General features: G+C 43.6%; 2 protein-coding genes across 2 annotated transcripts in view; both read right to left on the reverse strand.

Moving 5' to 3' along the window:
- Positions 1-34,033: 34,033 nt before the first annotated feature.
- Positions 34,034-56,110, reverse strand: LOC119165366 (trypsin, alkaline A). Its single transcript, XM_037417545.2, has 8 exons — positions 55,961-56,110; positions 54,904-54,931; positions 52,094-52,167; positions 45,542-45,645; positions 41,912-42,050; positions 39,472-39,586; positions 37,937-38,100; positions 34,034-34,299 (listed from the first exon to the last, which is right to left on the reverse strand). The coding sequence occupies exons 1-8, from the start codon at positions 56,069-56,071 to the stop codon at positions 34,063-34,065; spliced, it is 972 nt and encodes a 323-aa protein (XP_037273442.2). The 5' UTR covers positions 56,072-56,110; the 3' UTR covers positions 34,034-34,062.
- A 6,396-nt stretch (positions 56,111-62,506) lies between these two features.
- LOC119165791 (clotting factor G beta subunit-like) overlaps positions 62,507-72,089 on the reverse strand; it is an 11,525-nt gene continuing 1,942 nt past the window's right edge. Inside the window, exons 3-5 of the mRNA XM_037417843.2 lie at positions 67,527-67,641; positions 65,019-65,167; positions 62,507-62,874 (exon numbers count right to left, since the gene is read on the reverse strand). Of these exons, the coding sequence (XP_037273740.1) occupies positions 62,674-62,874; positions 65,019-65,167; positions 67,527-67,641 (465 nt within the window). The 3' untranslated portion in view covers positions 62,507-62,673. The remainder of the gene's footprint in view (positions 62,875-65,018; positions 65,168-67,526; positions 67,642-72,089) is intronic.

Below are 72,089 nucleotides of genomic sequence, written 5' to 3' on the forward strand. Positions count from 1 at the left end.
GCCGACTGCTCTCCTGGTCCAAGTCACGACTCCATCACAATATTCTTGCTACGAGACGCAATGAAACACCTGCTTGACGCGGCCTGATGAAGTAGAAGAGGGTACTCCCCAATGGCATAATATTATGGGCTTCATGCACACTGTGAATTCCTTAAGCTTGTCTGTGCTACTTTGATGTGCTTCTCCTGGAAATTCGTGAACAGCCATTCTTCACCATCAAATAAAACGAGCACAATAGCAGTTGAACTTAATTCCAATATGGAAGAAATGATGCGTTTCCCGAACTCTTGAAAAATATTACGCGATAAAATATTACCAGGAATATAGCACGGAATTCTCGCCATGAGGCTGTTTCGATGCACTGTACGTTGTGGCAATCACACTTAAAGTTATATTGACCGAATGCCTTTCTGCGACTCAGAATATAAATTCCTCAAGAGCGCAAGGTACAGATATACATCCTAATGGCACAAAAACAATGCCGAGACAAACAGTTATTTGTTTGCCACTTGTATATATGCTTGCGCAGTTGATAACAACAGAATGTATAAACAAAAGCACACAGAATCCTTTGTATTGCCTAATACTCGATCGTGAAAGCCGTCATTATTTATGAATTGTATTGAACCGAATGTGAACAATTTTGTCAATTATTTTGGGTTTGCACGGCCTCTTCTGGCATCTGAAGTATCTAGGCATCCTGCACTATATGAAGTTATGATGACGTCAGGATTATTTGAACACTCTGTCAATTCTTCTGTTTCTCTTTGAAACCAATGACAAATTCTTGCGTCTTGACGGACAGCGTAACATTTCGCTTAGAAAGTAGGAAAACAATAGTAGCCTCTTCAACCGAAAGCCGTACCTACAGAATACAGTTTTATAGGGCAAAAAGCCTGCGTCAAATACAATGACATCAATTTATTTCTTTTACGGAACAGTCGAAGGCTTGGATACCCACACTAAGCCAGGCTAAGCCATTTAAAAAATCTACAAACTTTTACCTATCAAGAGGTCTCGAGGACGTTTTACGAAGTTTAAACAGTGATAGATATGAAAACAGCCACCGTCTTGGCAATGAATGCTGGCAGTGCACAGTACTGCGAACTCGTTTTCTTTCCCTCACGCTGGTGCAACATTTCATATAGTACACTAGTTTTCGGAAACAACTCCGGGAGGAATGAAACAAAACTGATAAACGTAATTTTTTTCAGGTATCACCAGCTTTGGGTGCCGGATTTTCGTAATTCATATTAGGAACTGGGCTTTAACGAAAGTGCTTTTCTGGGAACCCGTGGCCACACCGCAATGCGTTCACTGTACGAATAAGAGCCCCTCAGCTTCGTTGACGATATAAGCGTATATGAAGTATATTATAACCAAATCGAGAATTGTATACCTGACATGTATAGACCATAAGTATATTCACGTGGTTTTTCGATTTCAAGTTTACGCTACATCGTTGGCAGGTGAAGCATTATTTTCAATAAAGTGTCGGCAATGAGAAGAGGATCACTTACGATCACTTATGACTCCCCAGCCACCAGACACTAGGGTTCAGCCGTTTAACGACACCCCTTTAGTCGGAAGACATATGGGTAGCACAAAGCGGTCGAAGCTAAGTCGATCTGCTACCTGCGGACGAAACAAAATATGTCAGCATACGTTTATGCATAATGCATACTTTACAACAAAATTTAGGTTGTGTCTAGTATCGCCAGTTTTGCATTACCACTAGGTACAATGTACAGATTACTCCTGGCGCTGCGGATTACACACGCAGTACATTCAGCAAAAACTTTTCTTTCCGCTTTCAACAAAAAGAACTGTTCCTCATTGTTTTTTCTGACAAAAGATCGCTGTGTGATAGTTTGCCACCGACAACGATACTGTATAATAGCAATTGTGAAAGCAGCAATTTTATGACTTTAGATTTGCTGATAACTTGAGGGACACAATACAGAGATATATGTATATGTATTTCCAGTTGCATACCAAACCGTGAGTACGGCACTGACCTTCATTAGAGATCAGTGGAATATGGGGGCTGGCGCAGACAGTTTAGTGCAGCGAATTTCACAATCAAGCACCGCAGACAGGTCGTAGCACAACTGCCTCGCTACCGGGAGTAGTATAGTAAGTGGTTCTTGAAGAAAGTACAAATGTGCTAATTTCTGGCAGTTGAATATGCGACGAGGCTAAGCTCCTCGTTCGAGAAGGGGAGGGGGCGGAGGGAATAATATGAATAGGTGAAAGCGAAAGATAAATAAGATGGGCCACTAGCCACAAAGAAGTGAAGAAAGAAAAAAGAATAGATGGGAAAGATAGGGGACACTGCTGAAAGAGTCTGAGGACGGCACCAAGATTGGAGATAGGTACACGGCGCCAGAAGATCGCGGACGGTAGGCCGATTAGTGAGAGCTTTACTGGCGTCCATTATCACGGACGACACAACCGTTCAGCTTGAAATTAAGCATGCGAGTCGAACAGTAACTCAAGCCACAGTGCTTCTGCAAGCCCATCGTCTGCTTGAGTTTCTACCGAAGGGACGCAGGGAGGAAAAGACAAATGAGCTCCGACCGAAGGGATGCAAGAAGAATGGGACGCATGACCTCCGACAGAGGTGACACCAGAAGGAAGTGACTCATGAGCTTCGATCGAGGGGATGCAGGAAAGAAGGGACACATGAGCTCCAACCAATGGGACGCAGTGAGGAAGAGACGCAGGAGTGGCGATTGGGAGAACACAGGCATAGAGTTTCCTAATATACAATAGAGGGAACTCTGGCGCTAGTGTCTATGGGTGCTGCAACGTACGGCGCTTCAGCGAGCACGAGAATTACGAGTAGTACACATTTTTTTTTTCAAATATTCGTACGTCTGGCCTGCTTCTGGCTCCGTGTGGGTTCGCGTGGCTTGGAGCTGTTTTCTCACGAAACAAAAATCAACAGATGTTCAGTGGTTGCGCTGCACCATCTCGTTGTTTCAGGCTTACCTCTTGAAGTCGGGTCACGAAGTTCAAAAGGGCTCGTTTTTTCCTTCGAACCAAAACCGTAACCAGCAATAAATGAAACCGCTAGTACAATTCGCCACCCGCATGAACAAAGACTAGGAAGACTTATGTACAACCCATCAATCTCATAGTCCCTAAAGAATCGCAGCGCCAACGTTCCCTCTAGTTCATTTCAGGAAACTCACGAATGAGCACTATGAAGTGATGCATGCTCTGTGTCTGCTCGAAATGCAGGAACGCTGCGAAGTTAGAAGCCAGTGGCTCGGCTTGTCGACCTGTGGCTCGAGCTGTCGTCCACGTTTTCTTTATCAGTTTTGCTGATAATGGCGCTCTGGAGCGCAGGTACGCGCGTCCGAGAACTGCGGTCTAAAACACAGCCTATGCGACCGCAATGAGTGTGAACAAGAAAGAATGTTCGACGCAGCACCGCATGCGCTGGTAGTCTAAGTGTGTGTCCTCCGTGAATAGGTCCTGGAACGCGCCATTTCGCGTAGCTGGAGCTAACCGCGATGACAATGCTAAGTGATACGTAAAACAGGCAGTTTCACCATACAAAAGTGTACATCCAAGGCGCAAATAGGAAATTCGTTTTCTCGTGGCATCGGCATGGCGTCCTTCTTCAACTTCGTGAACTTCTGGAAGAGTATACAAAATGACCAATTCCGCGATGGTTACACCCCGTGTTGGGCGTTCAATACTTGACAAGTCCAAATTTACTGGTCAAATTTTTTTGACCAGATGTTTAACGTGATCCTACAGGTAGCTTTTTTTATTTAGCCATTCTGAAATGGTTCTACAAAGCTTTCGCAGCAAGTATTCTTTCACATTGTAGTGTGCTCCGAAACCCTCACGTTCGGTGCGTCAGGGTTAAGGTTTCCAATTCATACAAGGTAACACTTGTTTTGGGTGGTTCATTGAAGTACTTGGTGATGGCGACCTAAAACAATCACATGGACGTTACGTAAGTTTTTATTGGGAGTTGCCCGTTTAAGTGAAATTTACAGTTTGGTAAACTTGAATATTTGATTGAGCAAGAATACAGCTTTCCGGAAATGGCCGCTATACGAAATGAAGCCTTGAGCTTACGAGAAAATTGAGCATAGCACTCAGGGGGGGGGGGGGTCTCAACGGCAGAAAATAAAAAAATAAACAAAGAAAGAAATATACAAATAAAAGGAGTAGGCTAGGCACACAAAACCCAACATTTATTTGCTATTCCCCCTTCCTTGCTCCGACTGGAAAACACTCATTTTTTCGTATTTCTTTGTTTTGAATGTTTCGATAGCTTTTCATGTAATATACGTTGATTCCGCCTGTTCCTCCTAAAGGCGGTGACCGCTAACACCAGAGAAGCACTAACGAACAGCTTTCGAGTTGAGCCGGCACAGAAAGACTTACGTATTCAACAGGCCACAACATCGCGGCGATTCAGGAGCCCTCCACTACGGCGTCTCTCATGATCATATGGTGGTTTTGGGACGTTAAACCACAAATATCAATCAATCAACATCGCAGCAAGAGCAAAGCAATTACTACCACAGTCAAAACTTATAATTCCACGCCAATCAAGGCCACCTCTTGCAGCATCCAATCAGGTATGAGCAAACAAAAGACCTAGTTTATTAACCACGCCCGCAGTTTCGCTCACGAGGTGACGGCAATATTTTTTTTACACACATGTCGAGAGGGCGCAGTTTCTGCAGAAGGAGGGTCACGTCAACGTTAGAATGGTTGACGTCGGCCGTAGTTGTTACGCGCACTGGAATAACGAATATATCAGCTCCTGATTTATCGCAACAAGAATGTGTTGCCTTACACTATGATGATGGCTTTACATGACTGCCGTGCACGCAAAGTCATAAATAATAACAAGAGGGCTAATAAAAAAATCAAGGAACACATCCTTGCCTGCGACAAAATAAACAATCATAAAAAACCGGGCGTACCGTGATAGCGGGATCAAACTGCAAGTGCGCAGATACGTACGTTACCCATACCGCTTACTCTACGAGCGCTATTTTTCAGATTTACCGTTAGCCTGGTAGCGTAGGTGTATGTAGTGTACGTAAAACATGGCGGCTCTCTCAGACGCCCGGTTCGAAGGGACTTTGGCGTAGTTGTTGAAAAATTTAATTTGTTCGCAGCAAATGACTGTTTAGAGGGGCTTCGCTTGCCTTCAGTCAGCTTCGATGACCGAGTATTACCGATAAGTTGACGTAGTTTTTGAGATGACTGCCCATTACGAACGCATCTAGGCCTAACTACAAGATCGATGTAAATAAATCACCACAGAAATGTTTTCGCGTTTGGCGCATGGTTCATATTTACTTTTATTGTACTAAAATAAACTGGTAATAATGCTTCGCCCGGTGGCATAGGGAAACATTCTCGTTTTCTTTTCCATTTCACTGTTCTTTAACTTATTATTTATTCAATAGGTGGCACCACCATCCTAGCTAGGGCACGTAAACCACGTAAACGCTATCCCGCTAAACTATAAGACGCTGTTCACAATGAACGTTTACTGCACGGTAACGCCATTCCCTTAACCTCCGCTATCATGCTTTTGGTAAACTACAACTGTCTAATAAGGACGCTTACCTTAAGGAGTGCTACGTCGTACTTGCCGCCGTGTCGCCTGTGAAATTGTGGATTCTTTATGAAGCGCTCGGCCCGCATGAAAGGTCCTTCATTGGGTTTGGTTGTATTGTAATAGATAAAAAAAAAGTTTTGAGGTGGAGGTCTTGGAGTGATGGTGTATAAAAAAAAGCTATTAACGAAATTTCTCAATGATATCGAGTTTTTGACTTCCACGAGTGCATGCAAACTAAGATGTGGACATTCCGAAAGCTTTGCGTAACCATGTTATCACACGGATACCTATAGGAAAAACAGTGTTTCCAGTGTCCGCCAGTGCGTTTCAGCATTCTGGGTGACACAGAAAACGCTGTACAATGTATCCAAGTGTACTACAGCGCATGGACCCAGTAGGATCCACTGTATAGCGTGGCCAGTGTCTCCCAGTTCACTGAAACACACTAGGCCACACCATAGCCTCCTTTATTTTCTAAATAAAGGAGGCTATGGCCACACTGAACAGCGTAGCCCAGTGTCTTAAAGCGTGCTGGGAAGCACTAGTCATGCTGTAGTTTCTACGCACACTGGGAACATAGGCATCACATTGGAAAAAACTAGGCGCGATCGGCACACTTTTTCTACGACTTCATATTAAATCTCGAGATGTTAGCGTAAAACTTACCGAATATGATAGTATACTAATCTATATGTTACGCATATATAGCTTTTGTTTTAGTTAGGCAATTGATGAGTGAGTACACTATAGCAATCATATGTCCAGCGTGCGGGTCAGGGGCACTGTCAGGGTTTTGCTGTGGTAGAGGGACACTGACGACCATTGTGTTCCTGCAGGTGGGCAGGGAGGCACAGAACTTATGCGTCATGTTTTGACTATGATTGCTCTCCGGGGGGGAGGGGGCAAGGTGGGTGCAGGCGAGAATTTTGGGCGAAAAAACTCCAGCCAACCCATGCCCCCTCCCCCCCTTAGCGCCGGTGCACTTTCCTTGAAGTGAGATCGAATTACGTCAATGCATTTCATTAACAGCCTCAATGTAATGAAATATTCGCAACACAGTATATCAGTAGTAGTAGCCTCATAATCAAGACAAACCTACTCACGCAGTGCGTCGTTCCAGCTCGTACCGATGTAAGCCGCACGTGCCCGGCTGCACTTAGCCACGGCAATGCCCAATCTCGGTGTTTTTTAGCTTATGATTTGTGTAGTGTAAAGGGTAGGAGGTTGATGATAGCATACCACCACTTCCACCAGTTGTCAACAGCGGCGGTATGGCAGCGGACATCACCTTTGTCCGAAACGTGGTGGAGGTCAAGTGGTACGGGTGGTAGTGGTTAGAAGAGGAAGAAAGGTGCCTAAATTCGGCAGCCCGTTAGGGAGCACGGCGCAGCGTCTGTCAAGTGGTCGGCGCTGTGGTCAAGTGGTCTAACCTCAACGAGGACTTTTGCAGCGTCTACTACCTCCTCACCACTGTCCTGCAAGTTGGACAGAAACAACTACGTAAGTTCAAAGAGTCCGACTAGCACTTTTTCCGCTACCTAAGGAGAGGTCTGAGGATGAGGAAAAGTTTGACCTGGAACACTGGACGGGGAAGATAAGAGATGACATCCAGGCTACCGACAAGAAATTAATCAAAGACCTTCCTGTAGGTCAGATGGACGGCAGACTGGCTCATCTTCTCAAAGCCAAAAAGTCCCTCCTGGCCAGAAGGAAAGGAAGCACCTCCATCGCAGGCTTCACAAAAGATTGCTGAGGTCAATGGAAGCATTTAGGAACACTGCAAGGTTCTCTCTCAACAATAATGGGATAGTAATTGCTATTAGGTGCACGGAAAGATGCGAAAGGCAGGCAATTGAAACCTCCTAAAGCACGTGTTGGATGACACCAACACCTAATCAAACCCGAGGTGTACGCTGACTCACACACTTTATGCAGCTAGGAGAAAATTCTTGGACGATCAGGTACTGGCAGAACTGGTTGGGATGTACCTGCCAATCGCTTCCAGCCCGCCACCTCCTGCTTTAATCTACAGAGGAGGCGCTAGCCAAGAACTGGACGGGGAATTTAAAATCGAGGAGATCAGGCAGGCATTGCATCACTTTAAACGGAAGGTTCATTCCGGGTCCTGATCAGGGCCCGGATTCACAAAACTCACTTACGAAAACATTTTTGCGCAAGAGAAATTTTGTTGCGTAAGTCGATTCACGAAACGAAAAAACGTCGTAAGAGGCCATAGTTGTCACATCGGCCACTGCAAATAAAGCGCACTGTGACTGCCCGGGAACATGTCAGCGATGGTGATGCAGTTGCTATATTTGCTTACGTCACTGAAAAGTGCTCGTAAGTGGATTCACGAAGCGAAATTGTGCGTAAAAACAGCATGGCTGAGAGAAAATCCCAAGAGTGGTCCGGACCACTCTTAGGAACAATGTGGCTACTTAGAACCTGCTGCCGCAGCGGTATACTTTGGTGCCCTGGCTGGTTTTGAGTTAATTCACGCCCATTAAGGGCTGCCTGATGACTGCTGGTGCGTTTTTATTTCTTTCGGCGCTTTGAGCTTCGCGTGTTGTTTCCCTTGTACGCAGTGGGTGGTGTTGACAACCACCACCGTCCAATAAGTTCGAAGTCACAGTAATTGAAGAATTCTATTGGGCGTCAATGGCATGAAACTACGCATGTAAATATTTGTGGTTGGATGAAAACCAATGTGATACGTGAATGGTCGGTGCATTCGAACGCGACATGACTTAGGATCAACCTTATTTGTTATGTTGTTGTGTTGCGCCCCATCTCATTCAATTAAAAGTGTGACTCGAGATCCTTGCTTCATTGGTGGAAAATACCACCAAAGAGGTTATTGGGAGCACATTCTTTGCACGCTATTCGAAATAAAAATGAGAGAAAGTTTTCAGTGAGTGATTCATAAAGTTTGTGCTCTAGTGTACTTTCATTGGCTCTAACTGTCCAATGGTTGCGATCTCTGAAATACAGCTTGTGGGGATCTGAGGCGCGCCCGCGACCATTTTCGCGGGCATTCCGCCACACGGCCACACCCTTTTGCTTTCCTGCCCTGTTAACACCACGTGGCGATAGATGGCGCCACGTGCGGGCACGGCGCGCGGTACGCGCGCGCCGAGAGAGCGCTCTTTCTTGTTCCGTGGACAGCGCCGGGTAAGCACGTGTTTTCCTTCGTCCGCGTCCCCTTTGGGAATCGCGGACGGTAGCCTGCCTGGGGTGACCTTGGGCACCCCGGCAGGCGTGTTTACTTGAGTGCTAGCTTCGGTAGCGTACGCTAAGCCCAGAGCGGTGCCTAGTGCTTGAAGTGGTCGTACCACAACGAGCCGCACTTGCGTTAGGCCTACGCGTACGAGGTTTGCCCTAACACTCGCGACCAGGCCCAGTGGCCATCGTGAGAGTGCGCAGCATAGCCGCGAGGGACCTTTTCCCGACCGGCGTGTCAAAGCTCGCCATTGCCAGCTGCGACGTGCTCGCGGTTTTCCCCTTATTGTGAACGTCCGCGTGCGGGTGCCTTTGCTACCCGCGTCCCGGGAGCGGACGTTGTACTGTTGTTCGGGGTGCCGCCAGAGGCAATAAAGTGTTGTGTACTTTTACATTAGAACACTGTCTACTTGCCGCGCCGAGCTAAACGCCTTATCAGTTGAGCGCGCGCGGAGCGGTGCGCTACACGCGAGTAAACGGAGCAGCGGCCCTGTGGCTCGCTAAGCGTGAACCCGCGGTGATCGTCCGCTGCAGTTAGAGCGGGGTCACCATAAGCTGTCGATACACTTTGGGACGATCTGGAACAAAGCGTACCTTGTAAACCAAAGCCTATTAGGGGTGCGCGTGATTACGCATGGAACTACAAACAAATCATGCATCTTCACCCTCACTGTTCAGACACCGATATGGACCATGATAATATGGCAAGAAATCGGAATAAAAGGACCCTAGTAACTTTGTATGACACCGAAAATATGCAAACCCTCACGATTCTGGAGCAAACCTTGGCTGAATTCATCCCTGCGTCAATTACCAGCCATTCAACTTGGCGCACGAACATCATTCAAAGGTAGAGCGAGCCACTGACATGTATTTTGTGCGACGCAGCGGCCACTTGACCTGAGAATAATAGCGTTGCGAAGGCGAATCCCCTGTCGCATGCTCTGATCGAAGCAGACGACAAACGCGAGCAGACGACGGCTTGGCCGACAGGCACAGCTTGTGATTGGTTGTGAAGCAATACCCTCTACATCAGCTCACTCCGTGACGCTGCCAAAACACTTCTTTCATCTGGCACGCCTGTCCTGTTCGTCATATCACCCCCCTCGCACACAAGAAAAATTTTTTTCACGCCGTGAAAATAGTGCAAGCACTTTCTAAGAGTTCTCTTACGTGCGGTGCAGTTGTCGAAAACAACATGGCGTCGTAAACAGCATATCGGTCGGTGCGACTTTCAGCAAATGCTTCTCGCACGAGTTACTTCAGTGTTTGACCGGATGTGTTGTGATTACAGCAGCTCTTTCAGTGCGTCTGAGCAGCGCGGAAAGCTGTGGCAGTGCAATGGTGTACGGTGAAGCGCAGCGAAGCCTGTGCGTCGGTGTGGTTATCAAGCGGGGATCGGCGTCGATGTATCGACGGCAACTAGCTCTCGAGAAGCCTGCAATGTGTGTTTGTGTGCCGGTAACAGTTCGTTCGCTTGACTTTCCAGTCTCTCAGTTGTGTGCTGTGCGACATTTCGGATTGACAGCGTTTTGACACGTTACTTGAGTGACCCCAAGTACGTACGGAAACGTATGAACTACGCGCTCGGTTCTTGCTTCGCCACTAGTTAGCCCGTACGCTTCTATTTACTTGAGAGCAATGTACTGTTCGGGAGTGAAACGATGTTCGTTGTGAACAGTGGTGCTGTGTTGACGTTCCAAGACTTGTGAACAAGCTGTGCTCGTGTGACCGAAAATTGAAAGACAGCGTTGATAACTGTTTTGCCCGGCGAAGTTGTGGTGGGGCAGCTTGGCGCTTTTGTTTATTAAGTCGTCACTTCTCCTTTTTGTGATAACCATAGTCCTAGCGCTGTGATGTGATCAACCAAAACTGCGAGATGCTACATACTGTTGTGGATCGTGTTACTTTGGAAGCGCGCCTAGACTGTTCTTCGGTAACAACTTGGGAGTTTTATGTGGCAGCGAGAGCCCGTGAACGTCAAGCTTCCCTTCGGCACCCAGAAAAAGCAAAGATTTAGCCGGTGCCTTGCTTTTGATGAAGTTGTAGGCCAATATCGCCTAACTACAGGTTTCCGAGTTCGTCTGGCCATCGTTTTTCACGGCACTAGAGCCTTGACAACAGCCGGTCATGGCCAGTTCTTACACTTTATCAATGGACGTGCACGCCTGGCCAGCCCTTCATTGCTGTCATTGGCAGCTTCCAGTCTGCAGATGCCCTTTGCCTGTTGGCCGTACTTGGTTCCTCATGACACCGACGGCTACTAAATGCTGCCATCGGTGAGTTCACCTTGCAGAACTAAATTTCACCAGTACTATAATTCACGCAGTTCTATAACGTGTGCAAGTTTTTAAGCCCATCAGATGTAATGTTTCTCAATGGTAAGTTGAAGCATGAAAAATATACCACTACTGTTATATACATACATATATTATGGAGCAAATACATAAAAAGTTTTTTGTGATTTGATACAAGTGAGCTCTTGTTTGATTATGAGGTTGGGCCTGTCGATTGACCCCGTTTGATAGTTGGAAAGTTAATGTGAATTTATTTTTCAGAAGCCAGGTTGCACTTAAAAATTTATGTTATTTTGGAAAATTAGTTCTATACACGATTACCACTGTGCTAGTACTATACTTCAGTAGGACATATATATTGCGGTACGTAAATTTTACATGAGGCTTCAGTTTATTTCAAAGTGATTATAGCAGAGTTTGGTCACATTAACGAAGTGATAGCTTCCTCAAATAAGTATTAGAAGTGAGTGCTTTAATGATTGTTTTTAAATATCTCGTTTTTGGCTCTTCACAGATCGCAGAGATTGGTTTGTTAAGGTCCTGTGATTCATCAGTTGAACATTCTGGCACATCAATCCTCATCATTACTTTGAGCACCTGTACAAAAATAGGAAGGACGCGTTCTCCCTAACTATGCAAGCCTATGTCACTGCTGGGACTGTTATCATTCAGCGGATGGGGCGTGGAAGCATGCATGGCAGCCTCATCTGGAAGGACTGCGATCTGCTTGGGAGCTTCGAGCACACAAAACTGCCTAACGGCTGGCTGCAAGGTTAGTTTTTCTTTAATACATACGATTACGTGAACACCACTTACTGTGCACAAATTGAAAACCCAAGCATGGTTGCTTTCAGTGGATACCTGTAATATTCTTACACATAATTCTTATTCAACATTTATAGAACTAAATTGCAAGATAATTGAGAATGTTGAAAGCTGAAAGCCTGCAGCTTATGAATGAAACTCCAATAATCTGAGGCTCAAAAGCTTGTGCTTTGAAACGAGTACAAATACTTTGATTCCTTATTGAGCTCTCGAGCTTGTGACTCCCTCTGCGGATCAAGTGCTCTGGAAGGAAATAGCAAGTGGGTGAAAATTGCCTGGCCGTTCACAACTTGTAAGGAGAAAGACCTATTGAAGAAGCTTCCGATGACATAGGGCCAGTAACTGCATCTTTTACCTAATGTAGCTTTTTCTCTCTCAGTGCTGTTGCTTATGTTTCAGCCGAACATGTTCACCACGATTGCATAGTGATATATATTTTTCTACAAATTGTACCTGACCTAAGTATGCATTGTTGATCTCTAAAGGTGACGTTGAGTGTGTTTCAAAGCCATGGCTTCTCATTTCTCTCTCTGTGGCTAGCCTATTTCAGCAGCAGAGCGATGCAGCTAGCACACATGCAATCCAAGTCATGGAGCGCTCCTTTGGTGTTCTGTGCAGGACGCAGCATATCCATCCGGCAAGACACTGGTATCAACAATAATGATGAGTGTTGGTGGCACCTGTAGGAGCCCGTTGTGTTTGTTGCGTATGATTATTTCCCCTGATGAAGTGCATTTTTGAAAGGTTTTCTTCATTTAGAATAATAGATGTCAGCAACAAGCACACTCATAATCCACAAGTTCTTTGTGTCTTCTAGACTGCCCATTTGCTCCTATACGCAGTACGGTGAGCTGGCTATGTTAGACAGCCTTAAAGTTAGGAACATTGGCTGTTGCGTTGTAATGCAGTCTAACTTGTATTTTTTAGTGAACTTATTTGTGGTCTGCTTCTCGCACCTAGTGTAAAGTCAAAATAGAAGAAACTTTATTGGCTTTTTATGTCTGGCAGAAGTTTCATGCCTTCATCTATAACATTGTAGTTTTGCTCTTGTATCATATTAAATATATTTTCAGTCTTCACTGTTTGTGTGTGTGTGTGTTGAGGCTTGTCATTGGCTTCTGAAAATATAATATCAGTAAATATTAGCACATAATTGACAACTATACACTCTTCCATGTAGCATGGTTGTAACAATGATCTGTATTTTTCTAAGTTCCAGCAGTAAGAAAAGGTTTGGTGCTCCACGGTCATGTACAGTGTATCAAGAACAGAGCACAGAAGACCAACAAGTATAAAGGGACTGCCAGTGACTGTTCTCCTGCTCAAAGTTTACAACAGCAGAAAGAGCACATTGTGATGTCAGGAGCAGCTGCTGCTTAACTTCTTAGCAGTGCATTATTCAGCACTTCATTTGCTTGCATTCAAAATTATTTAAATTTTGCATGGAAGATACCAAACTATGACACTAATTTAAAGGCTGCTGTAGTGTTAGTGGGCAAATACTTTTGAGCTGAAGTTTTTAACATGTGTGTTAAGTGCCTGCGTGCCTCTACATTTACATGCCAGAAATCATAGCATCCATGGTCGCCAATTGTAACTGTGTTTGCATTCTTTGTAGTACGAGAAGTAAAGCCATGTATGCAGTAATCATGTACTTAGTCGATGTAATTCTTCAGTGTACACTCATTTGTATAGCACCAATGATGCCATGAGTGCATAAGCTCAGGGAAGTGAATCTATGTGGATTATTTTATTTGGAAGGAAGAGGATCATCACTACTCCTAGTATATCTTAACAGTAGATTTTAGTGCTTGGGTATTATCCCACTGCCTGTCCGTCCTTCAACAGTCTACTTATCTACTGTGTAAGTGTAACTTTTTAAATGTAGACTTTGCTCGGATAGGTTTGTTCATAATGTAATGCAAGTGACTTATCATCTATGCAGCTCTACTCAGACTAGGAATAAAGGTATTTATTTTTATATGTAGCTATAGCATGCATTCACTTGTGTTATTCTAGATGCCTGTACAATTGTTTAGCCCTACAAAAGTGCTGGTATACTCTAATATTGAATCTGGCATCTTAAAATAGTTTGTTAGTGGAAGTAAGAATGTGTTTACAACCAATATTACTATGCTCAGATGAACTGTGAAAACTCTGTAGAAATTTATTTAAATTTTTTGAACTTTGTGAAGGCAAATGTTATGTTCTTTCATTGTGGTCCCTGTTTCATGCAAATGACACATAATTACTTTGCAGTGGCATAGTATTAGTTGTTATTTTACTCATATGTGCTGAGCAACATCGCAGTTGAGGCCAGCAGCAAGACATACATGCAGTGCACTGGAGCATCACCTCACATAGTGTACAGTCTTTGCCCACCAGTAAACTCAATATTTTTCAAGCAGACTAATAGACAGCTGTATGGGAATTGTGTTGATGTGCAAACTTTGAAGTCTTCTTGAGGAGTGTTTTTCATCATTTTTGTCCAAGTGAAGTAGCTACCCAAGGCCACAACTGATGGGTATGTGGTGGTTTCCTCTCTCCAAAAGCACTCCTACCAGCTGCCTCAATGATAGCATGGGGTGAATACACGAACTAAAAAAATAATTGGTCTTTGTTTTCTTGGCCGAAAGAGTCACTTCCATCGTTGAGCCACCACGACGCCCCAGAATAGAAACTTTTAGCTAAATAAAGTGGATTCTACTTTTGAGAAATGTTTTGAAGAAACAAAATGGCACCTATAGCTGTCAATATAAACACTGTTTGCACCAAGGAGCTCAGTATCTTATAATTGTATTATTCATGTATTGTCTAGAATTTACTCGCGCTGTGCCAACTTTCAGCCCAAGTGTCCTAACATACTTTGTTAGTGGGTTGTGAATGAGCCAAGTTATGTAAATAAACAGAGTGATATTGCAGACATGTACAAAATATTGATGCACAGCCCTTTTCTTTAGCATGACATTGTCAAGGGCTTTATTCTTGTGTTTTTTATAAAAACTGCTTGTCACTGGGCAGCAGCGGAAAACTATGCATCAAGCTTTTGCGAGATGGTTCGAGAAAGACTGTGTTCAGACATAACAGTGCCGGTGGATTTCTTTCGTAAGTTACTTTCTGTAGTCTATTCAAAATGAGTGTATTAGAATTGTTGTTTTATAGCCATTCATTTTAATACTTACACCTGAGTGTATGTATGTATGTATGTATGTATGGGTGTACATATCTACATGTGTGTGTGCGTATATGTATGTATGTATGTATGTATGTATGTATGTATGTATGTATGTATGTATGTATGTATGTATGTATGTATGTATGTATCTTTTAAATGAGAATCCGTTTATCACTGCTGAGTAAGTTTGGTAATGATTTGGCTGAATTTGTTTCTAGCTATTTCTCTTTTGAGCCATTATACATTTCAATTTGTTTTGTACTGCATAAAAATAAATGTAACCTTACACAGAATATGTGTGTTCGAAGAAGTTGTTTCATTTACCAACCTACAGTCATGGGCAAGAAATTGGGTAAAATGGAACGAACCTGCGAAGATTAGTTTAGAGCATAGCTACTCTACATGGCATATCTCGTACACATTGTGTTGGTTGAATATATCGATTTCAACCTTTCAATTTTAATCAGAATAAGCAAGCTATCACCCGTGGTTGTATATGTGTGTGATATTTATGCATACTGTGATACCGGTTCGCAATTACAATTAAGGTCGCAAACCTAGTCAAGCTGAATACACGAATTTTGTCCATGCACCTTTCATCTGCACTGGAACTGTTGTTAATAAAAAATAAACCTCAGTTTAGAAATTTATTCTAGTAACCAAAAGCAGGGTATCTCTTTATCACACAAATCAAATTGCCATTGTTCTGTTCCATTCTGGACAATAGGGGACCCTCTCAGCAGAACTCGATTAACTGCTATAGTTCATTTTAACCATTGACAGCGACATTACACTGAAGCGTGCAGCATGACAAATAGCGGGAGAGAAGACACAAACTAATCACTCTGTTTGCGTCAGGTCTAACTGTCCGTGCTCTTTGGTCTTGCTGCATGTGATGATGCCCACCAAATTAGCACGAAAGCGTGTCCCTACAAAGGCAGTCAACTTGGCTGCAATCAGCTAGCTCACTGCATGTGTAGATTTTCTTCAAAACACCGTGAAGACTGATTGCTGGTCGAATATCCAAACACGTGAAAAGTAATATACCAGGTATGATATTGGTATTTCAGCACTGGACACCTTTGTGATAAGAGAGGATGGAGGAGAAAATTATGAACCCTGAATAGTTTAATTTTTGAAGGAGCACAGTACAGCGCTTTTGGGTCAAAAGGGGAGTGAAAGAAGCAAGTGCAAAAGCCTACTTCTCAAAAAATTAGTACCCGCCAAAACGCATGATGTCAGGCCGGGCAACCTCTTGAAAAAAAAAAGTGCTCAGTGATTCTGCGAATCGAACCATGTACCTCCTAGGTTGTAGTTGAGCGCTGTAACCGCTCGTCCACCGCAGCACTGCTTGTATTCGCCCTATTGCTGATATATCGTCATTCCTTCGAATTAAGCCAAATGCAAAAACTTCCGGTGAAACTTTGTGAAAAATAGAAAAATTAGTTAGAATGCGTTTGCACAAGGTTACTAGAAGATAGAAACCGCCACGTGTGACTGTATAACCGTGCGCTATTTATTTTTGTACATTACTGTCACGACGTTGGGATAGCCGGCTCTAACGTAGGCTACCTTCTCATAGTTTGCCAAATTTAAATAAGAAAATAAAAATATATATTGGCCTGTGACAACGCTAATCAACTGTTATGAGTTCACTGTCACTAGTGTCACTTTCACTAGATGAATGCTGAGTTTGCTTCCATTATCGTTATTTAGGAAAGTTTTGGCTCATTAACTCAACTCTCCTAATTAGCATTGATTCTCTCATGTGAGGACAATCACACTTCATCTCGCTTTCAGAGTGGCTGTCACTCCCATATAACGCGTACTCCACTTTTTTATGCTCTCCGAGCATCTGACGCTGCTTTGCGAAGACTTTCCCTGACATCTGCTGGGCCAGAAAATTGTCTTTATGATCTATCAATTTCAAGCTTTCGCGAAGCCGAAACGAGAGTCTCTCTCTCTCTCTCTCTCTCTCCATTCTTTTCGCATGTGTGATAACGTCTCTCGACCTCAAGACTCGTATACACGTCCCTTGCTTTGTTTGCGCACTCAAACAATGCGGGACGAAACATTTGCACCGTGTTTTGTGAAAAGCATTAGCACTGAGACACCTCCCGACGAGTCTCCCTCATTTTACGTCGACATATACCTAAGCATAAGCGTATGCACGTTCTCGCATTCCGGCTTTATAAAAATGGTGCGGTGCATGGAACCAGCGAAATTGCGCTCACAATTTCATTTGATTACTGCTGTTATCTATTTCCGCACAATTCGTCTGCAGGCACCAAAGTCGCTCATGTGTCTTGTAATAAGAATATTGTAACTAAGGCTACCTTTGACTATAGGTACAAAACACCCTTACGTTCACCACTATACCGTGCTAGATTGCACCGAATTAGTTAAGTAGCAGCGCAGCTTCAATGAAATGTAAGGTAACTGGTCGCGTTAAATTGGGGAAGACATTCGAGGCACATTTTCAAACATTGCATGCATCGATTTATGTGTGGTTTCATTTATGTGGTGCACCTGGAGTGTTGTTTACTTGTACTTGGCGAGATAGTGCATGGATTGCTCGATAACTTAAGGCCATCGTGCAATTTTGTTTTTAGCTGCAGTCGTTGATGAAAGGCGAGTGCTTGGCTTTGCACAGCCCGCCAAAACGCCTGTTACAACGTACGCGGCATCCCGTAAGCGCTGTAGCAGACGCTCGCGGAGCTGAAACTTAGATGCAGCAAATCATTGGCTGTCATCGTATACTCTCGATGCTAGACGCTTTGCGTGCTACCTTGATATTATCGGCACACACTTCTTTCTTCCCTTGTCGTTTCATCAGCTATCGTGTGTCCTCCTTGCCCTCTTAAGTGCCGAATAAGTTAAATTCATACCCGCGCTGTAGTAATCCCTCCAGATAAGAGAACTTTTGGCTAAGAAAATGCGTAGCCAAAGAGAAAGCTTTGTGAATTCGGCCCCAGATCACCAACAAGGCTTTCAGAAACGTGGATGACAAGTCGGTGGAGCACCTGACGCTTATCGTCAATCAGGTGTGAAAGAGTGGTAGTGTCCCAGAAATGTGGAACACAGCCACCACCATCCTCATTCCCAAACCGGGCAAACCTCACAGCCTCGATCACCTCTGGCCCATCTCTCGGACATCATGCGTATGGTGGCTGAACATGCTATCCTGGACAAGATTACCGGTTACCTGGAGAAACGCGACATTTATCTCCTCGACATGATAGGCTTCAGGGCAGGCCACTCTACGCAAGACGTGATGAAGCTCATAAAGAATCAAGTTATTCATACGAACACAAGGGACATAAGAACCATATTGGGACTGGACTTAGATAGGGCATTTGACAACGTTCGCTATCACTTGGTGTGGAGTTAGATCTCGAATTTTGGGCTTCGCAAGCGCTTTCACGACTACACAAAATCAATCCTAACTGACGGAGAGGCTTTACTCATGATAGGCGATCTTATTTCGGATCCGGTAAAACTTGGCTTCAGAGGGCCGCAACAGTACTGCCCTTTCTCTTTACCTCATCATGATCGGTCTGTATCAAAGACTCGCTGAAGTCGATGACATTGATCATACCAACTATGCAACTATGCCACATGGCTTACCGGTGGTAGTGATGGACGAATAGAGGCTGTGCTACACGAAGCTATTAATGTCACTGAAAACTACCTAAAACCGACTGGTCTTCTCTGCTCGCCGTGGAAATCGGAACTGCTACTGTACAGGCCCAAGTGCAGGGGCCCCGAACCGAGATGGCGGAAGCCACAACACGATGGATATCTACATCACTCTAAGGATCGGTGAGGGCAGCTTGATTCCCAGGGTGGACTTCCTCTGGGTGCTAAGAATGACCATTCAGTCGAACGGCTCTAATAACCTGATGGTTACGAGTGTCGAGAGAAACACGGACAATGTCATCAGACTAAAAAGATGGGTTGCCAACAGGCAACAGGGACTTAGAAAAGATAACCTCGTAAGGTTGGTGCACGCGTTTGTGATGTGCCTTTTCACCTACGCTGCAGTCATGCACAACTGGAAGAGGTTAGAGCGTCATAAGCTCAATACGTTAATCAGAAAGGCCATCAAGAGAGCTGTCGGGTTTCCCATGTCCACAAGCACGGAGAAACTGTTCGGTATTGGCATGAAGAACAAGCTGGAATAAATCGTAGAGGTCTAGGAGAGGGGCAATTCGCCAGGCTGTTCATCACATGTGCCGGTAGAAACATCCTGCGGGAGCTGGGGATTCCACCGATGGAAATTAAATCTCACTTCTGCAGCCTTTTTCATCAATAGCGAGAACTCATATCCATCGTCCCCATCCGGCGAAACGCTCACCCCGAGCATAACGAGGGTAGAAGACGGGTCAGGGCAAAAGCTCTACTACAAAGGGCCCAGGAACATGCCGGAACTGCTCCTTGATCGATGCGGCCCGCTATCTCGAGGGAAAGGCGTATGCGGCAGTGAGCATTGACCCCGAGGTCTGTATCACCAACTCGACAACGGTCCGGACTACGTTGGCTAAAATAGGAGAGCAAGTGGTGGTGGCATTGGCCTTGCTGGATAACAGGAGGTCCACAATCTGCAGTGACTCGAGTTTGGCGGCCCGAACTTTGGCCAAGAGAACAATATCGGAACCAGTTTCACAAATTCTTCGGGCAAAGACATCGAGCCACGCACACTTGTTTGATTCCTAGCTCATATGGGACGCACTTATGAAGCCCTACCCAATTTCAACGAGTCAGCCCACATAGCTGAACGAGGACTAGTAAACCGCGTAGCTATCGGAGAGCACAGCGCTGATGCTTTGGAGAACCATGACCGTCATATCTCGTATATTGAAGTAACAAAACATTTTTACGCGGCGCAGAGACCATACCCTTCACCACACATAAAACTAAGGAGACCTCAGGCTTCTTCAGGTCGGGGTGTACCACAAAGCCCACGCTATGGAACAAACATTCTCTTGAAAAACAGCCAACCAATACAAGTTCCTTCTGCGATGATATAGTTAACTTGGAACATAAGCTCTGACCATGTCTCACGTTACTATGCGGGGAAATCATCACGCCGCCAAATGGGAATATGCTATTACAAGCTTCAGACTCTAACAACAGTTATGGGCAGTCCACCGGGCCCACGACGCAGCAGGGAAACATGGTCTTCCATCCATCCATCCTTCCATCATCAGGGAAACATGGTTTCCATCCATTCATTCATCCATCCATCCATCCATCCATCCATTCATCGCATGTTTCCAATTTCAACGAATCAGGCATGGACAGTAATGCCAAATGCCAAGCATGATCATTTATGAATTAATGAAGTATGCTGAATCAGGCAAAAAGGCCATCTTTACTGTTCACTGATAAGGTACGCCAATGGGAGGTCATAAAGACCTCATGACAGACTGTAAATGACAATTACGAATACAGAAACAAGTCGCCTAATGCAGGTTTGTTTTCACAATGGTTCACTCAATTCAATCAAATTAGTGTAGAAGTATCTGAAGACGTAGACCTAATAGACGAATACTTACTCTTTTGCAACGCCGTGTGCTGCCATCAGTATACGTTGTGGGTTATTATGCTACCAGCGCACAATTCTCCACTATCCTCACTTTGAAGCGCTACAATCTGAACCTGGAAAAAAAGTGAAGTATTTGCCCCAGTTACGCTCGGGCCACACATTCCCAGCAGGTTTGGCAGGCTGAAAAATTCAATATTCTTTTAATACTGTGCATGCTCCAAGGATGATAATTATGGAGATTCATATAGCGCACACTAATGTGGCGAATAAAACTGTCAGAACAATTAAGGTCGCAGCACTTCACGAAACAATCTTATTTGTCTGAAATACCAAAACCCCATTTGTTGCTCATTTGCTTTTCTTAAACATGCAACAATGCTATGTTGAACCAGCGCTGGAGTTTTGGAGATACGCGCGGCGCCACTCATGACGCTCATACTGCATACCACGGCTGCTCCCGTGGATCCAATTCGCGAATGTTGCAAGTAATGCGGGCGCTGAAGTCTGCAAAACGATATCAAATTCTGGCTGTACTCTGTCAATCAATTGCCCCCACTACATGGTGTAGCTGTTGTTTAAGCGCACGAAAGACTACAAAAGATAACAGGGCAAGAGCTTGTCTCGTGTTCTTTGTAGTATTATGTGCCTTTAAACAACAGCTATATTATGTATCTCAATCAGTTCGCCCAAGTGTCGATTCCCTCGCCAGGACTACGCAGAGATCAGGAAACATGTATCCTACATCTCTCTCTCTAAACAACACCAAGGAGAGTGTACGAGGCGTGTGCTTCAGCAATTAAAGCTGGCTGAGGAGATTCTGCTCATTCAACACTGCCTATTATTGCCATGATGGTTTCTGAATCAAATTTTACGTTCATGATCATCTTAAAAAATTTCCCATTCTGGAGGTAAAGGCCTCCAGAATGGGAAATGAGATGCAAAACAGTAAAGTCCATAGTGGCATTTGAAAGAAAAAATACTATACGGCCTGCAGCATCTTTACAAATTCTTTTATCTCACTGTCCCTGGCCAACATCTACTAATGCCATCCTTCTTCTGCACTGTCACTGGTCATCTTCTCCTGCACTCCTGATGCTGTCCCTCTCATGCACTGTCCCTGGCCACCTTCTGCTGATTTCCACCCCAAAAATGGGTAAATCAAACACCGCCTCCTTCCAGACCTAGGAGAGAGGGAAGAGGCACACCCAGTTTGTCGCTCGGCGAAGGAGCAAGACAACGCAGGACAAACTACAATATTACTCATAACACAGCACAGTGCAATAACATTATGTCCCACACGCAGATAAACTGAGGAATGTTGACTCAATGGTAACGGCTGCCGTGCCGGGCAATCCACAGCATTTGAAAAACGAATCCTTGAAGGCACCTCAGAATGTGGGAAACGTACCTAGAGTTGAAACCATAGCTTCCGGCTAATTCTTCTGCGCGTCTCGTAGCACGTCAAACAGAACAAGCAGCTTTTAAAACCAACAGCTCTTTCTATAGGCTGTCAGTCAGTGAGGTTTTCGGCGGGCGAGCCGATCGCGCTGAAGAATTTAAAAGTACGACTTTCGTGTTGTCAACACTTTTGGTGCAACTCTGAGAGCACTGACCCGAACCAATCAGGGTAGTCTCAGCCGCAATCCTATCCGGCGTCTAAGCAACGCCTAGCCAGGGAAGCCTATCATAACAATGGCAAAACGAAGATTATGAGGCATGCAATTCTGAGTCCTCCAGATCACTGTAGACCCTCTTAAGTTTTCTAATGGGTGCTTAAGCCTAAGTACATAAATTTTCCATGTAACTTGCCCCAAACAAAATAAATTCACACCATCTCCTGCTAAAAGGAAGCATGCGTAGATGCGAAGCAGCAGGTGCTAACGCTTACGCTGGCGACGGCTTTGTTGCCGGCACCAATCGCGGCGTTGCGCAGGGTAGAAACCTAAAGAGGCGCAAAGCACGCTGGCATGAACTGGTGTTTTCTATTGCAACATGCAAATCACTCCTAATGAGCAATGAGAGACAGAAGACTCCGCAAATCCACGGAAGCTGTAGATTTGCGCGACCGATAGTAAAGCATTTATTGTTGCGATGCCTCTGCAAGAAATCGTAAGTGCTGGAAACTTACTACGAAGGTTGCGCGCTGTACAGTGTGGGGGCACTTGCGAAGGAGAAAGAATATCGACAGACCGACCCGCAAGTAAAGTCAGAACAGTGCTGCTTCTATGCTCATCGGTTACAATAAAATCAATAGGTTCCTTTTTCTTTCCTTTCAAAGAACTAGCACTGCTTTTCATTGTAACACTTTAAGATCCTGCCTGTGGCAAGTCTAAATTTCCTCCACTTTTGTGCTTTCCACTTATGTTACAATTATTTTTAATACTATCCCCTATACTTTCTTTCACATTACCATAAGTTAGTTCAAATTATTATTGTGTCTGGCTATGAAAACGATCCCTTAAGTTGACACTTTACCTCATTGTAAAATACAGTGCGACGACGTACTTTTACCGACTCGGTTAATCTAGTGAGCCTAATACTACATCGAAAATAAAACTAATACATATTACTTCTCGCCGCTTTACCAAATGTGCTACGAGAGGAAAGAGATGCCAGGTTGACGAAGCTGTATATTAGATATAATATAACCAGTATTTACGCCGTAACAGGTTATTAAGCTACCAGACGGAGACAGCCCTTCGTCCTCTTCGTGAGACACATACGTGCATCATCCCAGAAGTTGTCAATGTGCATTAAAAACATTACCAGGTAACAGCATTGTAGCATACTTCACCAACAGCATGGTAATTGTACAACTCCGTTCTATGGATAACATTAACGCATTCGTCGCCACTTTACGAGACGTGTTATAGCTGTGTGATTGGCTGATTTGTGAGGCTTAACGTTCTAAAACCACAATGTGATTATGAGAGACCCCGAGTGTAGGGTTCTAGAATTTCGTCCACCTGGGGTTTTTTAGCGTGCACCCAAATCTGCGCACATGGTCCTTCAGCATTTTCGCCTCCATCTAAAATGCAGCCACCGCAGCCGGAACTCGATCCTGTGACCAGCGGGTCAGCAGCCGAGTACCTTGGTCACTAGATCACCATGGCGGGGCTTACAACTCTCTAGACATAACGACCATACTAAAGACATTTAGGAAGGTGCCATATCGAATGAATGAGAATTATGAGAGCCCACTAAATGCATTACCACCATGCATTTCATGAAGGAATAAACGTTTCACCACAATGACCTTGCACAGAGCACTATGAAACTAGGACGCTTGTTTTACCAGAAATCCATCAAATTAATCAACTAATCTTCATCGATGCCTTCTATTTAAAAATAGGTCGATTAGGATTGCTGGAAATGTACAAAACAGCTCAAAAGCAAACCACCACGATTGTCTAATATAACTTATTTCACAACAGGTGCTCAAATAGTAAGGTTTTGTGAATATTTAAAGCTTACACTACCGAATAAGGTAGCGCACCATTCGATGTGGGTTTTTATTTTAACGGTGCACATTCGAAGCACCGAATATTTTTCGAAAATTTATCGAACATTTAGTGCCGACGGGAAAAACCCAAACTAATGCAACGTGCAAAGAGCAAGAGGTCATTGGTTGCTGTCCTTATGCAATAAAACTACCTCTTTTGGTGGGATGGCACCTGATATGTGGTTCATCTGGTTCATTATATATTTATCAATAACAAATCCCCAGATAAAGACTTGTTTGAATTACATTGTTCCTTGGTTTTTCTATAATAATCTCACTGAGCTAAAGGATAATTTTTTTCTAGACTTAAAAGTTTGCCACTGACATTTCCATGAAGTTTCGTTGAAATGTGTCCCCACGTCTAAACAAAATACGACCACACTCGATTTTAAGTCCTAATCCGTGTGTTGTTGAGAGCAAAATTTTCTTTCTCCCTTGTTTTTTGTTTTTCTTCGAGAAAAATACTGTCTTCTCTTAAATCTGGATTTCAGAAACATTGTTTATCAATCTATGAAGTCATCATCTTCATGCACGACTGACAAAGGTATACTTGCGTCATTTGGATATGCAATTTGGGAATGCTTCGAAAGCCGCTTTCTTCAAAATGCTACTCAATAAATTGTGGTATCATTATATCTAATTATGTAATTCAAATCATACGAAAAAAGCTGAGCAAATTTGCACAAAATTACATATGCACATAAAATAAAACACAAGCAGAACTTACATATAGCAAGCGATAGGCAGCAACTCAATGTTGCCTGGCAATATAAGTGCAAGCTCAATATATATTACAAGTGCGTGTGTCTTTTTCATTAAAGGAGTGCTGAAGAGCCCCGGAGTTCAAAACTAATACTGTATATTCTACTGCAGCTCAGTTCACTACCTGAATGTGGCTTAAGTGCTATGAACCCCCAAAACTGAGGATGTCAAATTTAGCAACATTACGCAAGTACCTTAGTTCGAGAAATCTCCTTCTGCGCAAATATAAAATACTGCACGGGATTAATGTATATCGTAGAAAAAACATAGTTACTTACGATCCATGGAATCTGTGGCCTCCTTATCGCGTTGCCGTTGTAAACTGGTTCCTGTAGGTTCCGAGACGCCACAACCTGAACGTAAAGATAGGACCACTGGAGTTGGTAACATAGCAGTACGGGTGACAAGAAGGACCTCTACTTGACGCGCTTATCATGGGGAAAAATGATTTCAGCCAGGTAGTTACGAGGCCATTAGACGCTGTTATTTACCTGATAGTGATTTTAACCCTTTTCTATAAAGTAGTTTTGATTAACCAAGGTTGGAATGAGCCTCCACCAGAACACGACATTTTTTCTCCCATGTAAGCGCATATATGGTGCGGCAAGCTTTAAAAACGCATCGTATCTGTAACGAACTATTCTTTCTCTCAATGCCTTGTTTTGCAAACTATCGCAATAAATTATGAAAGCATGGAAGATAATGCAGTGCTCTCTCATGCTCTCCTAATAACTTTTATAACCAATGTGCATTTAACGGTGACTCACCTCTGCTATTTATGTGGCCATTCACTTTCTGCAAAACGAAGAAATATCTTTAACTATATTTGCCTCTCTCAATATGGCAGAAAAGATTCGGCCAATATTTATGGAATAAAATGTGGCAATCACCACATGCTGCAAGTCACAGCCCCAGTTGCAAGTTCCCAATCTACGTTCCGCATTGCATTCTCCAGTGCTCAGTCCTTTTGAGAAAGGGTAAGGCTGTTTGAAATTTCGGAACACTCACATTTTTAGCATCAGAGAACTGCAAAAATAAGATGCACAACATAAACACAAATGAGTAGCCGCAATTACAGTGGGAGCGAGAACCTACATTTTCTCTGTGACACATGACTGCTACTGCGCATATGATCGTGCTTCAGCAGCTTTTTGTAAATATTTTAAAAGCACATTCCTGGCTACTTTACTGCTCCTCTATAACTGAACTTCTCAATGCTATTATACTCAACGTCCTTAAAAGAAATTCCCAGGCATGTATTGTGCAGTGGTGCATAAAATCCCTAAAGACTAAAACAAATCAGCCTCAATAATCACGTATCAATTTTCTCAATACGCAACAAATGCTTTGGCAGTTACGTATAACTAGAGCGCGGGTTCAAGACGCCCATTCGATCACTAAGACACGCATTGGGAAAGTTGTTCAATGATGTTGTGACAATTCAATACGTGCTACAATCGTATAAACGCACCACAGGCTGTAGTTTGGAAGACAGTGATAAATGTTTCCGCGTAGCTTCTTTGTTGTTCCTCTTCTCTTATGCTTTGAGGTGGGTTGACAGGTGACGTTATACTCACATATCAATTTTCTCAATACGCAACAAACGCTCTGGCAGTTACGTATAACTAATGCATGGGCTGTAGACGGCCATCAGATCACTAGGACATGCATTGTGATAGTTGGTCAAAGATGCTATGACAATTTAATGTGCGCTACAATTGTGTAAACGCATTGCAGGCCATAGTTTGGAGGACAGTAATAAATGTTTCCGCGTAGGTTCTTTGTTGCTCCTCGTTTCTGAGGCTTTGAGGTGGGTCGAAAAGGGACGTTATGTTCTACGGAGAGAACTCGCATGTGTATTTCAAGAAACACTCGTTCGCTGTAATCAAACGTATAACGTGTTATGGTCGTGTATGCATGCTAGCAGAATTCAGGCCCATTCGTAATCAAACATTTGACTTTATTTTACATGTCATTCGTGAAATCCAACTTAACTACATGCTACATGTTACATGTTACATGCTACATGCTACATCTACATGCTACGTGCTACGTGCTACATGTCATTCGTGAAATGCAATTTAATGCAAATAAACTGCTTTACCAAGTTTAAAGCCAACTCACCCGTACGGGAGGTTCAACACCGTTTAGTGATAGGTACATGTGTTAATCCTCGTTATATGTGTAACTCCAGCCTAAGTCTGCACAATTTTTTACGCCCATTAAAATTAACGTGTTTGTTAAACATAATGAAGGTCAATGTTTATGCATTAAAAAAGAAAGTGCATTTTGATGTTAATGTAATAACCGCCTAAGTCGCGTGCGTTTGAATAGATCTTGTGGAGACGATAAACTATATACAAAACACACTGATTCAAAAAAAAGCGTGGACAGACACATGAATGGACGTTTCGCCCACTCGTCAATCACTCCATGGATAGGCTGCAAATTTTTGCCTTCTTCTATTGCTGCAGCGTAACAAACGCAAGAGATTTTCTTTGCTTTCAACCAAACCATTATTACTAGTTCTTGTTCATAGTTTGTTTGCACTTAGGCATGAGTTGTGTCGGTGACTGTTCCGCAGTAATTTGGATTTATAAATAATATTTTCACACCCACTCTTTTGTGTTCCAGGTCCACGTGTGTAGCCAGGAGTTGTCATTGCTCCTCAATGTGGTGTAATGAGTGATCGGTAACGTACTAAGGTGTTCTCTATCATCTCTCATCTCCGTTTCTTTGCAACTTCCAGCTCCCAAAAGCTCCCGTAACAGCGCGGCGATCAGCATCAGAGAAATTGCGTCTTCGCGTCATACGCCCTTGTTTATGATGCAATCGCGCATGCAACCTCCGACGCAAGAAGTCGGTGGTTCAGTCTCTGTTCCAGAAAATTCCTAGGAGATCTTTTTAAGAAGTCTACGTGATCATGGAATTAGACAAAATATTGCATGGTCAGAGCAGGACACGCAGCGCAGTCACCGCGAAAGGTGAAAAAGTGGCTTTTCTAGAATCTGTTGTTCACTTTATTGCACCAACTAGTAGAAGTGCTGAAGCAAGCTACCTACTACGCCATAAATTATCGCAATATTTTTGAAGTGGGCAAGCATACACAATACCCTTTTTCGTCATTCTGCAGAGACCCATGGTACCCGCAGCACATCAGTAGGACATTATGCGCGCTGCGTTTGTGCCGTGGCTAATTATGACAAAAAATTGTGGCTCAGCCTTTCATAATGAATAGAAAGCAATGAACGACCTACTCGTTCCGCAACTCACAGGGTGCGGAGCCCCGTTGTTCGTTTATTCGACTGCGACGAAATATTACACATGTTAACGTGATTGCTTGTTTAGAATAAGTGGGCAACAATTTAGAGTACTAGATACTCTACTATGGGAGAGCATAAAGCCGTCTCGTGGGCACTGCTGACGAAAATTACACCGTGATTGAGTTCACGACGAGTGGTCAACCCTTGCTCCGGACAACGTAATAATGATAAATTCAGTGTTTCCCCGACAAGACTGTAGAGGGTTTTCTCGCAAAGGAGTTTAAAGCACCAGCCTGGCTCCGTGGTAGAGCACACAACTACCACACTGGAGGCCCATGTTAAAATCCTGTCGATTTCTAGAATTTCCTAAGTGCGAAGCATTTCTTTGCATACTGCAGGTACATTTTGCATCTATCTATCTATCTATCTATCTATCTATCTATCTATCTATCTATCTATCTATCTATCTATCTATCTATCTATCTATCTATCTATCTATCTATCTATCTATCTATCTATCTATCTATCTATCTATCTATCTGGCCGCCTACGTATGGGTCATAATCAACCCCTTAATTGGGGGCGAATCAAAATTAGTATAATGGTTAAGATGGTTTGACGAACCCGACCCGCACGTTTTGACATTATTAACGCGACAATGCCTTCGAGCACGTCGTCAAATGTTTTCCTCCAGACAGTGGCCAATACCCGAGGGCTGCTATGTGCCACAAGCAATTTCCAGTTTGTACGTACGCAGGAACGGCAGCAAAAACATTAGTAATTTAATTGAGAGAGCATTAAAAACGTTTATTTGATGTTATACGAAGGAAAATTGGTGAATTGTATTCTGGAAGCACTGCGTTAGAGAGCCTCGATCCGTGCAGCGAAGGCGAACGAGCGCATCGAGGCACGCTACACACGAGCGCTATCTTGCAGTTATCTTCGAAAACGAAGGAAAGCGTGCGCGCCCACGGAAAAAGATGCGCGCCTGTTTCGGAGGCGATAAGGTGTAGCATGCCAAGCGACGGGCAGGTGCTGCCACCGTGTCGTCTTAGCAAAACGTTGGAAACACTTGTCTTATTGAGCATCGCGTTGAATGGTCAGCGCAGAGAGATAAACGCTACGGCGCCTGTAGAATTACTTATGTGTGCCTTCTCTAGGATAAATACTCGCATAAGAAAAATTGATTTGTTTTTATGGTGCCTCAGATATACGCAATAATTGCTTGGGACGAACAAAAATTCGTAGAAAAGGTTAAGATGTTTTGATGAACAATCGCCCAGGTATGAACGCTGAAACTTGAGCAATATCGGTGGATGCTGCGGATGGGGTTCGCCGTTTGGGGTATCGTTTGGTGCTATTTAGATTAATGTTTCGGTGGACGAACAGACAAATGTATAGACAGACAGCCAGAAACATAGACCAATATTTTGGCATCGAATGTCCCCAAGAAAGACTATCCTCTTTCAACTGAGATCGGCAGCGCTGACCAGGAGAAAATCAGGGTCTGAGCAGAAATGAAACCTAAGCATTCTTCGTGGCAATTTGGTATTCTACCACAGATGAACGCCACGTGTCAGTACTGCTTTGGAAAAATGCACTACTGTAAACTGTGCAATAGTCTTATTATTGTGGGTCCGCTCTTACGGAGTTGATATGTCTTGAAATGCAAGAAGTTTTTTCTCAGTTTTTATTTTTGGTGTAGAAATGCGGTGTTTATGTGTGCCTATTTCTCGTAAAGTATTCTATACTACACATTTGGGCTTTATTTTCGCAATATAGGGTGTCCAAATATCGCCTGACTTCCGTGAGTTCCAACGAAAATGAGTTGCGTTGTAGCTGATAATTTTGTTTTATCCTCCTTTCACTTTTTTTCCCATTTATTAAGCCTGTTATCAAGCTTGCTAATGTGCACTGGTGTAGATTCGCAGCTTTTCTCTGAGCTTACTAATAAAACACCTATACGCTATCACAAAATCTAATACTGTAATACCTTGAATGAATTCACAATATGAATATCAAACCATCTGAGCACACTAACTGTATCTTAGTTGGCAGAAATGTTTGACCGTGCAATCACAAACAAACATTTGAAAATGTAACACTTACGTTTGGTTGAAAAAAAATCCATAGAACTTGTTGTATAGACGGTAGCATACTTCACATCGTTGCTTCCGCTGTAAGTGGTGCGCTTTTTTCTTTTGACGACTGTCCGTTTTGAAAATGCCCGTTGAACGTTTAAAACGTCCTTTAAAATCTGAGCTTATTGTATAAACAGGAATTGGTGAAATTTTTCTCGGTGAGTGTTTATTAGAGTTTTTAGAACTTAAACGAAAGTATGGAGCACTGCTTGTGATACCCAGTAATTAGGCGGCTCATACAGTTGATCACTTTAGTATTGACGCGTATTCTGGCTGCAGACCCTTGAATAAATAACTTATGAGCAATTTCACACTGAGAAAGTCATCAGCGATGCTGTATATCACCGGACAATTCTACGATGGAGAATTTCGAAGGAAAGTAGGAACTCTTTTTTTTTTTGTACCGTCGATGTCTTTACACAAGGCATGGGCTGTATTCATGTATTCAATTGTCTGGTCTCGTTATTGATGTAACACTTACGATGACACCCTGACGTGTTTCTGCCGTCGGCGTCGTCATCGTTTCACGTATCAAGCCCCAATTAAAGGTATCGGCCACGCATTGAATGTATTTCCCGCGACTAAATGCGCGCGATCGGTGACGAACGGAGCAGAAGCAGTGATCAGTGGAGCCGGCCCATCTCTGTTCGATCGCATTTAGTTGGCAGTAAAGGCACTTTTCGGGCGTCGCTTACCTGCTTTTCGCACTTATTTTTTCTTCTGGCCATTCTTAGTCGAGCGTCGTTCCCGGTCTTTCGGTGAAGGCCTTTCCATCGAGCCTCGCCGAGGGCCAATCGGCGATACATAGTATATTTCTATTTGCACGTTACAGAAATACAGGAGGCAAATACGGTATAGTATAACCGCGCTGTTTCTTGCGGTCGCTGACCATTTATTAGTGATAGCATAGAACACAAAAGCTTTTTCAAAAATTATTCTGCGTATCGCGTTTCGTTGCGGCCTGTCAGAATTGTGGCCTGGCAGCTTAATCATTTTGAACCTAGAACCACCTATCATTCGGGACGCACTGTCACTGCAAAGGAGAAGTGCTACCGTACTGCCTTACCGCATTTGCGTACCGTATTTCAGTAAGTTGCTAAAGGGCGTCAGGGTTTGACCCTTTCCGGCTGAAATCGCACGGCACGCCACTTTCCTACCACATTCGGGCTGAGCCTTGCTCTTTCTCCTATATGTCAGGTACCTTGTTTTTTTATTTCCCTTTTAATGATTACACCGCTTAGCCCTAAGGCGCTGCAGAAGGGGGGTTACAATGTTGAGAAAAACACAGCTTCATCCATACAGCACACTTGTTCATTAGATAAGCGATTCCATTCTCTAATGCAACGAGCAAAAATGAATAAGCATACGAATAAGATATGGTCCGGTACTCTAGATTTTTGAAACAATGATCATTTCGTGAAGAAATATAATAAGGACTGTGAAGACAATTTTCTTTTCAAAAGCTGGTTTTACCATGAAATATTTGGTAGAATTAAGAGCTTTAACCGCAGTTCCTTTCGACGCTACGAGAGAAGCTGCCATCCTAACTTTTTTTATAATAATGCAACTGTCATTTCTGGAGTACCGACTTAGAACAAACCGTGTAGCTCTATTTTGTATTGTTTCAAGTTTGTCACTTAAGGTACTTCGCCAGGGGTTCCACACGGCACAAGCGTATTAAGCATGGGTCGAATGTATGTTGAATACGTCATTGATTTTAAAGGAGTGGTGACACCAAATTTTAGGAATGCATGCTCATTGCTGTAAGCGTTTCCTTCAGCTCCATGAAACAGAATACATGCACCAAGGTTCCTGTATTTTCGCTAAATAGTCTATGTTGCTGTACTTTTGTGGACCATTCTCTCTTTCAGTTTCGCAGCGCCGAGTTGAACAGTGACGTCGATGCATGAGTGGCTTGGTAATGTGACCATACAAAGCTGTGACGCGCATCGTGCTGAGTTTCGTCTGCTCTCACACGCACGCGCCACACAAGCGCCAGCAAACCAAACGCACTGACCATCGCCATGGGCAGCTACAGTAGCATCCAGGCAATTGCAAGGCCAAAGGCAGCCACAAGGAAACAACGCGTTTATATTTACAACGTATGTACACAACGTGGACGAGAAAGCTAACCGACAGTAGATGCGCCGGCCTTCTATAGACGCCGATACGCTGAAGGAGCTTAGAGCAGCCCCGATGTTGCACAAACGCAGTGTCTCTGACAGACAAGGATGCGCCGAGTGTCTCTTCTAAAGCACCCAGTATCCTTGACGAATGCACACAGTTTCTCTGAAAGGGACGCCATCACACGCATCACTATAGATCTGGTGTGACGTCACGACAACTGCTGTTGCTTCTCCTATTCTTAAACGTCAGTGTTGCTGCGTAAGCGATTGGTCTAGATCGTGCGAGTGGGCATTCAGCAACACTTTTAAAAATTAATTAAAATATACTCCACGCGTTTGTTTTGTCCAACCTTTCTTGTTGAGCGTCCTTGCATAGAAGGGAAACCCACAGCAGGCTTGCGATAGCCTCCAAAATGGTGGCACCACCCCTTTAGATATGCCGGCGCATGTCTCAGGCTGCGCTGTATAAAATTTAATGACTTGGCGGCCTGTTATCTCTTTCTACCGGGCCTCTTTCGGCGTGGCATAGCTCTCCATGTTTTTCGCTGAGCTAAACTCTCATTCAGTGATTGTGACCAGTGTAACGCCACTGAGGTAAACGGCACGGGGCCAACTGACACGGCTTTGCTGTATAGTCAACTTAGATGCATATGTGAAAAGTTCGTCGAGCCACAGCCTCGCACAAGACGAAGTTTTCACGAGTGACCGATGCAGGAAGATGCCATATAGTATTATTACTCCTAAACACGCAACCAGAGCCATGATTGCGAGACCGACGCACTGCACATGACCCGGCCAGGTGGTGGTACCGCATTGGTCATTTATAGGCTAACTGATGGGTGCGTGATCGAGCGCGCCCGCAAGGCAGGTAGGGATCTGCTAACCGGTCGGATGACGATGTTTATTCTCGGCCCACTCACGGGACCGAAAGACACTGTCTCGAGTCAAGATAACCAGACAGCTTGGTTCGCTTCCAACTCTACTCAACTGCCCGAACTTTAGTGATGTGACCGTCGCGATGACGCTAGTGATTTTAACACTGCGCTTAAAATGCGACGCCATACCCGAAGAACCGCTTCTCAACAACATGGTTCTGCCCCCTGCCAGTGAACCTGCCTCTGTCAGGCTCCTAGTGCCCAACCTTACTGCCAGATGGCGTTTATATCTCAAGCAGCGCCTCCATACAGAAGCCTATCATCTTTCGAAGAGTTTTTCAGTAAAGCACGCAAACACGCAGCCATTTATCTTAATTTAGAGCCGGATGTCTTTTCTTGTTTCTTTTGCAACGACGAATTTTTAAAGCCGATATTCAGACAAAATAAAAGTGAACGTTCAGGACTACAACACTTGTGTTTCTGAATGGCAAATCATCGCTAATCTTAAAACGAAGTATATCATAGATGGTTTTCGTTTATGCGTGTATATCTTTCAGCGCATTTGAGAAATCAGAATTCCTATAAACCTCACTAATGTTTGAACAGTAAGCTACGAAAGCTTGTCATCTTATCGATAGGACACCTTTCGTCACAATGCAGCGCTCCGACGCAATAAACCATATACGACACGCCGAACGTGGTATGTTACCCGATTTATTGTAGATTATTTGATAATCAAGCAACAGTTACATTTCTGGTCGCCCGAACCGTCCTTGCCACCTGTAAGGACTCGCCAGCGTTGAGGATGGTGGAGCGCTACTTCAATCCACCGGACAAACTTGGCAACCCGAATAACAATTAGTAATTTAGTGTGATTGTTGCAAGTTGACCCAAGGCTGAGGACGCCAACTTGCATGGAATGTCCTTTGCGTCGCAATGTTATCGGTCCTCCAGAATCACTCTGCAGAGAAGCAAAAAAAAGAGCCTGAACGTCTAAACAATTTAAGACGCCCTTCACTGTTATCCTGGGCATCCTACCCCTCGTATTCATGATAGTGCACTGTAAACAAGCTTGCTCACTTAAGGATGCTTTCCGTGACTGTAACTAACACCCTACGATAAAGGTGTTTTGGTTTCTTCGAATACCGTTATCATAGGGTGGTACATATAGACACGACAAAGCGTCCGTGAGGTCCCAAGCTGATTTGTAATGTGAAGTCTACGCTGGTAGGATGATTACAGTTGGTTACCTTATTTAAAATTTTGTGGCTCTGTATTTAACAAGGATAGCATAGAAAAAGATTATCACTGGCTGGGCGCAGACTCTAGGTACTTTATTGAAATGACAGGCATGCATTTTGAATTGCAATGCGTAATTGTGAAGGACTTGTTTCGATATGTGGGGTTTAACGTCCCAAAACCACCATATGATTATGAGAGACGCCGTAGTGGAGGGCTCCGGAAATTTTGACCACCTGGGGTTCTTTAACGTGCACCCAAATCTGAGCACATGGGCCCACAGCATTTACGCCTCCATCGGAAATGCAGCCGCCGCAGCCGGGATTCGAACCCGCGACGTGCGGGTCAGCAGCCGAGTACCTTAGCCACTAGACCACCATGGCGGGGCGTGTGAAGGATTTGTAGCGCTAAACATTTTAGATGCGGAAGCATCTTATACTCGCGCCTTGTAGTGCGCCGTCCGCGCCGTCCGCGCCGTCCGCACCGCTTCTCGAACATTCGACAGCTGACGCGCGCGCATGCGCCGTCGCGCCGTCGCCCACTCTTCCACCATCTGAGCATCCCTTCCTCCTCTACACACCGCGCGCGCTTCACTCCTCCACCATCTGTGCACCCTTCCTCCTCTACACACCGCGTTCGACATCTACAATTCTCCTGATTCTCCAGTGGACGCGCATGTGGCGTCGCGCTTCGAGAACATTCAACAGCTGACAGTGCATGCGCCGTCGTGCTGTATATATACTCAAGGTCGGCGCTCGCTCGCTCAGTTGCCGCTCGTCGGTTGGTTTGTACGGCGCGTCGACGTCCAAGGTCGCGGTGAAATGAATTCCAACGAATCCACAAACACAATGATCGACGTCCCTTCGACCAGCGCCGCCCTTTCGCATACGTGTGTACGTGTTCACTCATTTAACACCCCCTCCTAGAACCACGTTAACCAATTTAGCCATCGACCCAAGTAAGTCGCAATTTAACACCCCATTTCACAACCACGTTAACCAATTTAGCCATCGACCCAAGTAAGTCGCACTTTAACACCCCGTTAACCAATTATATGGTCCGCATCCTCCTCAGTGTTCCCCCGAGGGAAGCTGCGGGCAATTTTTTTGATGAGGCCGTATCAAAAACTAACCAAAAACCTGTTTCGTTAGGAGACTACTGTACTGAAAAGTAACAAATAATCAAGCCCCTCTTCCCATCCCGCCAAATTCACAGCATCCCGGTCAAGGGGACCGTGGAGGCGTGGACGTGGCGCTGCTGAGAAGGCTTCGCGTTCCCTTTGCTGGCGACTCGAAAGAGAAAGGGGAAGCGTAGGAGAGGAGCGCGAGGGTCGCGCATGCGTTGTAGGGGTGGCCTCTGCGGCAGAAAGCCTGCATCTCTTTGTCGCATTGTACGCTTCGCCACACTTTAGTGGTTACGTGTGAACGGGGCTGCCATACATTGGCCTATATATTATTTTTTATTTTTCATTTGTTCTTGCGCTATTCTGGTAAACTGCTTTTTTTTTCATTTTACAGAACCATGCCATTGCATCACCCTATGCATTTGATATGGTTCGCGTAACAATGGTCTACTCATCTCAGGTTTCAGAATGGGTTCGGCGGAACCAATGAGGTATGAAAGGCAGCTCACGCGGGGGCTTCAGTAGCAAGGAAAATGCCATAAATTAACCAAGGCTATTTGAGTGTATTATCAAAAAAAAAGACACGCTTCAATGCATTAGTCACAAAGTTGGTGCTGTGGATTCACAAATACAGTAGTCAGTTTCACACTGCGCAATTTGTCGTCTCATCTAATCAAATAAACAATAAAAACTGATAAAACAGTTAGCAATACTGGAGAAACTGCTTAACTCCGAGTCAAAGTGGGCAATGTCTTCACTTTTCGATGGTTCTGATTGCGTTGATAGCAAATCTGACGCAGAAGGCAACGTCCGCACAGATATCAGTGTTCGAGCAAGATATATACCAATAATACATGAACAGGGGGCGCTGAAATGAATTACATATGCTGGTAGATACGAAAGTAGGTGCCTTGCTTAGCTCTAAATGCCCGCACTTTTCTTTCCTAATATTGTCCTCATAGCAATTGTGTTCCATTACTATTTTGTGATTCTGGCGACTATTGTTCACAGATGCCACATTGGTAGCGAAATAGTCTCTTTCTTTGTCAGGGTCAAAGGCTTGAAATGTGGCGTGTGACTCAAGAGAAAAAACAGTTGATGTTCAAAAGAATTTGCGGGCCAGATATCACCTGATCTTTAACCACAGTTGGCTAAGCCTTGAAGTTGCCCTAATACAATTACAAACGTCTTTGAACAAGCGGGCTGCATTCTGCTGCTACCGAGTGTCACAAGTACCCACTGAATTGTCTACTTGCAGAGCAACCATAATCTAGTAAAAGAGTTCCTTGGACAAGTTGGTTTAGAAGTATTCAGCGGTGCTCATTACCACCACATGCGCAATAAGTTCCTCAAAAGATTGACGATGAGGATGAAGTCGACGATGCATTGAAACCCCATTTTGCACGCTTTGAAAAACCTTTCATGTCAGATCAGTTTGAAAAATCTCGCTTGGCAACATCGGATTTTTCCCATCTTAAGTACCCTTGGAAAAATCGATGGTGCTCCTCTAGAACGGCGGATATATCAATTACGAGACTAAGATGCCGAGTCTCCCCCCCCCCCCCCTTCCTGAACATTTATCTACGCAGGTCTGGTCTGGCACAGACTCCCCTATGCCTCCACTGCAACGAGAGTGAATCCCTTCACCATTTCCTCTTAACATGCAGGTTATACACAAAGCAAAACAAGAGACTGTTAGAAGAACCTATCCGTAGGTTGGCTCTAAATTTATCCCTTCCGGTGATCCTCTCTTTTGGAGCAACTGACAAAGGATGTAGCCACAGGAATGTTTGCGAGGCCGTATGCTATTGTCTAAACGCGACAAAATGATTAGAATGTTAAGCTGAGGCATAAATTGACATTAGTTCAAATCATATTAGCCTGTTTGTTCTTTGTATTACCTCTAGTTTATTTCTAATCTATCGTTTACCAATTGGTTCTTTGTTTAAACATCGTTATCTAAATAATCCGGCTGGTAAAACAACTCCACCTCACAAATGCGGCACCGTCCGTTTCATTGCCTTCCTAAGAGTCCTGGTGGGTTGCACCAGGACTCTGAGGAACAACCAACCAACCAACCTTACCTAACGCTAGAGAAGCAGTTAAGAAAATTTATTCAGGCCGACCTATCTGCTTTACTCTCAAGATAACATCCGCCCTCTATCTCTTTCCATGCATTAACTTGAGTCACCTTTCGGCGTACGATGTGCTATTTGTGCGAAGAACCACTTCTTACTCCGCAAAGAGTTCCCTTGTACCCTTCTAAACATGTCATAAGCTTGTCATCCACTCCACCAACACCCGCCCCATGGAAGTTTTTCAGAATTTTCTTGCACTTCGATGCTGACTTAGCTCGAACCATGGTGTACAGCAGGTTTTCCGCAAACGTGGGAGGATTTCCTGCGAGTACGAAGAAGGGAAATTACCATTTATACATGTGAGCACAGCATGCATGATGATTACGCGAATGTGATGTTTGCTGGCGCGAGGGCCAGTTGTCGCCAGAGAGTACTAAGCCATTGTACTGAAGTGAACAGCGCGAAATCAACACAAGCGCTGTGTTGTATTTTCGTCCGTTTGAGTCCCGCTTTTGCACTTCTCACGGCAGTATCATGTACGAGCTCACCCTTCAGGAAACCCATCTGTCAGCGATGATGTGATGGTTGACAACGGGTAACTGTAAGGAGGCTTCCAGATTGAAGAAGCGGTAGAAAATCGTTTCAATAAGTATAGCTTATAAACACATCACAAGAATTAGATAAGAATGCAATATAGATAAAATGTGCCACAGAACATGTCCATACGAAAAGGAGTCGGTGATGACCATCATTATTTCAGGAAAACACATATACCCAAGGGTTGGGTGGCAAGCGAAGCGAAAGAAACGTGCTGTTGAAGGATCATCTTGGAGAGGATGTGCTGCAGATATCACCGCGAATGACGTTGATTGTGTTTTTGTTTTAAAGATGATAGTCTTTCTTGGGTACCTTCGACAAAAAAATTTTGGTCTGTCTGTCTGTACATTTTTCTGTTTATCCACCTTAACGATACCTCAAACGGCACCAAACGGACAACCCCATCTGCAACGCCCACCTATATTGCTCAAGGTTTAGCGTTCATTGTTGTGCAATTGTCAATTAAAAAAGCAAATATTGCGCATATCTTAGGCGCCTTAAAAACATGTCCAAGTTTTGTATGTCTGCCTTTATACAAGAAGAGGCACGCACAAATAACTACAAGGACTGTAGCGTTTGACGCGCTGCGCTGACAGTGCAACGCGATGCTCAAGAAGGTACTTCCAACGCTTTGCTACGATGGCATGGTGGTGGCACCTGCCGGTCACTTTGCATTCTACACCTTATCACCTCCGTTACTGGCGCGCATCTTTCTCCGCAGCAGCGCACGCCTTCGTTTTCGCAGATTACAGCCAGATGGCGCTTGTGCCTAACGTGCCTAGATGCGCTTGTTCGCTTTCGTTACACGCTCGAGGCACTCTGACGCAGCGCCTTCAGAATACCATTCATCGATTTTCTTGCGCAGAACATCAAATAAGCGTTTTGTTCACTCTGTCCAGACGCGAGACTATCGTCTTTCGACAACATTTATAGTGTAGCATGTAGATTCGGCCCAATTTTTATTAGGCATAACTCGCTTATCAATAAAAAATTGGGAATACTGTGAAATAATGCGAAAGAACATGTTTTCTTGCATTTAAGAAGGCCACAATCTAATACCTCTAAATTGTCAGGTAATCAAAGACACATAACTTACGGTCATCAATGAGTCCCCAGCCACCGGACAGAAGTGGTGTCTGTCCCAGATTTATGTTACGCCTGGTGAGACAAACCGGTCGAACGAATCTATCAAACTTAAAATATTCCCGAACCTGCAACAAGAATACCGAGTTTTCATAATCAGGCTAAGCATAGATAAGAGACAATGCAACACAAATACATATTACACTAGAAGGCGCAGTTACACCGCGGCATGCAAGATCACCTCGAGCTTTAAAAAAATCACCTCTGTCAATTGTTGCATTACGAGTGGTACTGTGTGCCGCCAGAGCTTTATCTCATGTAAGAAGCATTTTATACACGCATAGTGAAAGTAACTAAGGTTTACCAGTGGTGCTACATTCGCGTTTTTTTTTGTTGTTGTAGGCACCTACCGCTCTCATCTGCACCGTGAATGCTCAGCTCTTGGTACGTTCTCCACTTTCGGACAGCGTCATTTTCACTTTCCTTTGTTAGCATTGCTCTTGACGACCAATCTGCGCTCAGTCATTTTATTTGATTGATTCGCTATACTATGTAGACGTTTAACTATTTTCAGTTTCTCGCAGTTCATTGGGTCACACTATATAGAAGCAAAAACATACATCACCGAGATACATGCTACCGCTAATGCATGTTAACGCTCTTTCCCAGCTGCTCTTTTTCATCGTTTTTATTTTTTTTCATATTGGTGCCTACCCAAACTTACGTCATTTCCATGATTGGCATTATGCTGGAAGAAGGGGCACAACGATACGACATAGAAAAATTGAAGAAAACTACCGTAGACGCCAATGACACAGGAGTTGACCGCATGACCTCTCAGTCCATGAAAACGGGTAATGAGCGCTCTACCCGCTGCCCACCTGAAGAACATGCACGGTGCTTCAAAAAAAAAAAAAACTCGCGTTTTATATCTTGAGCCTTATTCTTGTGACAGAATGCTTTGGTCGGCTGGGGTGACGTTGCCGTGTTGTAACGATACAGTGAAGTACTGCTTCACGACACTCAGGAGCGCCGAGAAGAAACGTTTTCATACTCTTTCACAGCCACGTGGTGGTTCGAGTTGCTCATGACGCGTTTAGGTGGCCTTCCTTTCTCCTTGCGTTAGCGTGTGATGGCTTGTCGGCATGATCGGCCAGGTTGTGCAGCTTCCACTTGTACCAACGGTGTTTCTCCTACGTACTGTAGCAATATTTCTAAAAGGGAACACGCAACCGCGTATCCTGCATGCTCCAGCGACTGCTTGCCGCGCCTTCAAGTGGGATTGTGGGTAACCACAACCTCTCTTCACTTCATCTACTTGGGAAGGAAAAGATAGAGTGATTGGAGGCATGCAACCGGCTGCTCAATTAAAACACCCTCCGTCTTCAAGCTCATTACGCAAGCATGCACCCGGGCAAGCGCTGTCTCTTCTGCTGCTTGCGAACTGCTTGGTACGTAAGCGTGCTCTAAACGTGGAAGCCAATGATTCCCCAGACACTCTACTTTCACGCGCTGCGCTTTGGCTAATTAGAGCAATTTCAGCGTCAGCAGTGCAGTCAGGTGAACACTTTTTAGTAGTTGGATGTTTTAAAATCTCCCCTGGAATGGTGTGGAAAACCTCGTCGACGGAATCCCACAGAGCCAAGACCGTATCGTGTGTCAATACAAAACATAAGGCCGTGCCCAGTGACTGCCGCTGGTGTGGAGACGATAGCGCGAGATGGTGCTGTGTAGCAAACAGAAGGAGAAAAAGTCTCGTCGTGCCGTGGCCGTTGTGATGCGCTTCATTTGCACTTATAAGTAACTGAAGTTATTTGAGCATGAGACTTTGAACAAACGATTTCAATGTGTTGAATGAAGCTGATGAAAACAGAGACTTCTTGGTTTTTATCAACACACACACACAGAGACAAATAATGTATATATATATATATATATATATATATATATATATATATATATATATGCGTGCGTGTGTGTGTGTGTGTGTGTGTCAAATCAGGAAGAAGAAATGGACATGGGGCGGACACGTAGGCAGGATAACCACTAGTCATTTTGAGTACCTGACTGAATTCCTAAAGAAGGCGAATGCTCGAAGAAAAGACAGAAATTTATGTGGATTGATCAGCTTAAGAACTTTGCAGGTATAACGTGGCAGCAGAAATCAGAAGACCGGGTTGTTTGGCGGAGCATAGGAGAGGCCTTTACCCAATCAGTGGGCGTAGTCAAGCTGACTACAATAATGATGACGACGCCAGCGCGTGTGTGTGTTGTTTTCTTTTCACAAGTCCACGTTAGTCTGGGACCATGCACGTGAAGAAATTTCATGTATTACTCTTCAGTCTTGCATTCGTTTATTGATTTACAGGCCTTTGTTTCAAATAAACCTATAGCAGTACTTATAGAGCTTTAGATTTTCCCAACACCCATTAATAGACAACAAGATAGCTTACCTTCACAAGCGCTATGTCATATTTGATGGCAGTCTTCTTGTTGAAGCTTGGGTGAACGTAGACGCTTTCCCCATAGTTGATGGGACCACTTTTTGTTTTCGTCGAGTTGTAGTAGATGTGAACTTCATTTATCGGTGACCTGCGCCGAGCGAAATTTCTCAAAGTGTACTTAAAGTTTCATGAAATGTTAATAATAAGGTTTGACTGTGAGCGTGGTTCACTATTTTTTTGTTTTTTTTTAACAAGTGCCTCTTCCCGGCATACATGGTACCAAGCCTTAGGTGGCATCTCGGCGTTTAAAGGTGAGCTGCCCTCTCGTAAAAAAACAAAAAAGATTGCGTGCAGCTTTAAACAACAACAAGACGCAGTTTTCCGCACTCTACCCTCCGCCTATGAATGCGGCTCACTAACGTTACATATTCTAGACATGCACTGAATTGACGAGGGATGCATAAGTAACGAACACCGTAAGCAAGGTCAATTGAATCAATTATGCATACTGCATTCGTGATTTTTAGGTGCCCTCTATACCATAAATAATCATCTCAAAACTCAGCGAAGGGCCCACTGCGCATCTACAGGTCAACATGCGAATCTATACGCCGTTGTTCACTTTGTTGATGCTTTTGTTGCTGATGATAACGAAAAATTTTCGGGCACTTTTATTAATGGGGGTTCCTTTAAAACACGTACTTGTTCAATTGACATCTTTCAGCGCCTAGCGCTATTCTACTCTTCTTCCACGCAATATAAGACGTGTTAGGAAAAGACCTTGCACTACATCACGTTTATATAGAGAAATATATCGGATCAGTTTGAACCATATCCTGGCTCTGTGGTGCGGATACGAGCAGAAGCTTAAAAGTTAGGTTGCACGATTTGACTTCAGTAACTGCGCTTCTTTTCAATTGCTTGCTGATCTAAAAAACATTACTGGGTGGCGAAACGTTAGCAGCTAGAAGAAAAAACTGGAGGCTCATATCTTTAGACTGTATTTTTTATATTCAAACAGGCAATAACATTCGCACCTACCTCTCAGAACCTTCCTATGTTTCGGCTAGGCATGACCACTTCAAGAGAATACGTGCGTATATTTGACACACAAAACATTTTTCCAAATCTTCATTTCCCACAAACTGTACGAGATTGGAACGTGTTGCCGGAAAACTCTGTTTCTTTATAATATAATCCTAATGTTTATTCCCAATTGTTTTTACAATTCTGTATATATAGTCCTAGTTTTTTTTCTTTTAACATTTTGTTAGTTTTCGACTGGCTAGCCTATTGTTTACCTTGGTAATGATCTTGTTTCAATGGCTTTTTTGTTTGTCAATGCAAAATATGCAGATTGAGATAATAATTATGTCTCCCCTGCGATAATGCCTTCAAGGCAACGGATGTATCCAGTAAATAAATAATTTTTTTTTCTGGAAACCACTGTCAGATCTGAAGAGACTGATGCCAGTATTTCTGCGAAACGACCTCTTTAACGAAATCGATTTAAGAGACATAAAAACAGAGACAGGTGCTTAAAGAGATCGATCAAAGACTACAGCGAGCACTCGGTTTCGATGCCAAAAGATTAAGTCCACGCCATCTCATTGACGTTACCAGCAAGCATTTCATCAAGCCGCAACAGGAGAAGTCGGCTTATGTACGGCCACATCCAACACAAACAAAGTCAGTTTGGCCTCAAGGGTGAAGAAATTAATGCGATACCAACCAAATCGCTTAGTACATCGAGTACAACTTGGATTTCGCGCTACTGAGCAATGCACCGCCGTAATTAAGCGAGTAGAAAAATGGCGGAACTCCACAAAACACCGCCTTGAGGACACGCCACAGAAATAAGTAAATTTTCGGCTGCCTTTCGGCAGCAAAGATGCAGGCTACTGTAGAAGCTCTGGAAGATCACTCACAGAACGCTAAGTCTATGCTGCCCTAGTGGAAGTATTGAAAGGAGTTAGTGCTACATCAATAGAGGTTGTTATGTGCACTTTGACGTGTACCACCCAGTCATCCCGGTAAGGTAAAGTGTTCAAAGCAACGTCACCGTAGGCACCTACCATTGGGCATAAAGTTACCACGACGGGCACACGACCTCTCTTCGGTCAGCTGTAGGCCCCATTGGTTGTGAACGAAGCTGTATAGTTATATGACCTGAGACCGTGTGTTTCCGTAACACGTTTGTGGCTGACGATACACATTGTCATCCCACCGGTTATCTGGTCTCAACCTAGCTCTCGGGTACGCTCAATCAAGTGAGCATTAGTTAGGCAATTGGTTAAGGCGTAACAACCGTCGTAACTGTTACGTGTGTGCATATAAAGAACGCGCTGAAAATATTCAGAATGCGGAAGCAGGCACTGTTTGATTTTTTGCTTTCCTTCTTCTAAGGTGTGGCACGTAAAATGACCCCCCCCCCCCCTTTGTCGGCTGTCACGTAGTTGCGTCTGACCTCTTGTATGCCATCTTGTATGCCGCATCTTTTTTTTTTTGTTCATCTAAATCATGAATGGAACAGAAGAGGGTCACTTTTTCTTGCACGTCTCAAGCGGCAGCTTTCATTATGAAAGAATATCTACCAGAGCTGGTGAAAGAAAATACGCTCGAGCTGTTCAGACATCTGCGTACCACGAGTGCTAAACGGAGCGTATGAATACCTAGCCGTTAATATCACCGCCAGAAACATGTCCAGTGGTTGTGTTGGTTAGCGCAGCTGGTTGTGGAGTAAGGAGTTGCTGGTTCGAATTGCCGGCATCATGCTATAGAATTCTTGTCAGATTCATTTTTATGGTTTTTGCGTATCTAAGTGCATATACAATCTAGGACATGGCGGCGATGGCGACGCAAAAATCAGCTGATTGTCCACATTTTTTATGGCCATAAAAAAGTCGTATGTGACAGCATGACTATACGAGCCAGGCAAACATACATGAAGGAATGTTCACAATCCTTGACCAGCACACTAGTACCTGAACATTAGTAACAAATATGCCTCCTGTGGCTTTTCGCTAATAGAAAAGAACAAACATTTACTTGTGAAGCCAACCGTGAATCAGCTTTAAAGAAAAGTACAGTTACGAAAGGCTTGCTTGTTGGCTTTTAGTTTAGGTTTGTGTTGGACAACTTTCCATAAGTTACCTCCTTACTTGAATGCCAGACATACATTCGTAATTTCTGTTGTGATAATATGGTTGTCTTGAATATTACCGATACGTATAGTAAGCTAGCATTGAATTTCTTGAAGGTCTGCGCTGTTCACTTGTAGTCATTGATTCACTACTTGCAATTAAGTTTAATATAGGCTGCGGCCTTCACATTACCACTGTGGCAATATGAAAGAAGCTTTGCTTCTGTGGCATTCGCACATCTGCACGACCGTATTCGGTCCATCTAATGAGACTATAGCTTGTATCCTTGAGACAGTCGTATGTGGATGTTTACCACACCCGAATACACATATCATGCTTGGTTCTCCACGCCGATGTTAAGAGGGGTGATAACAAAATGAAACTGTCATTGGTCTGTGTTTCTATAGTGGTTCTCGAGGTCTGCATTTGGAATGTTGGATATCGCCAACTACCGCAGTCGAACACACCGCATGCATGTACTCCTAGTCCTACTCACCCTGTCAAACAATGAGCTGCAGTCAACACAACATTGCTTGTTATGATGCTTCCACCACAAGCGGCACCATGCTTTGTTCCTTGTATAGGAGAAACAATCTGAACCTAGAAATACAAAATGTGGGCGTTCACAATTGGAAACTCGTGTCACCAGGTGGAAAAGCTTTATATGCGCAATTCTTCAAATCCAGTACATGGACCATAGTTCAGTGAACACGCACAACGTATTCATTCAAATGCCACATAAATAAACATTAAAATGAGAGCATTCTCCGATAGTTCTAAAAATTACTTTCATTAACAGTTTCTACTGCGAAAGAAAACCTTGGTCTGTATACTCACATGACCCTGGTAAACACACACCACTAAACTACTGCTCAATATAGGAATAAATGTCAGGGCTGCTCGTAACGTCTCTCGTAACGAGTGGCGTTTTGCCTCTCTTCCGAGAGTCAAAACGCCACTCCACTAAAGCGAAATGGTCTAAATATTTCAAGTCTCTTCATGATTACACACGTCTTCTGCGATGCTCTAAAGAAAAGTTTTATCACCATGACATGTTAAGCATTGTACGCTTTAACCCCCGTAAATTCTGGAATCTTCTAACCCCGAAACACAGCCACACACATACAATATCTTTGAGAAATTCCGACAGCTCAGAGGTACCGCAGGGCCAACGCTCTGACACCATGAATACATTTTTTCTGCCCATTTTCACCCGTGAAAATAACTTTGTTTGCCCCGATTTACCCTTCCGAGATTTCTCCCAAATGCTTCCGATTAGCATTAGTGCTTCGGACACTGCTAAACTAACTGAAAACAAAAATATATATATCTTGTGGCCGGGGACCAGATAAAATCACAGCTAAAATACTTAAAGGTACGCTAACGTATTCCAGCAAAATATTAGAAATAATATTCACGCAAACGATAAAAGACAGTACGCTTCCGCATGACTGGAAGCTAAGCACCATACCTCCAATATCTAAAGCGGGTAATCGGTCCATTCCTTCAAACTATCTTCCAATTTCTTTAACTTCAATACCTTGTAAGCTGCTTGAGCACATATTATATTCTAGCGTGGTAACCGATCTTGAAAACAACTCCTTCTTTTTTCAAAAAATCAGCATTGCTTTCGCTCAGGGTTTTCCTGTGAAACTCAACATTTTTAGTGTACAACGGACCTCCACTTAAGCCTCGACTCTTCATTTCAAACAGATGTCATCTTCCTCGATTTTTCTAAGGCATTCGATCGCGTTCCTCATCAAAGACTTATGCTTAAACTTTCCTCCTTTAATCTAGACGCGCTCATACTGCCACGAATACAAGCCTTCCTCTCTAATCGATCCCAATACACAGTCATCGGAGGTCACCGTTCCTCGACTACAAATGTAATATCTGGCGTACCTCAAGGTTCCGTCCTTGGCCCTCTGCACTTTCTAATATTTATTAATGACCTTCCCTCAAGTGTTACATCTTTGATACCTCTCTTTGCTGACGACTGTGTCGTTTACCGCCGTATATGTGATGGCTCTGATCAACTTGCCCTCCAAAATGATTTAAATGTAATTGAAAATTGGTGTTCTTTATGGATGATGCAACCTAATATTTCTAAGTTTAAATCTATGCAACTTTCCTGTAAGCGTTCAAACCTGAATTTTACTTATTCCCTGCAGTCTAACCATCTCGCTCTAGCAGAATCGTGCTCATACCTGGGTGTTCTCATCAACAGCAAACTAACATGGACTGACCATATCGCACAGCTTACTGCCGATGCATCCAAAACATTAGGTTTCATTAGAAGATCTCCCCGCCGTGGTGGTCTAGTGGCTAAGGTACTCGGCAGCTGACCCGTAGGTAGCGGGCTCGAATCCCGGCTGCGGCAGCAGCATTTCCGATGGAGGCGGAAATGTTGTAGGCCCGTGTGCTCAGATTTCGGTGCACGTTAAAGAACCCCAGATGGTCAAAATTTCCGGAGTCCTCCACTACGGCGTCTCTCATAATCATATAGTGGCTTTGGGACGTTAAACCCCACATATCAATCAATCAAATCATTAGAAAATCCCTGTCCTGCTCACCGGCCTCATTTCGTAAACTCGCCTACGAAACCTACATCTGTAGTAAACTAGAGTATGCCTCTCCAATTTGGAATCCACACCAATCTTATTTAATAGACGCCCTTGAAGTCATTCAAAATCGCGCGGCTCGTTTTATAACCTCCGAATACAATTTCCGCACAAGTGTTACTGCTATAAAATCATCATTGTCTCTCACATCTGTGGATTTTAGACGAAAAACAGCACGCCTTTGTTTATTTCACAAACTGTATTTCAATTATTTTTACTTCCATGGCTCCCTGCTTGTCCCACCAATTCGAACTTCGCGCCATCTCTTCAATTCCTTGAGTGTCCAAAATTTAAAAGGTTCAACCAAGGCTTTTAACAAATCTTTCCTCCCGTTAAAAATTGAGGATTGAAATTGGCTTCCAGATGCAATAGCCAACGAACGAAATACTGTTAAGTTTAAAACCTTACAAGAAACTTGTTTTACAACCACACCGTCGTAATTTCAGTGTAGACAGTTCCCTTTCTCTCATTTTTTTATAATCATGCTATTAGTTATATAACGATTTCTCTTTTTATTATTGCCCTGTATTTCCTATTCTTGAATTTGAACCTACTTTAAGTTCTCGATCTGAAATTGCCCTTGGGTATCCTTGTTCGACTCACCCCCCCCCCCCCCCCTTAAGTGATACCCCGTCAGGGGCACTTAAGAGAAAATAAATGATGATGATGATGATGATGATGATGATGAAAATATTGCATGTCGAACCATACCAAAGATAATGCTAGTCTTTCAGCACATGCGCAATACCATATGCAACGACAGAGCTTCATCATGGTAAGAGATTGCATGATGTCTATAGCTACGAGCGTAAGCCTACGAAAGACATAGTGTGGATCATTATTAAAAATATCGCAACAAGCATAAAGCTACAATGATGTTTTACTTCACTTGTCAAAATATTCAAATAATAACGTCGAAGATAATTTATGTGGAGCAGCCAGTGAGGATCTGTCTCAGCCGCATTCAGTGGTGTAAGCATATACTACAAGTGTGAAGTTTCGTGTCAAACTAGACGTTACGAGCAGCCCTGAAGGTTATTCCTAGATTGAACAGTAGTTTAGTGGTGTGTGTTTACCAGACGTCGTCTGCAATGAGGTACAGAAGAACGTTTCGGTGGAGCATATCTGACACTTTTGTCTATGACAAACACAGTCGTATATCGTGTTCATTATAAAAGCAGTTGACAAAAAGTTTTTGGTTTGTTGGAAAATGTTCCATTGATTTTGTTGTTTTGTGGTCGAGCTGAACATTGCGTACCATTAAAATCAAGCGGTTGTGAGGGACGCGATCAAATGCCTTGGAAAAGTCTATGAAGATTGCGTCGACGTACAGTGATGAGTGAAGTAATGAATGAAGATCTGTTACTATTTTGAAAAGTTGGGCTTGGTAGGACAGGTTTTTGCGCAAGCCAAGCTCGTTTATAAGAAGTAGGTTGTTGTTGTATAGATATGTTATGATATGTTTGTTGATTATGTGTTCCAGTAACTTGCAGCTAATTGTAGTTAACAATATCGGCCTGTAACTGCCCGGAAGGAAACTGTCACCTGACCTTATTATAGGTATTATGAACGCTGATTTCCAGTCTTCTAGTGTGCATCCTGTGCAGATAGATTGCTGAGATAGCAGGGAAAGTATGTAGTCTGAATGATGCTTGGTTAGCTTTAGAAGTTTAGCGCTAATTTCTTCGGGACATGGGCTTGTTTTAACTGGGAGGCGTTCCATTGCACATTGTACGCCGTTTGCTATAACTATAGTGAGTGCAACAGGAAGTTCAACATGAGGTTGAGGGAGATTAGGTGAGCTATCGGAAGGTAATTCGTTAGTAAATACTGATGCGAAATTATTGCTGAAAGCCTCTGCGCATTTAGCAACTGATAATACAATTCCATCATCACCTCGAAGCATTAGCACTAAGCAATTATTTTTTGAATTTGCGACTTCCCAAGTTTTAGGGTTGTTTTTCAATATGTTAGGAAGCGTGAATTCAAAGTATTCATTTTCAGGGTCATTGATAGCTTTTCCTGTCAGCACAGACATGTATTTTAGTTTTGCCAGTCAGACGGGGTGTTTTAATGCGACACCTTCTTGTGCGGCCTTTTTTTTTCTTATTCAAAACATCTCTTTACAACTTGCGTAAACTACGAATCATCGTCACGTGTTTTTACTATACGTTTCTGCACGCAGGAATTCTCTATCTCTTTTAATTTATTGTGAAATACGATACAGCTAAGACTATAGTTGAATAGTTCTCAAAGTTTTCTTGGAAGCCGATTGAGAATGCTTGCAGCATTTGGTTAATCTTCGCATTATCAGCTCGCACGTAGTTAAGAATGCATTTTTTACTGCTTGTTTTGTCAGCATGAAAAAGTGCGAAAGAGCACTTCACTACGTTATGGTAAGTAATGGATTCTAGGAGATGTGTTTTGGCAATATCGGGGTTGTTTTTTAAGAAGAGATCTAAAGGGCGATTACTGCGTGTAGGATCATAAACTAGCAGCGTAAGAACTATAGTAGGTTCGTGTTTGCATTCGCACAGGCTTGAACAACAGTACACAAGAGGTTGTAGCTGCAGTACTAGGTATGTAATGCTTTTAAAGTTATCAGCGTGGATAATAAAACACTCCTTGGAGTTCGTCACGACTAGACAACGTTAACTGTGGGCTCACCAATGTTAGACGACGTTGTTTAACACTAGGCAACAAGCAATGAGAGAGAAGAGAAGAAAAAAAATATCATAAAGGCAGGGAGGTTAAGTAGACTAAGTGCAGTTTGCTACCCTACGCGGGAGAGAGGGGCATGAGGGTGAAAAAGAGAGAGAGGAGGAGCAATAAAAGACATGCAAAAATATCAAGCACAAGATAACCATGCGTGACAGTTAGCAAACATCAAGTCATACTAGCCAGCACTCACCACCACTATCAATAGAGGGCACGTATTATCAACACTATGGGGCAATAGATGATTGTCAGTTTTAGGAAGTACTATACAAGCTTTAGGCAACGTTATGCACTGCTATTACGCAATCAGTAACTCTAGCAAGCAGTAAGCAATACTACTCGACAGGTCGCCGACATTCACCGAGCGCTAGCTCGAATCAGCCATATTTTGCCAAAATTAGCATGCACTCGGGAACCTTAACCAACAGTGGGCCAACATTAGGCAGCTCTTAGAATCACTAGGCCACATTTGCGTGAACCTGTCATTTCTTATTATCAAAGCTTAGCCAGTTTACGAAGGGTGATTCTTGTGGAAGTGACTTCGATTCGCGCAGACTTGCTACGAAATACGGTATCTTAATTCGCATGCCGCACCTTTTCACGCATGCGTATTCGCCCACATCCAGCGTCATGCGTCCATGCAACAATGAAGAATGTTTCGGCAATGTTTTCTGCCTAGTTATATTTTTCCGTGCAGGTCATTGATAAGAGAGACAAGAAATTGTCGTTCTTCGCAAATTTTCTTCTGCAAACCGCATGAAAAAGAGATAACATGTAGCAAAATTAACAGCCACTGACACATCTTACCCCCTTATTTTAGAACATCCCTTCACTCAACGCTCCACTTTCATTTGAGAAAGCCGATGGGAGCGCCGTCTATAGGCATGGCAAGTCACTGCATATCAGCAATAATCTGCTGCAATTCTTGAGTAGCACAGCGTCATTTTTGAGCCGAGCTGTGGCGCAGCGCTCAACTCTGTCAAGTGAAGGGTGAAAGTTGAAACGAGTAGCGTTTGTGAATACAGGGGTTAGTTACTAGAGAATCGCCCGTTAGCCAGTACATTGCAAAATCCAACCAAACAAAATCAAAACGTTCAGAGCAGTTCCAACTGTTTTAAGGGGTAACACTTTAGAAAAGATGGCAAAAAGCTCTGCTGGCATCGCAACCGACCTGCGTTTCGCTCAGTTTACCCATCATCGACAGAGGCATTTGCTTAAAGGAGAAATGCACTCTGGTGCGTCTGGGCATGCTGGTATTCCTCATAACACCACTGCTTCTTCAAGGAGCGTTCTTAAGATAAATTGTCAGTTAAGGTCTCCTGCATAGGCAGCTTTTATATAGGCAAAACAGCTAGCAGCGCAGCGATGAACAGTTGCGAAAGCGATATTTCGTGCATCTTCTCGTTACATATAAAAAAGTAAAGTCTCGCAAAGACCATATTTTGCAGGAACGGTTATTTATAGAACACTACCTCGGATTGTCATAACAATATGCAGCAATCGAGAGCAAAAACAGACTTTACGAGACGTCTGCACTGTGATATCACTCCGTTCTTATTTCCCAAAACTAAGGCTTATACTTCTCGAGCTGTACTCGGTAAAGTTCAGCAATACTCCTTCACAGTGTACATGCGAGCCCTTACGTTAGCTTGCTTAAGAGAAATCTGTCAGTTTACAATGAAAGAGACCTTTCGGAAATGTGCACTTACTATCCAGGGAATCTGTGGCCTCTCTATGATCTTGCCATTAAATACCCGTCCGGTATGTTCCGACACGCCGCAACCTGAATATGAAAGGAATGCTGGTCAACATATGAAACACGCTACGAAGCTGCTATAATACATCTCTGTTCACTTTTCTTTTAAAACTCTTCAAATTTATAACATATTTTGTTAATAGCGTGTGAGAGCTAAATTCCCTAAGGGTTTATAATATCCGTATTTCACTTGAGAGCACATATTTCCGCTCCAACGCAAAGAAGGAAGGTCATCTAAGAGTACTACGTGGTAGAAAATACGCACGGGAAAAAGACAAGGAGAGACGCCAACTATCAATGTATCACCAATTGGCCCAATTGTTCACTTTGATACAGTACGTCAGCCTGCTCATCGCTATTTCACCTCAACTAATTTCTCGTGATGCAAACAACAACTTTGAACTGCCTCCGAAACTGATGCTGGCTTCATGGATTATTTGAAGGGACACAGTTTCGTACACCTATAATAAAGATTTGATGAAATGATGTTCGTTTTTTACATGCGTGAGAATATATATGTGACGCTACGATGAATGGGAGACGTGGCCTGGCTCATACGCCATGTTTTTTCTCTTCTGACTTCTTCCTTCTCTACCTCTACTAACCATCACTTGACACGTCACACGATTCCCCCTCCCCCCGAAAGATGGCACTGGTTACAAACTATAACAAATTAAAGAAGTGAATGAACAAAACAATGCCCAAATTCACAGTTTCACGTCCAGACGGAGTTTCACAATCTCACGAAATCTTCAAGGCCGATTGACCAGTCCGATGAATTTTATGACAACTCTGGTGGGCGAGGTTGACTGTTGCGTTCTGGCCAACTGAAGCACGCCTTGAACGTAGAAATTACTGATGACACAGCGAATCTCGTCATGAATGAACAAGTGTCGAAGTACTTGTAGCATTTGAGAGTCGGATGTCGTAGGCACGAAGTTCTCCGTCGTAGACGCTGCTTTCTGTGTCGTGGCTGAGACAGAACGAGTGCTTGCAGCCTGCATGTGCGAGAACCGAAGCTGATGGTATGATGCCTTTGTTCCTTCATTGTACAAATGGTAGCTGCACGTCTCTTTTGTAGCTTTCTGTGGTCTTCTCTCAGTTTGTTGAATCGCAGACACGGCGTTGAGAACTGGTGCAGAAAACTTTGTCGACGTTGCTTTCTGCGAAGATGGCTTAGGCATCGACTTCGTCTTTGCTTCTTTAATTGATGTTGTCTCTGATGATCTTTCAGCCACAAGTGTACTCGTGAGGAGGTTTCACTTGATCGTTGTTCTTGTTCAAGTAGCCGTTGCAGTTCTTCGAGTTCGTGGAGTTGCCTTTGTTGAAATTGCTCGTCTTCTTGTGAAAGTTCGTCAGATGGGCCTCTTTCAGGAACATGAGTCTGCTTTTCTTTAGATGGTGATGTGATCAGTAGATTGTCGGTAGTCGACACTGTACTGCTAGGTTTGTCCTGCCAGGAAAGCAGCGTGACAGGCTGATGAGAACACTCCCAAGATGGTTGTGAGTCATCCTTGATTGTAAATGCTTCTGTCAGTTGACAATGCGCCGTCGTTGGTGGATTCGAAATTGCTGCAGTGCTTTGACTCACATGTGTGTTGTCACTTGACGATGAGAGCACAACAGACATGGCTTCAGGTGGTTCTGATGGGGTATGTTTTTCTTTTTGCAGCGTAGTTAGGCTGACAATGTCTGTCGAACGACCCTGGTCCGGAACGTCAGGGTAGGGGCCGGTATTGTGAGGATTCACTAGCTCGTCACGCGTGAATTCCGTCGCACGCTCGAAACCGCTTGGGCCTTGTGTGTGACACGATGCATCAAGACATTTGGGTGGTTCTGTAAAAGCTGAAGTGTTGTGGTGCAGTGAACACGTTGAAAATGCTGATTTCATTGCTCTTGGGAAAGGCGGGTTTAGGTTCAGTTTTTTGGCGAAATTTTCTAGATTCCTTTCGGTATACGGACGTTTTACCTTGTCTGTTGCAACGTGCACGTTACCAGTCGGTGTTCGAATGCGTGACGTTTTTTCGGAAGAGTCATATGATGGCACAATGGTGGTATATTTTCTCTGAGATCTCATTTGGAAAATAGGCTTACTGCGGGAAGACTTCGCGTAACTGTGACGGGTCAGTTGAAAAGCCTTCCGCTGATGAGGTATGAACAGGTCTTCATCGTATTCTTTGAAACGAATGATCATTTCTTCTTTGATCTTTTTCCAAGACTCATCGTTCTCGAAGATGTGAATTAGGTAAAATTTGAATGCCTCACCGGTGATGTAGTCGCTGAAGTTCGTAACCATCTCCCGTTCCGACCAAGATGCAGCGGTAGCGTGGAGTTCGAACAGGTTTAACCAGTCTTGTACGGGTCCATCGTCCGCTGCTCCGGTGTATTTGGGGATGGGAAGGTCAGTAGATGCTTCTGACATGATGCTGGTCAATGCGTAATGCTAGGCGCTTGCACGGTTGTCCATGTGTGGTCAGGGTGTCTTGCGTAGAACTGCGTCGATGATGAGTGACTGGTGAAGGGGCAGGCAGGTCTCCATCCTGTCGACTTGTGTGACGCTACGATGAATGGGAGACGTGGCCTGGCTCATACGTCATGTTTTTTCTCTTCTGACTTCTTCCTTCTCTACCTCTACTAACCATCACTTGACACGTCACATATAGCGACTTGGAGCTAGTATTGCAATCCAGATCATGATGCAATAGTGCAATATGCTATTTTACCCGCATCGCAAAGTAAAAATGCAATTTTTTGGTGACTCACCCTTTCGGTTTATGTGTGTATCCATTCTCTGCAGAATGAGGAATACTGGTTCAAACATTTCGTAAAAAATGGCGATGTGAATACTGAGTGACAGATTGCTTTCTCCAAAAAATTTTGCATCAAACGTCTCGCAACTTGAATGGGGTTGACTCACTAAGTCAAATACTTAGTGTCTACCGAGCTCTCTGATACTGATTGCAGAATAAGGTGCAAGCTCTCATATGACACTAAAACAATGGTTCTCTTCACAATATTCTTGAAAGCTCTTGAACAGAATCGAAATAGCAAAAGCTGTCAGAATAGATTAAGTTCTTTAGTAGGTGAGTGTTCTGGTTGAAGGTGAAATTCAGCCAAAGGCTCATTTCTCATGCGAACACTTTAGGTTACTGCAGCATGACCTCGTCGACATCTTGTGCCTTGTATCAAGGCACAAGATGTCTCACTGCAACCTCATTTTATTGTCAACCAAACGAAAAAAAAACAATGTTCATTTGTTTCTGAATTGTGAGTCCAAATCTATTAAGTATTGCACTCAAAGTTTATGGCCAAGGAAGTGATTCCAATGGGCTGAATGACAAGATGTATACCATTTCTTTTTTTAGGAATTCATGACGATAATCAAGCTCGTGACCTCGTCACTCTCTCACCTGCTACTTCTCATACAGGCTGTTCCAAGTCACTTCATCATGCTCAGTGTTCACTAAGAAATTGAAGTAATGCAAAGTTGATCTACACACCTAATATCGAATCAGTATTTAAACTGACTACTCATGCAACTTAAGCACTCACTGAAACTCACACCTATGTATATTTATATTGCTTCTCAAGACTAGCAAAAAAGTTCAAAGCTGAAACACCGAGCCAAATGTTCCTATACCATCACAGTGTTTTCGTATTAACCAACTAGATGATTTTAAATTATTGAATGCGAAAATTAGCTTTAAAAAAGAATGTAAATGTAGAAAAGCAGACTCCTAATTTATCTCACACCGAAACTTTCATGATTATGTCAGTATGAAAAAAAGTGTTACTCCTTTGAAGGTGTTCATCAACTCACGTTTGTGCCTTGACATAGAAACAAGAGTGACAAACATAGGAGAAACACGAGATAATATTTACAACAACAGCAGAAGCTCAGTTGTGCTGCATATTTCTGCAGGCAGCACATGACTGCCACTCAACAAGATGCCTGCAGTCACTCCCTGTATTAGTTTAAACCCGAAACTCAAGACACTTCTTTTATTGTGAAATGAGTTGTTTTTTAAGATCTTCAAGTAGAAGTTCAGGCTTTAATTAAACAGCTGTAGTAGAAACAATTAACAAAGAGTACCGATGACAGAGATGTGCCGGCTTTCGCTGCACGCGATGCAGGTGGTGTATAAAAGAAATAATTTAATTTTTGTTAGAGTAGGCCGTAAGAATATTGCGCGTTCATTGTTCACGTTGGGACGATGCTACACAGAACACAAGCGTTATCAAAATTTATATACGTCATGGAGGCAGTGATTTCGGGCTGTGGCAAAACCTTGTTTGCCTCTTTCCAATAGTCGATTCCCCGAGCATTCAGATGAGCTGACTGGGAGCGTTGTTTAGAGCACACCCAATTCGCTTTTGTACTGCTACGAGTATGCTATCTTTTTTGTCGTCATGCGCATACCTTAAGCATGTGACCCTCATACTCTATCATTGCGTATGGCAACGCTCTGCGTATGCCGTCCATCGTGCGGCACTTTCTGAATACGACCTTTTTGTCTCAATCAAAGAGAGCAGAGCATACATTCGAAATCCGCTGAACTTCTTTAGTACCTCGAAGACTCACACACTCAGCCCTTTGTTAACGAAGTGTGTTCCCAGTTTGATTGATTGATATGTGGGGTTTAACGTCCCAAAACCACTATATGATTAAGAGAGACGCCGTAGTGGGGGGCTCCGGAAATTTAGACCACCTGGGGTTCTTTAACGTGCACCCGAATCTGAGCACACGGGCCTACGACATTTCCGCCTCCATCGGAAATGCAACCGCCGCAGCCGGGATTTGAACCCGCGCCCTGCGGGTCAGCAGACGAGTACCTTAGCCGCTAGGCCACCACGGCGGGGCAAAAGTGTGTTCCCAGTTTAATCACCGGAGAGTGCGCACTCGACACGGGACAAGTAACAGTGTTGCGCAGGGCAAATGGCTGGTGGTCCTGTGCATAACCAATCAGTAATGTTCAACAGTAGTGGCATCGCCATGATTCGCTGAAGGCAGAGTCATTATGCAATATATACTCACAACTCAAACGAACATGAGAGGGCGCTGCGAAGAGGAAGCATGGCGGATTCGCGGAGGTCACCGCGTCCGCTGTCGCTAACACAAATATTGACTTTTCTGCAGTATGGTTGAAGTTAGCGCTGCTTTGTAGCAGGGGAGCGGGTTGTCGGCGCGGAACATCTTATTTTAGTCGGCACCAGTGGTCCCGCAAGCGCGAGCGGCGCTCTTGAAGTGGTCGCGTTGTGGGTGAAATGCACATGGCGCACCGCGCCTCTGCGAAATTTGCTTACATACTTCGGGTGCCGCAGCGAAATGTAGTAACTTTTTACAACGGTAAATTATTGGGTTCGAGTTAACAATTTAGCACTGGTGCCTCAACTGGAAAGAAGAAATCTTCTTGGCTGTTCGTTTTTCTTCACGGGCGACACCATCCTACCCCGCTCCTACCGTATACGACTGGCACTTGGACTGCTGGGACCTCAGTATGCAGCTTTCCTATATTGCCGCTAGGTGTCACATGAATTGCTGGAGTCGCGAATATATACAAGTTCAGGTACACGGCCTCTCAGTGTGCAACGCATGCGGGTGTGATGGCAGATGTGGTATTTACGAGTGACGGGATGGAATGGCGTCATTAACGCAGGGCGTAGAGATTTGGGTGTCACAGTGTGTTTGAAGAGTGGGGGGTCGTACGAGTGGTGACGCGAAGAAGGCGTTCTGTATCGCTGATGGCAGTAAGAGAAAAAGAGTACACGGGTGCACGGCGCAATTTCCTACGGGTCCCGAACGGCTGTGTTATCATGCTCCCGTATTTGTTCGAAGGTGGTCGTATCGCATGCCGCATCGTGGGATGCGATACGATTCACTCCGCCTGCACACTTTGGTGAGCTTTTGCAGCTGCTTGTAGGTAAACGTGAAACTTTGATTGATTGAATTATTGATTGATTGATTGATTGATTGATTGATTGATTGATTGATGTGTACTTCATCAGCTTCATGTAATGCATAATGAAAAAAACGAAGATATATACAGACGGATCTTGCACAGAAAAAGCGTCAGCCTGTGCGGTCTTTACACCCGAAATTCAGAAAAAGAAGATGTACAAATTATCGCACAAATCTTCATCGACGACAGCAGAATTGGTGGCTGTCTTTGAAGCTGTTGAGCTTACGTGCGAGAATCCTGAGCCACGAAAATGGGTGATATGCACTGATAGCAAACCTGCTCTTCAGCTAATCAGAAATGTGAGATCATCTTGCAAAGATGGTGAAATAGCACAATGTATCGCAGAAACTGTGGAATATGCCTCATCGCAGGGTCACAACATCGTGTTCCAATGGATACCCAGCCACATTGGAATAAAGGGAAATGAAGATGCTGATAGCCTCGCGAAGAAAGCATTGAAGGAAGGATGGAATTGCGCAATCCCTGTGTCTGGGGCGGATATTCGTCATTTTATATCGTAAGGAGCTAACCATTGTTCTATGGAGAAGTGGTTTGAGAGCCCTAAATCAAAGGAAACGGTACTTCATAAAGTTGATCCACACAGAAAATTTCCATAGCGACAGACCTCCCACGACACCTAGAGACATTGATCCACCGACTTAGATTGGAAGTAGCATACACAAACAGCTTCCTGCACAAGATTCATCGATCCAACTCACCGGAATACCATTGTGGTCATGCAGAAGAAAATGTTCGCCATATTCTTTTGGATTGCGTTAAATACGCGAATGAAAGAGAAAAATTAAAGAACGAATTCGCAAGTTTGGGCAGACGGCCCCTCACAATAAAGAAACTACTTGGACCATGACCTGAGATGCATCTCCAGAAAAAGGCGATAATCTTCCTGACAGACTTTTTAGTGGAGACCGGACTGGACAAGCGCCTATGACAGACAGCCAGAGATGGGTATTATATGAAATGTGGTCATGTATATACTGACAGTAGATTAGTAAGGTGTGCGTGTAAGTAGTTTATGACTGTGTGAACTGCGCGAAGAAAACTGTGTACTGGCAAGATATTTGAACTGGTTTCAGTGTGCTATTATGTTTTTTTTCTTTTCCGTATTGTTAATTTCTGGGTACCGTTCTGTATTGTTATTTTATTTTTCGCTGCAGAACTTTGAGATATGGAGTAGCCGAGGCAATAGGCACCTCAACCTCTCCACAGCAAAACAGTTAAACAGAACAGAACAGAACAGAAAAGATATGAGGAGTTTAATGTTCCAAAACAACCATATGATTATAAGAGACACCGCAGTGGAGGGCTCCGAAAATTTCGACCACCTGGTTTTTTTTGAACGTGCGCCCAAATCTGAGCACACGGGCCTACAGCGTTTCCGCCTCTATCAGAAATGCAGCCGCCGCAGCCGGGATTTGATCCCGCGACCTGCGGGTCAGCAGCCGAGTACGTTAGCCACTAGACCACCACGGCAGGGCACGTAAAACTTTAATCGCCAGGTTAAGTGCTAAAGGACAAAACTGTCTGCGCTACCCGATAAACATTCCAAACATTTTTCGTTTCTCACTCATTTTTAGCCTTACTGAGAAATGGTAACTTCTTTTAGAGGCAAAGGAAAATTGTAGCGCCTTCGCACTTGAGATCCTGAGCCTCAAAGAAGTGCGGGCTGGGGAGGAGGGTTGCGTTTCTTTGAGTCTCCTTACTTTCTCTCTTCCTCTCTTGTTCCTCTGTCTTTTATCTCTGTTCCTTCTCTTTCTTTTTTAGTCAGTTTAATAAGTACGTAACACTCAGGGGCTCGACATGTACTTCATTATTACAGATTACGCATGATCGTACAAAAGCAAGTGAGGTCGGCACATGACTAAATGAGACTGGTAATCCTGAAAACAATATCGAAATAAACGAACAACGCTAAGGTTTATGATTAGCACAAATAACTAAGAAGTAATCGCAATAGTCTACTTCAAGTTGCTAAACAAACACTTTTGCAAACAACTGTTGTAAATTTTCAACGTGTAGAGCGCCGCATTTCTCCTCTCAATGGCGCTTCTCCGCCGCAACTTGTACAGAGGCAGAACAACCTGACTGAACTTGACACAGGCAGTGCGTTTCTCAACTGCAGTAAAAAGCAGCAGTTATATGAAGCAGACCTCACAAAAATTGTTTCACACCGAGTTTCGAATACCCTAACAATATGCTGTCCAAGAAGCCATACTAGCTTACCTATAACAATAAAGTAATCGGTGGTTTGCTCATAAGAGCAGTGGGAAATATTCGAACTAGCATTGCGGAGTTCCTCTGGTGCGTACTTCTTTAAATCTCACAGTATTGGATCTGCATCTAGGGCAGGATTTATCTCTCTGCTAATCACTACAGAATAAGTACAGTTTTCCTTTCGTTGGGTTTCTGTATCTCGCTGTTTGTATTTACTTTTGACAATGCTTCTCTTCATTTCCTTTCTTTTTGTCTGTCTCTGTTTTTCCTCTTACTTTTCATTCAAACCTTGCTCGCTGCTTCTATGCTTGTTGTTTTTTTAATGATATGCATTTCTCTCGTAACTTGGCTTTTTGTCTTTCTAATTTTCTTTCTATATTTTTTTCGATTTCTCTTAACGCTGTGACACACACACTCTCTCTCTCTCTTCTGCCTTTTCATCTCTCCTTTAATGCCCCCTCCCAAGTTTATTTCGCACCTCTTTTGTATGCTATACGTACTACAGAAGGCTCGAGAAACATATGGTGGTGAACTGATTGGTAAGACATTATGTAATCTCAAACGAATATAGACACGACACAAAAGAATAGGAATAGACAAGACGAACACAGAATAACAACTTATTTTATCGAATTCGACGTAACTTCCCCTCTGAGACTTCCCACAGGAATTTACCTTGTGTTACTGTGCATGCGCGAAAACAGTGTTGACTACGTGGCGAATGTACAACGTACCCCTATCTATAAAAGACAATCTAGCTCTTTTCTAGAATGATACACCGACATATCATTGGCGCACTTATCTAGGCCACCTGCAAAGCTCCCAGGATTTCACATGCCGTTTTGGCCTTATCCCGTCCCAAGACATTCGCGCTATTAAAAATTAGCTTGCATTTCTTCGCAGATGTGTTATAGTGAACAAGCAAGCCCTTCTGATTGTCATCCCCCGGTGAGTTAGAGTCTTCCATTATTTGCTTATTACAGCGGAAGCTCTCATGAGATCACAACGTGGGTCACGTGAGGCGCCGTACTGGTGCACCATCGCTGGTGCCGTAAAGGCTATCGCACAAATTGACAAAATAGCTCAGTAAATTTAAAAAACACCAAAAACGCAGTGGGATTCTTACCTGGGTCCCCTGCGTGCATGCCCAATATACCACTCAGCCATGCCAGCGCTTGGAACTCGTCCGCAAACTTGCCTTAGGCAGGGTTGATGTTTAGAAAGGAATCGCGTTAATACGAGCTGTAAAGCTTTTGCGTAATTCGAATTACGTGGGCAGAGGCTCATCGAATTCTCTAACACAATACAAGGGCTTCTTCTTGATCACCTATTTACTGTGGCGCATACGTAATTCGTGCGTAATTCTTCACCCCTCTCTATGAAAAGTTGGCACAAGTTTCCTTGCAAGTGTGTAGAGGCCATCATGCTTTTGCGAAGAATGATGAAGGTAAGTGTAGTCAATGCCAGCCCGCTACACAGAATTCATGATTATTCTTGGCGTAGCGGGTACACGGCAAGCGTGCTTGTAGCGGTTACCCAAAAAGTATTCAGAAAAGACTTTGCAAAACCGTTCTTCCAGCTTTCGCTGTGACTGTGCTGCGCGTTTCACACAGCCCTGGAGGTACTTTGCTTATGTCCGAAATAGAATCGAAAAGGATGTGCTACGTTGTTTTACGGTGATCCTATTGTTTGCTAGCGTGTTTTGATAGCCGAGTAGTTGCGGCACTGATTTGCACCGTGGAAACGCGACTTCAAATGCCGCATCACGAAGAACTTCAACTTTTTTCCACCTACACGCTCTGTCATTCTCTTTATTTCTGTCATTATTGTTCTGTCGCCAGTCCGGGTTATTTTATCACGGGCAGAACAACTCAGCGCAAGTCGTCTGGGACTTAGACTGAAGATGAAGGGGACGACAGACAAGACAACAACCGAATTCACGTCCTTGGTCTGACTACTAGATGCACAAACTATAACTTGATGATGTTACTTAAGAATGATTGTTGTTATTTTGTTGGTAGTAGTGCGTTCTGTCTGTCATCATCTGCCCCTTTAGCCCCTTCCTTGTTTGCGCAATTCAACACTTGAGGTAATGTTGGTACTTTTCTAGTAACTTTGTATGGCACGACTTTATCTCTAACACCTCTGATGTGAACAAAAATACTCTGCAAACGTCAAGAGTGAGAAGCAATTTATTTTCTGTCACATTTTTTTGTCATTTAGGCTTCCATTGTACTGATACACTATGGCATCTTTGTGGTAAGTTCACCATGTTGTTCACGTGTTTGTTGCCTGAAATGTTCACTGAAGTACAAATAGGTGGAAATTCGACGCTGGTTAACTAATCTATGAAGGCGACAGGCAGCTCCTTCCAGTTCTGGGGCGATTTTATAGAGTTGTCTATCCATTCGGTGAACGCCGAGACGCGAGTGAATCCGCTCGGGTAACGATGAGAACCACATTCAAAAGTGAACGACACAATGCCCACTACTTCCGATAGGCCATTTTCGTTCCAAACTGTGAGTGGTCCACCAGAATCACCCTGAAATTGAGATCGTGCAAGGAAGAGTATGTCACCGACGCATAACAGCTAGATAGCCAAATAAGCAGACGCTCTGAACATGAATGACACTGCAGTTTTTTTATACATTGAAAGTCCAAATAATTTTAAAATTGCATACCACATTAGTTCAAGAGCCCGAATGTGAAACACCACGCGTTACCTATCTCGGTGTTTATAAATAGTATTCCTGTAAATTGATGTCTACCTGAGGCAGCGTGCTACCTGAGATACCCGTAGACTGAAGAGTTTAGAAGGTTTGACAACACTTGCCAGCCTCTGTAAAAAAAAAACGTTCACTCTTGAATTTAGAACCTATGACGGAAAAGGGCGAGTAAGATCTCATTATATAGACATTAACAAATATCTCTAAAATGTAATTGCTATTTGAAGTGAATGCATTTACTGGCAAAGCAAACAGTACCAAACTGAGTAAAAATAAATATAATTCTGCAATTGCATGAACACCACATACTTCGTTTTCTCGACAAGTGATCTGTCTTTTTCGAACGATCGCAATCGATAGTTGTTCCACACCGTATAATTGAGTACTCTGTGTTGACGCTTACGTGGTGTGGCAGCTTATTGCCAGTAACATATGCTAGCTACAACAATGCCATTGTAGCAAATATAAGTGATGGTGGCCGCTTGGTGATGTGGCGCAGTGCACGAAATTATGCGTAGGTATTACATGTTCACGAGAAAAAAGTTACTAAAGGCTGAATATTTACTTTAATCCCAAACATGGTGCGCATGAAATCGCACAGTTTACACCAAAATAAAAACAAAATCAAACGCTCTTTCGTGTCTGTGCAACCTCAACAAACGGAAAACTTGACAAGCAAGCGTCATCGGTTCGAGAACTCGGGTTGCGTTCTTTCATCTTTTATTGTAATTTTTTTTCGTTTTACTTCCTGTCATCTTTCTTAACTTCTACATGGCTCGCTTTCTGTATTGGTCACTCTCCTACTTTTTTCTCCCGAGCTGGTTATCAGCCCCTTTCTCTCACTTTTAGACCTTCTCATACCAATTCTAACTGTACGATATATCGTGCTTGGTGCTGAGTTAGGCTATAGTTTTCCATCTCTCCTTGGTGTTTCTCTCCTATTCAACATTACCGGAGTCGTCCTCACTTTCAGTTTCCTTTTTTACTCCTTTCCTAAATTATATTATACAAAGATTTTTAATTATTTACTCTCCTCTCTCCTTTTTTCTTTGCACATCACCTTCCTAAAACTCATATTCACCCTAGTCTTGTGTTGCCCTCTTCTTTTCCTCCTCTTGACCATCACATCACTGCTACTACCTTCACTTCTCTTTCCCACCTTTCTGAGCGACAGTTTACTATCAACAGCAAAAGTTTGCAGGACGCTGGATCCAAAAAATGCACATTTCTGCCATATCGACGCCTAATGCTTGTAATCAAGCTATTGTGTGTAGTGGTTGAAATGTCAAGCGCAGTGTGGAACATTTATTTCGAAATTACGTTCCCGGACAAAGTGTCAAATATTCTTATCGGACAGTTTGCGTCTCGTAGAACTTTTTTGTTGATAGTAGATGGTTTTATACAGTAACTCCGTGCGTCATCCTCCTTGTCCTGCTTCTCACTCCAAGATCCAGCTTCTTTACCACCACGTTCCTCTCTCACCCTCTTGCTAAACCAAACTATACACGACTAGTTTGTTCTTTACCCTCCTCTGCGCATTTCCTAATACCTCACCCCCACTTTTCTATTCCTTTCCTTGAGTATAAATATCAATGACTATGCTATGCTTGGAGCTGCTGGACACGTTTATCCTCTTTGTAACACAAGCCACCTTTGCTTTCTCTCCTGCGTTTTTCTTCACCACAGTCGCTTCCTTTCGCAGTCGGTAGAATACTATACTATCTTTACAATACTATACCTATTCTATTTAGAGCTGTGCTATCCTATAGGCCACCTGGCATATACTCACTTTCTGCTAACCTCTCTGTCCCCCGTCCTTCTCCACCTTCTATTCCTCCTCCTCCTTCTCACTTTTTATAGCACACACGTGCTTTCTGCTGTTCATGCGAACCGGTGAAATGGGGGCTTAACTAGCTCCCCTCTTATTACAGTTTAATAAAGTTTCGCTTGTTTATCTTACCATGCAGATATCCTTTCCAGGAGTGTGAGTACACAGTAACATTGAGCTGCTGACTTTCCAAGCTTCTGTATCATACAATGCGGACTTGCATTTCTGGTCTGGTAATACCTTCAGCACTACATAAAGCAAGTTTCGCGAAGGGTTGCCTGCTGCAAGAACCGAGGCATCCATTCAATTACAGAACACAGCATATGAAACACTAAAGAGCAAAAAGATAATTTTTTCGTATTAGCGAATTGCAATATTACAATCCAAAAAAACACCACTCTTACTGCTATACGGCACTTATTAAGCGAGAAAATGCGCGAAAAAAGAAAGTGTGGGCAGCCACGCCACCTTGAGATTTCGCACCGCACACCACGACGTGAGGAATTTCGAAAGAATCTACTGAGTCTCACGTAGTTCCCACTCAATACAAAGAAAGTACTTTGTAATTTGTGAGTGCCACAGACTTAGACTACGAAGCTTCACAAAACTTCTTAAAGCCAGCGCCGCGAAAATAACAAAAATACATTTTGAAATTTCTGATGTCACGCACGGAACAGTGGAAGTGCCTCAGACAGGCTGGCCGACGTTTTAATAGGAAGACCTATCCTTCTCAAAAGCACCGTGCCACCCTTGGCGTGTTAGTTTTAAAAGGGTTAGTAGTGATGTCCTCTCCTGGAGGTGGCGCGTGTCCCATTTAGTAATCGCTGCCTGAAAGAAAAAAAAACATATAAATCAGAGGAGTGCAGTCGAGTTTAAATAAAGCGAGAACGGCACTTTTCTGTTTTATTGTTTCTTTTTCTCTTCAGACGGCGATTATTAACAGGGACATGTGCCACCGCTGCAGGAGATGACTTCACTACTAACCCCTTTAAAACTAACACGCCAAGGATGACAGGGTGCTCTTGTGAAATATAGGTCCTCCTATCGAAACGTCGGCCAGCCTGTCTGAGGCACTCTCACTGTTACCCTGATTATCCCACTACGTTGTTTTCAGCGGCCGGCTCTCCCATCTTGATTATCATTTTCCCTCTTTATTGTACCTTCAACGTCCACGAACCAGCATAGGAATATGGCAGATGCTGTAGTGGAGGGCTCCGGAAATTTCGACCTCCGGGGGTTCTTTAACGTGCACGCAAGTGTAAGCCCATGGGCCTCAAATATCTTCTCCTGTATCGGAAATGCAGCCGCCCCAGCCGAGATTCTCGGCTGCTGACTCGCAGGTCAGCAGCCAAGAGCCATAGCCACCAGACCACCGTGATGGGGTAAATTATTAATGGTAGTTCCCAACAATCATCCCAGAGGAAGTTGTATAACAAGTGCATATTACCGGTACTTATCACCCGGAGACAAACTACGACGTCTCAACTCAAGTACGATGCAGCGAGCAATGAAAATGAAAGTGGCAGGCGTAAGGGACATGAAACGATCAGAGTGGACCAGGTAACAGACAGGTGTCAAGTACCATGACTTAGTCGCAATCAAGAAGAAATGGGCGACGGGAAATCTTCACAAGCGATTATATATAGCTCGTAATATAAAAGTACAAGACTGTATTTCAAGAGAAAGCAAATTAGCAAGGAAGGTACAGAAAGTTCAGTGGGCAGAAATAAAGAAGTTTGCGCGTTTAACGAGGTCACAGAATGCACAGGACCGGGTAGATTGGCCCAGTATGAAGCTGACCACTGCCCTGCAATGGGGCCGATTATGATGCGAGCATACTGTAACAACAGTCTGAAAATACACTTCTGTTCTTCTTAGGGCTCTTAGATAATCATGATGAGCCACACTCAAGTAGAATATTCATCAGCTCGCGGTGAAAACTGTGTTGCTTTAGGAAACAGAGACTACTTTTTCAAACGATGCTACAATATTTCTCTATATTTTGTTACCAATTTATGCGGCATTGTTACGCGAAATGGTACGAGAACAGGTTGCGAACTTTGGCTTATGCCACAATTTCTTGTGACCTGAATAGTAAAAACCTATATTGTGATGATTTAGTGCTGGTTATTAGCAAGCAATATACCATTTATAATTTCTAAATTAAGACTCAAACAAGGCATAACTTAGGACACAAATAACATACAGTTTTGGATTAATCATGGTGGTGACATGACAACACTCAAGCGTTTTTATGACGCAAAATGCACTGGAAACACATGCCTGAGATGCAAGAAAAAAGAATCATAGCACGGTTGTCAAAATAAATGTGCAACAGTAAAAGCAAGGACTAAATGAGAAATACGTGTGCATTTTATTAAAAAAAGTAGTGTCTTTAGAGAGGTATTGCACCTGAAAATGCTAACTTTTTTCTATCTGAATACGTTAATGTTGTTTATAACTTTTGTGGTGGTCGTGTATTTGTCACACATGACATATCAGATATAGTGCTCGGAATGCTCTGCATTTTTGTGGGACATACTTAGCCTGATTTTGGTAGTATACTTTATTTGTCTACTATTTATTTCCAGTCTACATCGTTTATTAGAGTACTCGAGATGCACACGGTAAATAATTTACCTGGATTGGTGTATCCCCAGCCTGAAGCCAAAGCAGGCGTTTCATCAAGTGTTCTGGCTTTTTTAGGTAAACAGATAGGCCTTACGTATGCGTCATAACGAAGTGGCTCCACCAACTACGAATAAGAAAAAAAAAAGTCACAGTCTTGCTGCAAGGGCAAAGCAATGAGCTCGACAGCAACATCTTGGGGTGTAAAGTTGAGAAAGTCAAGCAGAACGTAACGTTCAGCGCTCTGCTCACACACGAATGACGCTCGAAAACAACACACACAGGATGAGAGCGAACTAACAACGTGCACAGCTCGATACTTAACGTTCTGTTTAAAAAAAAAACAACGTACGAAACGCAATCACAGGTCCTTTTTGGTAACATTTCGGCACGCACACAGTGAATGGTGAAACGAGAGACACAAAAAGTGACAGCAGCCCATCCATTGCACTAACTGAGAAGAAGTTCACTTTTTTGAGCCATACTTGACTTTCATAATTTTCTGCACTTTTAAATACTACTAATATAAAAATTTGTCTAATGGTGTGTTATTATTCTTCCTTTTGCTTTTATTTTGTTTTGTTTTATGTACATGCACTCTTGAGCTACTCTGGGATATATATTTCGTGTATTTATTTCAATAAACTGAGTTGTGAGTTCATGCTTATTCGTCTCCTCGTCTTTCGCTTTCCCGTTCACTGTGTGCGCGCCGTAATGTCGCTAAGGTTGTCCTCAAACCACATCTCTCAGATTTCCATACTATTATTGGAATCACTGGTAGAAATGAGTGTAAACTAAAGAGTGTCCCAGTTGTTGCTTCGCTGCGTGTGAAAAGCTTGCTCTTTTCGCAAACGGGGCCTGTGTAGCGAGCGAACTGACTTTTGTGCACCCGGCAATTACAACGCATTCGTTCCAGTGCAAGCTGAAATTGCACGAACTGGCTAACCTCTCTGTTCTTCCGCTTATTTCTTTCCTCCCGAAGGCGCATGATTCTCCCCCACTGCAGGATAAGTGCCAGCGCACGAGCGCTTACCCCACCCACCCCGTCGCGGAGTTAAGTACGCGTAGAAGAAGAGTCTGCGCAGGTGAACGAGCTAGGCACCGCTCGCGCTCGTTGTGCCATCTCTCTGGTATTGCAGGAAACATGTCTATAAGTCCCCCGATATCGGCACCACCAGCGGTAAGTGGTAGATACAAATAGCTTGCCATGTGAACTTTGAAGCAGGTACTCCTTCATGCCTGAGTGGCTAAGGCCACGCGCTCAAGAGTGAGAACTTTCCTGGATTGTCTCTTTCCTTGCGTTTATATATATATATATATATATATATATATATATATATATATATATATATATATACAATAAATGCTACTAAGGCGGCGATAGGGGCCACTTGGTAAGTCTTCAAGCTTGTGAATCACTTCAAGTTGTTTGTTGTTCTTGTGGTCGGTGTCATGCTTTGCAGCTCATCGCAAGCATGGAAACTGGATGATTGTGAAGACCAATCTGGTGGACTCTCAAGTTGTTTTTAGAACTTTTCTTGGTGACTGAAATTTTATGTTGCTTCTAGGTTGTCATTATAGAATTTATGCGGACGGGGCTAGGTTATTTCTATGCCGATTCTCAGAGCAGAGGACTATCAAGACACACACAAAAAAAGAGACGGCCACTTTTGCGACGTGTTTCTTCTTACTTCGGAGGCAGACGTACGCGCTGTAAATCAAGCGTTCGTACTACGCGCGTTCACGAGTGAATCGGCTTTTGTGCCGACTGTTCATAACCGGCATCTTCTCACAGCCTCTGTTATTGCCTTTACATTTCAATAGTGTTCTCTCGTTGTACGTAAGAGGGGTTTCCAGCACACCTCAGTTGCTTCACAGACACATGTTGGGCGGACTATTGCCTCGTTCACATTAGTGGATTGGTGTAGAATAGCGGGATGCACACAATTTCTGCGGAACCTACCTGTTGATTATGATCTAGTTTTCGTATGAGTCACACAGTGGCCTCTACGCGTTAAAGCACGACAGTTTTTAGCCATGAACTGACAACAAATCGTTTGCTTAACAGCTTCGGTGCTAAAAGAATGTTAAGACTGTTACTTTTCACGCCCGAATCGTCCTCCAACCAAGTCGCCCCATGCACTGCTGATTACAATTATTCCAGGCCGAGATCGAAGCTATTAACAGTGGTTGGCTACTTTACGAACTCGGCTTGAATAAGCCAATCAAAATTAATTGACTCAATGAAGAACATGCGCGACTTTGACACTGGTATAAGCTAATAAAGTATAGCGACATGACACCGGTTCAAGCTAATAAGAAATGTTCATGCTATAGGCCGGTTTCTTCTATATGTCTCTTCCTCGTTCTTTCCGAACTTTTTTTTGCCTTGAATGCGAATCAACGTGCTCACGTTTACACGGTTCTGATGTTCAGGTAAGGTTCGGTATTGCAAAATATTCAGGAGGATAAGTGACGTGCCGTAAAGCCAATGTTTAGGATATTCTGGAGACCCGCCCAATAATGCAGCTTTTAACATGCTATCTTACCCATATATGGCTGCCCATTTAGTTATTCCTATTCTTCATTCTTGTAACGAATGTATTGATTGTGGCTAAAAAATAAGAAATTGTAAATCTCAAATATTAACATAATTCGACTGTAAGCGGAACTAGAAACTGCAATCTCTTTCCCAGAAATTTAAGTGTAAACCTATAATATTTATGGCACAATCTGTCAAGCTTCTCGTCTTGACCACCATACTTTCTCTGAGTTTAATGCGCAACTTGTAGGATGCTCCTTGTCACTAAACTTCACCTCAGTAAGAGTTTGGACCAGTATCAGTACTGAGCACGCAGACAACATCTTCATCCTTATCTGCCACACATAATCTGCCACACATATATTACCCTGATAAGATTGTTCCACTGCCTTGCATCAATAATATTAGCTGGTGATTAACAATGCTCAACAGCTATACTGCTATGGGTAAATTGAAACTTTACTTTTAGTGCTAATGAAGTGCTGATGGTCCAAGGCATGAAAAATACCCAAGCTTGAATGTCCTGCTTAATGTGTGGTGAAGCTGACCGCCCACTACAAAAAGGCGCACACTTTATGGCACGCACTTCTTTAGGACCACGTGGCACAGGACTACTCGATTGTGACGCACATCATCATTAAAAAAATGCGCACGTACCTCAGGCAACACGCTAAGAATGCTTTCCACCACTTGCCAACTCTCGCTACTGAGAGGCCCCGCACGAAATTTAGTGCAATTGTCTATGCGCATCGTGCATTGTTTACGTCAGGTTTTACGCTTGCGGAGAAATTGGTGTACCCTCCGTGGTGTCTGACACTTTCGCAAGTACGTCTTTTAATTCCAGCAATACAGAAAAACCAAATTTTCCTTCGTCTGTCATAAAACAATGGAGTTTGCACCTCTTGCCCAAATCGCACCATACCCACGTGCACATGCACACCAAAAGTTCAACCACAGTGTCTGGTTCTGGCGGTGCGGTGGCGATTCCTGCTGGAGGAATCACTCTCTGGATCAAGCTGTCATTCGTCACTACGTCTACGTCGGCAGAAATTTCGGCTGTGCGTGGTGCCCTAGAATACATCAAATCCCAGAGACGGAGTAAATGGGCTGCGTTTTCCGACTCGAAACCGGCCATACAGAGTATGCAGTCAGTCCTTCGAGGCTGCCTCGAATAGTTAACACACGAGGTTGTCAAGCTTCTTCACCATGTCACAGAAACCGGTCACGTGGTCAATTTTCAGTAGCTGCCTGGTCATTGTGGGATCAGTGGCAATAAATCCGCAGGCAACGTGGCTCGTACATCGCATCAAGAAGAGCACACTTTCCCGATTCCTTTGTCATGAACAGACGCTGCAAAGCAACTTGGTCACCTGGCACGTAGTCTCTGCCTTGTAGATTGGAACACCCCAAGCATAAGACATACGAGATTCTATCAAATAAACCCTTGTCATAACTTCAACCTTCATCCAGACTTCGTTGGCATGAAGCTTCGTTTTTTACGACGTTAGTCTTTCTGGAGGCCTTCGACGGAAAAATTTTGGTCTGTCTGTCTGTCTGTCTGTCTGTCTGTCTGTCTGTCTGTCTGTCTGTCTGCCTGCCTGCCTGCCTGCCTGCCTGCCTGCCTGCCTGTCTGCCTGCCTGTCTGTCTGTCTGTCTGTCTGTACATTTGTCTGTTTGTCCGCCTTTAACGATATCTTCAACGGCACCTAACACCCAACCCCATCCGCAGCGCCCACCAATATTGCTCAAAAGACAGCGTTCATACTTGTGCGATTGTCAATTAAAAAGCAATTATTCTGCATATCTGAGGCACCATAACAACACGTAGATGTTTTGTATGTGTGCCTTTATACTAGAGAAGTCACACACAAGTAATTCTAAGGACCGCAGCGTTTATCACGCTGCGCTGACAGTGTAACGCGGTGCTCAAAAAGGTAATTGTTTCGAACGTTTTGCTAAGACAACACGGTGGTGACACCTGCTAGTCGCTTTGCGTTCTGCACCTTATCCCTTCTGAGATGGGTGCGCGTCTT

This window comes from Rhipicephalus microplus, chromosome 8 (genome assembly GCF_043290135.1).
Source record: "Rhipicephalus microplus isolate Deutch F79 chromosome 8, USDA_Rmic, whole genome shotgun sequence".
NCBI classification, from domain to species: Eukaryota; Metazoa; Arthropoda; class Arachnida; order Ixodida; family Ixodidae; genus Rhipicephalus; species Rhipicephalus microplus.

Bases quoted from the DNA above. Each gene is read 5' to 3' on its own strand.
- LOC119165366 (XM_037417545.2), bottom strand. From the start codon at position 56,071: ATGTGCTGCCTGCAGAAATATGCAGCACAACTGAGCTTCTGCTGTTGT. The intron at 42,051-45,541 runs GTGAGTAGGACT...CGCTCGGCGCAG, and splicing joins GCAGCTCATTGTTTGACAGG to GTCACCGATAAATGAAGTTC. The intron at 38,101-39,471 runs GTAAGTTATGTG...TCGTACTCGCAG, and splicing joins CTGGGGACTCATTGATGACC to GAAATCCTCCCACGTTTGCG.